Genomic DNA, 72089 nt, shown 5'->3' with positions numbered 1-72089 from the left:
GGGAAAAGCTACCTGCTTTTCCCTGTTTGTATTCCTACTCTGGGGCTACCATGAGTAAGTACGGAGGAAAGAGGCTTCAGTGGTGGGGCATTACTGTGTCACATCCTGGAGATTAGAAGTCTGCCGTCATCATGCCAGCAGGACCCATGGTCCTTCTGCTGCCTGCGCTGGGAACCTGTTTGCTTCTTCCTGGCTTCCAAGGAGTTAATGACAGTTGTGGCTGCGGCTTGGCTATAGCTACCAAACATCTGTCTCTGCCTTTACCGTCCCACGCCATTCTCTGCACATCTCTTCTTGGCATGGCCACCTTTCTTACGGTCACCAGAGCAGGTGGAACCCTGCTTCAACAGCTGAAGTGTTTTCAAATAAGGTCATGTTCTGAGTGGCTAAAGGTATTCTGGACACATATTATCTCATAATTATAGAAAGCTTAGAGGTTCTAAGAATCAGTTAACTAGTCAAATAATTTTTAAACTTTGGTTTTTAATATGGAGCCACAGTCCCCCCCCCCCCGTTCTCTCTATCCTTCTCTTGTTCTCAGCCATCATGTATCTATATTACATGAGTGCTCAATATAAATGGAATAAAACTAAGAACACCTGGAGGTATATGAGGTTGTCAATATTACTGCCAAGAAGAGGAGTGGTGACTAGATCTAAAGGGGTCGGGGGGATGAAATAAACGTATGTTGAAAATATGCCACAAAATGAGGAGAATAATGGAAGCTATCTCAGTAGCTCAGTTCTAATCAATAAAGGAGGATGTCCGTCTAAGAAATTGGATTGCCATGGGCTGCCTCCCTTGTAGGAATGGACAGGGAGCCCTTGAGGGAGGGCCCATGCGCTGGTTTCCTCGGAATCTTCTGAAGTCAGTCTAGTAAGTTGGATCACCATGGGTTGCCCCTCTTGTTGGAATGGACAGAGAGCCCCTGAGGGAGGGCCCATGTGCTGATTTCCCCTGAATCTTTTGGGAGATTGTGATGCTGAATCTAGGCCTTTTTTTAGCTCAATTTTTCCTTATAATAGGAAACAGAAACTCAGAGAAGCAGCAGAAATTGCTCAAAGGGTTTGATGTACGCATTGCTTAATTTCTTTCTCACATAGCATCCCGGAGCATTGCAGGGAACCAAGAATAGGTGCAGGGTGAATATCAGGTCATTCATTTAGGTGTACTATTCATGGTATGACAGAAAGCTGCAGTGACAACACATTGAGTCTTGTTGTCTCTGAAGGATGCTGACCACTGACCACTCATCAGCCTAAGCAACCCTGCTGTCCAGTCCCAATGTTCAAATGTTGTCTCTGGCCTTGCTCAGCAAGCTGCTTGAAGGACCAGTACGAATGCAATATTATAATACCAGTTCCAAAACCTCTGGGTCCTTCATGGCTTGCAAAAACACAAGCCATATCTTTTTATTGCCCCATGCAGAATAAACCTTGCACAGCTAAGCTCACACTGTCTGCTGCCCTGGACTGAAGTCCCATTCTTGAGAGGTGCTTACCTCTCCACTTATCGGTGTCTATTTGCTTTGCATCACTGTTACTCAGCCCAAGTACTCTTTCAAGACCTCACTGTATCACGAAGAACGGAATGAATTGCACGAGCAGGGTGTCATTTCCATCAACTGTCCCTTTAATTGTGCCTATGTGCCAGAGAGAGGAGAAGGTGAAACGCTCAAAAGTGAGGTCAAGGGGCTATTACCACCCTCCTGTGCCAGCAGGTGCCCAAGTGCTGCACTATGTAGTCTGGGTGTGTCAGGTAGTTGCTACTTTTCCTCTTCTGTCCTAATCCTCGCTCTCTCAGAGTTCACATGGTCACTCGGAGGGCACAGAAATGTCTGGCTTCTCCTTGAGCCAAATGAAACCCAACAGGAACTCTCTGATAATGCCTCAGGCCCATCTGTCTGAATAGAACTACTGGGAACCAAAGGCAGCTGAGTGGGAAGAAGCTGGGTATGACACCTGTTCCCACTTGCTGATCCAGAAAAGGCCATGGGACATCTAAGTCTTTGGATCTCTCCAAACTTGCCTGAAGGATCTGTTGTACCCAGGGATTCGTTCTAGGACCACTTGTAGGGGTCAAAGGAAATGAGGTTCTTCCGGGAGCTAAAAGGGGAAACTCGTGGTGTCAGTCTATGTCTGATTCGAAAAACTCAGAAGAGCTTTGAAGCTCAAAAACTCATTCCTACAGGGTAACAGACACTCCCCTGACTTGGTTGTCTAAAGAGCAGGCAGTGGATAAAATGTAAATCAGGAATGGAAACTCCTTGGCCGATGCATTAAATTATGACCCCACAAGGTGAACATCGCATGTTGATTACTAACCTCGAAACTGTAAAGTGTGTTACAAACTGTGGCCGATATCAAAGCCATTTTTAAGTGAGGGGAATACTTCAGAAAGCATACCACCTCACCTTTTAGCCAAATTAAGGGAGGCTATGAATCTAAAACTTGCAGCCCAGTACCAGAGCCAAGAAGTGCTTGGTGAATGTGTGTGGCACACGTGGAACCTTTGCGCTCACCACTGGTGACTGAGTTCTTTGTAATTCTTACAGACAGCTCCATCTCAGCACATCTTTGGACTCTTCCTTCTTCGCTCTATGAAAGGTGGCATCCCCTGGATTCTAAACTCTTTTGAAGTCATCCTTTTTTATCTTTGTCATGGGAAATGCCTCCAAGATAACTGAACACTGTAGAGAGGAGTCACACAAATTGCTTGATTTATCACTGGTCAAAAAGAAAAGGAGAGTTCGAACTGCATCATGACTGTGTTAAAGCACTTGAAAGGAAGTTGCAATAATGAGCTAAAATGCAACGCTAAATTTGGTGAAAGCCTTGGCACAGCACAAACAATCCAGGCTCTTCCTCTTTAAACACACTGCAAAGTGAAGATGTCTTTGATTTATTTTGTCATTTAGTTTCCTTCCCATCTCTTGGCCTGCAGCCACCAAAGCTTCCGACCTCATGGCTGGACAATCAGAATTTCCTGTCTTCACCCATTACTTTTCCTGTTGGCAGCATGCCCACGATAAGAGCCAGAGGAGGCCCCTGAGAATTCTCAAGGGACTTGGGCAGCTTCTCTCGTGGGAGAAATAGAGAGACAAGATTAGATGGGGCTTGGAGAGCAGACATGCGTGATGATGTTCTCTCCGACTGTGAACGCACATGCGCATTAACAGCAGGAAGGCACACTTCAAAGTTGGGTCTCTTCAAAGATTTCACAATGCTGTAGGGTGTTCACGGAGACTTGGATCCCTGCTGGGATTCCTCTGCTGTGAGGTCACAGAACCAGAAAGCTTGTTACCTTTTAAGATGTCGCCCCAGAGAGAGGTGATTGACACATTAGACTAGTTCTGACTATTAAGGTAACACCTAGGTGTTCCAACTGGAAAAAAAAGATGCTTGTCGTTTGCATGCAATTCTGGGAAGGCTCCACTTTTATTTCTCCCAATGGCCTTCCACTGGGCCACTTTATGCTCACTGTGCAGCCCACATTTCTTGTTTAATATAAAACAAGATTTACTATATTTAATTTACTATAAATCTATTCAGATGCTTGCTGTAAATTTCAATAATTAACAACATCTACGTTATGAGAGCAAAGAAACATATATTTTAGAGCTATCCCTCCTTACTCACAGTTTCGCTTTCTGCTATTTCAATGACCTGTGGTTACCCTCAGTCTGAAAACACCAAATGGAAACACCCAGGAGTTATTCATGCATTTTAAGGTTTCTACTGCTCTGAGCAGTTTGATAAAATCTCTCTCCACTTTGCTTGGTCCTGTCTAGGATGATTCACCCCTTCTTTCAGTGTATCCATGCTGCTTTTGCTACCCTCCTTTTTATCACTCATGAGCTATCACAGCTACGAGACTGATTGTTGTAATATTGCGCCATCCAGAACTTGTGTTCATGGAACTCTTATTTTACTTGGCAATAGCCCCAAGGTGCAAAAGCAATTCAGATATGCCAAGAAGAAATCATCAAGTGCTCTTTTAATGAAAAGGTAGAAAGTTCTAGACTAAGAAATGATAAAGAAGCTATATTCTAAGTTTGGTGGGATCCCATGGTAAGGTAGGAAGATCTTGTATATAAAATTCTGTTTTACCTGTGGTTTCTAGCATATACCGCATGCCCCTGAATACAGTCCATAGAGAAAAGCTAAATAACTTACGGTTTATTCTATGGTTGACATTTGTTCTGTTTACCCCTATTCCTGGTAAAGTTAAAATGCTCCCTAATTCCACAACATTCACTGATTAACTCAAACATTCAGGGAGCATTGTTCAACAACTTCTAGGTGGCAAACCCTGTGCTGGCCCTGGTGTGTTAACAGTTGGCATCAATTCAGTAAAGAACGGATTCAAATAATAAGAAATTGAAGAATGAAATTTACCTTTTCCCAACCTCTAAGCATTGATTTTCTTGCTATTGTTTATTGATTTCCTTGTTATTAGCATAATTATTGCTACCAACACCTTAGCTGCTGCTTTTATGGTTATTATTGTTTTCTGAATCAAGTTTGTTTTAGTTAATGTCCAATATGAAGTTAGTGTTATAAAAATTCTTATGCTACCTCTACTGTAAGAGTAGGCATCTGTGACCACAGGAGCAGCAGAGGCATCTGATTGATTGACTTTGCTTAGGCTATCCCTAGCATAGGGTTGCCTCTGGGCTTAGCATGGATGAAGATGTGTAAGTAGGGCAATGTGGTTTTTGCCGAACTTGATTTGGTCAGCGAAGAGGGTAGTGAAATCAAGTGGAAGCGTGCAGGATGAGGCAGAACGGCCCTGTTAAAAGCTGCCAGATCCCTCAGCCGTCCAGAAGGCAACCTTGAAAGCCTGGGTTCCTGCCAAAAAACATTGGAAAGTACTAGAAGACACTGGACATAGCTAGTCATGTGAGTTCTGTTTAACACCACTTGTCAATGTCTAATGGGGAGAGTTCCGTGTATGCCCTGTTTGGATTTCCTGAAAGATGTGTGTCTGACATAAAGAACATAGGATGGGGGCCTGAGAAATAGCCTAGTGGCTAAATCCTCACCTTGTGTGCGCCAGGATCCCTTATGGGCACTGGTTTGTGTTTCAGCTGCTCTGGTTCCCATTTGGCTCCCTTCCTATGGCCTGGGAATGCAGTTGAGGATGGATCAAAGCCTTGGGACCCTGCACCCAAGTGGGAGACTCAGAAGAGACTCCTGGCTTTGGATCAGCTTAGCTCTGGCTGCTGTGACCACTTGGGGAATGATTCTGTGGATGGAGAATCTTTCGCTCTGTCTCTACTTCTCTCTGTATACCTGCTTTTCCAATAAAAATAAATCAATCTTAAAAACAAAGAAAAGAACATAGGCTGGGCCCTGTGTTGTAGGCATAGCAGATTAATTCACCCGTTAAATGGCAGCATTCTATGCGAGGACTGAGTCAAACCCCATCTGCTCTACTTCCAATCCAACTCCCTGTTAATGGGCAGAGAAAGATACCACAGGTGCTAGGGTCCCTGGGAGGGAGAACCAGATGGAGTTCAAGGTTCCTGGTTTCTGTGGCCATTCACCAGGGGGTGAACCAGCAAACATAGATCACTTAGTACCTTCTCTTGCTCCTCAACTCTGCCATTCAAAAACATACAAGTTAGACACATGCACAAGCTCTGATGTCTGTGGGCTCAAGTTAATTATTGGGCTGATTTTGGTAAGTTACCTATCCCTCACTTTTCTCATCCATAAAATATTGGCATTGATGTCAATAGCAGACATCCACAAGGTGATAATTGTACGTATCACAATGAAAGTAGCTCAGCCTCTAAGAAACACAGCACAGCCTCTGAAAAAAAATTATATATGTGGGATAAAATTAGAATCATTCCCCAAACATTTTCAGCTCCTTGTCTTTAGAACAAAGCCCCATTGAACTTCCTGGGTTGGGAGAGGCCTCGTGAGGCATTTAGGCTGGTGACCTGAATGTAGAAACAAGGGAACTAACCTCTGAGATTCTATGGAGTTCTCCTCCATCCAAATAATCTACCTACTGGCATCTTCAGCTGTGTGAATCATGCATGAGAGTTGAGATGCCAGGATACTCATGATGGACTTTGCCTTGAGGACTTTATTGAGATGTAATTCACACACCATGGAGTCACCTACTTAACAAGTACAAGTCAATTTTTCTTTATAATATATTCACCATTGCCACATCCATTGTAGGTCATTTTTACCACTGTGTGAAAAGAAATTCCCTACTATTTGATAGTCACCACCCATCGACACCCCCCACACACCAAGTAACCAATAATGTATGCTCTCTCTATATGGATTTCCATGTCCTGGATATTTTATACAGGTGGAGTCATATGGCATGGGGTTATTTGTAACTGACTTATTTCACTTAGCACGATGTTTTTAAGATTCAGCTGTGGTGTAGCTGGCATCAATACTTCATTACTTTTGATGGCTAAATAATAATAAACAATAGTTTCTTTTATGAATGCATCACATGTGCTCATTCATTGATGGTCATTGGATATGGTCTTCAAGTTTATCTCCTGTGAATAATGATGATGAAAACATCCATGTGCAGTTCATGTACGGCCTTATGTTTTCATTGTTCTCAAATATGAAACCAAGATGGAAATTGTTGGACCATCTGGTAATTCGATATGGAATCTCCAGGAGATTCTCAGATTGTCTTCCTAGGGGTGGGACCACTGATGCTGCCAACATCATTTCACACACATAGCACACCTGCCTACAGCTTCTCACTTTCAGTAGTGTTTGCTCCTATCTGATTAGCCTTCCTGTTGGTCAAGGTGATATCTCACTGTGGTTTTTGATTTCCATCTCCTTGATAAACAAAGATGCATGACATCTTTTCATTTACTTCTTGGCCATTTACAAAACTTTTTTCTGCTAAAAAAAAAAATATGTCCTGGTCTTTTGTACATTTTTAACTCCGTTGCTTGTATTATTTATGCATTATGAATTCATATTTGCATTCTCTCAATCTGTGGACACTTTCTTGATGATGCCTTTAAATGTAGAAATTTCTAATTTTGATGATGTAAAAATGATTATTTTGTTATGTATTTTGATGCCACATTTTAAATTTTTTGCTGTGTTTTCTTCCAAGATTTTTGTAGCTTTAGCTTTAAATTTAGATCTTTGATTCGAAGTCTACTTAATAATCAGTTTTAACTATGCATTCATAGTGTTCAATTGTATTGCATAGGTTTTGAGTGGAGTTGACTTTTGTATATAGCATAGGCAATAGTTCAAATTCAATGTTTTGCATGTAGATATATTTTCCATGTACTATTTCTTGAAAGAGTTTTATTTGCACTATTGTATTTATTTTAATTCCTTTACTTTCGAACTACATCACATTGCATGATAATATTTGATTTTTTCAGTAACTTCCTGATGGGAATTTTCCATCATTTTTTTGGCTCTTACTAAGAAAGCTTCTTCAAATCTTTGTGTGGGAACATATGTTCTGAAGTCTCTTGAGGATTGGGTCATGGGATGGGTGTATGGACAAATGTTAAGATGCACCCCCCAACCTATCTTCAAAGAAGGAGCTTTGCTTCGTGACAATTTCTGGATTTCACTTCTTAATTTTAGCTCTTCTAAAAACTGTGACTAGGGGTCCACATTGAGGCATAGTGAGTTACATTGTCACTTGCAACGCAGCAAAGCACTGGATTCGGGATGCTCTGCTTCGGGTGCAGCTCCCCGCTGATGTATTTGGGAAGGCAGCAGGTGGTGACAAAAGTGCTTGGGCCTGTTCCCTCCATGTAGGGAATCTGGATGGAATTCCTGATTCCTGGCTTCAGTCTGGGTCAACTCTGATCACTAAGGCCACTTGGAAAGTGAACCAACAAATGAAAAATGTATGTGTGTGTGTGTGTGTATGTGTGTGTGTGAGACTGTCCCCTTCAAATACATGAATCTTTAAAAACGAATAGCTAGAGTTGTTAATTAGTGTATTGCTGTGGTTTTAATTTGCATTTTTCTAATGACTAATAATGTTGAGTAAAATGTCATGAGCTTATTTGGCATCTTTATGTTTTCCATTATGAAAATGCTGCTCCTGTTTATGCTTACATTTTTAATTAGATTGTTTTCTTATGGGGGGGGGTTGAAATTTATGTTTTATTGTGTATTCTGAATACAAGTCCTTTGCACATATTTACTTTGCAAATATTTTCATTCAGATTGTGAGCTATATTTTCATTCCTTTAGCAGTGCATTTTGAAGATATTTTTAACTTTGGAGATGTCACTTGGCCAATTTGTTCATGAATGGCGCTTTTTATGTTACATTAAACTAATGCTTATCTAATCCAGGAACACAAAAGCTTTCTCTTTTATTTAATTCTAAAAGGTTTATGTCTGCATTTGTTTTTCACTCATTTGAATTCGCACTTTGTATGGGTCTAGTTAATAATTTTTGCGTGTGAATATCAACTATTGCAGAATACTTTCTTGAGAAAATGGCTGTCATCCTTTATTGAATTGCATTGCATTTTTAATCAAAATCAGTTGTATTTATGTACATGGTTGTGTTGGTGAAATAACTATTCTTTCCCATGGATTAATTTGTCCAATTAGGCAATTATTACAATGCTTCAATAATGATAGTTTTGAGTGACTTTTTAGTTCAGGTAGTTATAATTCCTAAGCTGTGTCTTTCTTTTCCAAATTGTTTTGAGAGTTCTAGATCCTTTTTAGTTAGATTTTCATTGGGCTTTTAATGACTGAATGAAGAGTACTAACATCCCCTAACTCCTTGCATATACAGCACATAAATACCTTCGTACTCTTCTCTAGAAATTCTCTTGTCTTTGTCAGCTGTAGCCCAATTTCAATCACTTGATTTTTCTCTTTATTATATTTCTATTTTCCCGTACTTTTCATGCTGGGAATACTTGGCAAGATGTCAGATACTCTAAGTTCAGTCTTCGTGAGTGCTAAATATTATTATATTCCTAAAAGTATTCTCAAGCTTTCTCTGATTGCAAGCTGGTTACTTGAAGGGTTCAGTTTACTCTGTTAAAAGTTTATTGGGGTTAATTATTACCCACCGTGAAGACACTCTCCTTGTGAAAATGATGACTATTTTTAGTCCTTCTGGAGAAAAAGACACTTCTCAGCCTGTCTGCTTTTCCCTGCCCGTTTCAGTGTTCTTGCCCCATGTCTGGCAGGTTCCTCCCACATGTGTACCTCAGCACTCTACTGCATGTAAGACACGGTGCAGCCCTCAGGAATACTCTCTGTGTACAAATCTCATCCCTGAGCACTCTTGTTCCGTTAGGATGATCTCTCCCGTCTCTTGGCTTTGTTTCTTCAACTCACAGTCTCCACCTGATTTTCTTTTTGTTCCCTCCTCTTGTGTTTCTCCTGCAAACTCTGAGAAGTCAGCAGCCCCAACTGAATCATAGGGTTCATCATAGCTTTTGTGCATCTTTGAGGGATTATTGGTCTTCATTTCATAAGGTCCAGCATCTTGAAAAATCATCATTTCATATATTTCTTCCAGTTTTTTTTTTCTGTTGATTCAGGTGAGAAAATAAACACCCATTTCTATTTCGATTCAGAAAGGGCTGGACGTAGGCTCTGCTTTAACCCCTAATTCATGAATAGAAATATGCACTGATTTCCATGGCAGACCACAGAAACATTTGTGCATTCTTTGTAAATAGTGATGTTTGCCAAAAGCAGTCAACATAACATTCCCTTCACACACAAAATGCCAATGCAGTCCGTTGCTCACCAACACAATCAGTTACTCTTAATACTTGATGCTGTGTTGAAAAAGAAATAGATTATCAAGAAAGATTTTTTTAAAAAGCATACAGCATCTGAGTCATCCTCCGCAGTGTTTTGTCAGCCTCTGGAAGGTTTCTGCCTGCTCCCGTGCCCACCCGACCTCCTGGCCTTTCCCTGGAGGGGTCCCCCCAGGCCGGCACCCTGGCAATGCTATAAGCAAGTTTGTTGACAGGAAGCCACGATCCTGGTCTGTCCAGATGGTAGTGTAAGTTTGAGGACCATTGAATCCTGGGACTTTCTCCAATTTATCACAATTAAACACCTGTGCTAAATAAGTAGCACAGCTCCACTGTGGATTTAAAGGCCTGAAATGCTAACTGCCAAAATCCCTTTCTTATTTCATGGAATAAATGGCGTGAGGCCCTCCAGATGTTGTTTCCTGATAATGCGTGATGTTGAGAGCTGAGAGGTCCTCAGGAGGCTTTTTGGGCTTGGGCCGACTCCTGCTTGCATACTCCATGTTGTGTCTCAGCCTGGAAGGACCCTGTATGCAAAGTTAAATATTGAGACTCTGCAGCCTCACTTAGCACATCCTTATTTTCATATGGTGGTAAACCCACCATATGTTGTTCTGGAAAAGGCATAGAAATTGAGCACAGTATTGGCTATGAATGAAGAATATGGGCTTGAGCCCTGTAAAGACCCAGATTTTAAAAGATTTATTTATTTTATTGGAAAGGCAGATATATCAGAGAGGAGAGACAGAGAAGAAGATCTTTCATCCATTGGTTCACTCCCCAAGCGGCTGTGACAGCTGGAGCTGAGCCAATCCGAAGCCAGGAACCTCTTCCAGGTCTCCCACAAGAGTGCAGGGTCCCAAAGCCTTGGGCCCTCCTCAACTGCTTTCCCAGGCCACAGGTGGGGAGCCGGAAGGGAAGCTGGGCTGCCAGGATTAGAACCGGCGTCCAAATGGGATCCTGACTCATTCAAGGCGAGGACTTTAATCACCTCACTAGCACGCCAGAAGGCCCAGATTTAAATCTAAGCTTTATCCCTTTGCCAGCTGGGTGACCTGGCTCATGAAATATAAAGTACATGGTCTTCCATTGTGAAGCACTAACCTTTAAAATAAAAGACAATAATGGAAGACTTGAGGGGAGCTTTGTTGCAGTCATAACGCATGGTCCCTGGCAACAAGAAGTACCCCATGAATCTGCAAGGACGATACCAAATCTGACCTTATTTTTACCACTCTTCATAATCACTTCCAACGTCATGGTTATTTTCAGAGTCTGCAGGGCCATCCATTTGTAAGGAGCTGATATACTGCCCTATTTTTCTCTAACAGATGTCTCTAGCTGGTTGTCCACAAGAAAACTGCGAAGAGGTTTTCAAACACTAGACGCTGCCCTAAGACAAAGCAAGGGCTTTCTCCTAAAATCCTAATTTCAGCAAAAATTCTTGCTTCTCATATTGTGTGAAATCTCATTGAGCTGTGGACCCACAGTTCCATGTTTCAATCTGGGGGACTGGGAATCTTCTAATGTGTTGAGCAGGAGGGTGGTAGTCATTCAGCGTGAACTCCCATTGCTCTGTTGGCCTTGACCACACTCAGTTGAGCATCACCTATGTCAGGGTGCCTCGTAATTGATCTACCTGTACCCTGTTGTGTTTATGACCGTTGTAGCTTGTCATTCTCTTTGAGAGTCTTGCAATCACATACATGAGGTACTTACAGGAGAGTCTGATGTGTCCAAGGTAACCATAAAGGCATTTAAAGCCCCTAATGTGAGCTGGGTTCATTGCTGAACTTTATGCAGATTCTGTATCCCTCCCAACATGGCATGAGGATGTGAATAAAAGTAAGAAATAATAGCGAATTTGGGGCTGGCATGATGGATCAACTGGTTAATCCTCTGTCTGTAAGCACTGCCACTCCATATGGGCACAAGTTCATGACCCAACTGTTCCACATCCAATCCAGCTCCTTACTTGTAGCCCAGGAAAGCAGTATAGGATGGCTCCAAAACCTCAGGACCTTGTGGCCTGTATGGGAGACCTGAAGGAACGCCTGACTCCTGGCCTCAGATGGGCTCAGTTTTGGCAGTTGCAGCCATCTGGGGAGTGGAACACTGGATGGAAGATCTTTCTGTCTCTCCTTCTCTCTACAATATGCCTTTCCAATAAAAATAAGTCTTTGTTTCCAAGATATATTTACTTTTATTGTAAAGGCAGATCAGATTTACAGAGAGGAGAGACAGAGACAAAGATCTTCCATTCACTGGTTCACTCCCCAGATGGCCACAAATATATTTTAACAAAAACGAAGGTAGGAAGGAATGGAGGGAGAGAGAGAGGGAGGGAAGACGGACAGCAACTTCCAGATAACATCGCTAAAGTAGAAAATATTTCTTTCCTGACCTTTTTAACCTTCTTTGGGGTCAGAATGTTGGGTGTGAGGGCTGGAGCTGGAGCAACCATCTGTGCTGTATGGCAGAAGCTAATAACATCTTAGGAACTTCACAGTTCATGAACATTTTAAGTCTTCCCTAAAGCTTCCCTACAGTGAAATCTCATGGAGTCTCAAATATCAATTTTATGATCTCCTTTCACCAATTCTTTTCTCTCTGCCCTGAATTTTATCAAATGTTACTATCGTACATCTATTATATTATGTTTTACCGAGGAATAGTTGATATATTAGACAATTCAGTCATTTAGAGTGTGATTGCAAGGTTCTTAGTATATTCACAAACTTTTATTACCTTCCTTGAAAACAAAAGTACATTGTCACTTTCATTTCAGTGACTCGAGCAAATCGCTCAGTTCTGGCTAGAAATGTACGCAGCGGAGACAGGGCCCACATGGAAGTGGAATATTAGAAGAATAATGGAATCAAATCCACATATTGTCTTCACCAGAAGAATATCAGGAGATACAGTCATCCCCACGCATGTGGTAAAGTGGAAATTGCTGACAGAAGGCAATGGCATCTATGGAAAAAAAATAAAACTTTTTGTGGGTTAAGGTGCAGAGGAAGAAAATGAACAAGTCTGCAGAAATAATAAAAAGTAGGGAAGATACATGAAGCAAGACAATCATTTTTTGACTTGGGACTTGTGAGCTAGGCTAGAGCTAATTTTAGAAACCAGTTATGGGCCCAACACCGTTCCCTAGCGGTTAAAGTCCTCACCTTGAAAGCTTCTGGATCCCATATGGGAGCCAGTTCTAATCCCGGCAACCCCGCTTCCCATCCAGCTCCTTGCTTGTGGTCTGGGATAGCAGTTGAGGATGGCCCAAAACCTTGGGACCCTGCATCCCGTGTGGGAGACCTGGAGGAAGTTCCCGGCTTCTGGCTTCAGATCGGTGCAGCACCTGCCGTTGAGGTCACTTGGGGAGTAAACAATAGGATGGAAGATTTCAAAAAAAAAAAAAATAGAAACCAATTGTAAAGGCAATTAATTAAAATGGGAAGGCGATGATGATGAGAGTGATAACAGCAAACACGTCTTAGCCTTTATTTCTCTGTGGTAGGCACTGTGTGAGAGAGTGGAGATGTCCGATTTTTGCAACAATCATTGCAATAGTTCCAGCTATCATCTCCATGTAGAAGAACAAAATGAAACTCTAATAGCTGGAGTCACCGGCTAAGTATAAACAGTAGGACATCCTTTATGGCTTCTAACTAAACCATCCTTAGTACTGAGTGGGAAAGAATCTAAAATAATTTGTACCAAACTGGTAGCAGGGGAAACTTTCCAATGGCTGAAATTTCAGAGAAATTGCCATGTATTTAAGTTGTCTTTTATTTCCTGTAACAGTGCTTCTTGGTGCACAGCATACAAGTCTTACGTGGGTTTGGCTAGGTTTATTCTGAAGTATTTTATTCTTTTTGTTCCTATTGTACGGGAATTGCTTTAACAATTTTTCATTTTCAATTGTTCACTGCTAGTGTGCAGAAGTGCAACTAATTTTTATTGATTGATCCCGTAGTCTGCAACTGTGCTAAATTTATTTATTATCTCTAATAGAGTTATTTTGTGGAGTCCCACAGGATTTTCTCTTGCTGGAATCACATCATCTGTGGGTAGAAACAGTTTTAACGGTTTTTCTTTTCCATTTGGATTCCTGTCTGTTTTTTTCTTAACTGTCTGATTACTCTGAATAGAACTTCTGGTAGCAAATGGAATAATGGTGACAAATTGGGCTTTCTTGCCTTCTTCCTAGTCTTGGGGAAAAAAAACAGTCAACATTTTACCATTGAAACGGAATTTGTAGATTGAAAATATTTTTATTTATTTTCAAAGTCGGATATATAGAGAGAGGAGAAGACACAGAGAGGAAGATCTTCTGTCTGATGATTCAGTCCCCAAGTGAGCGCAACGGCCAGAGTTGTGCCAATCCGAAGCCAGGAGCCAGGAGGTCTTGTGGGTCTCCCACGTGGGTACAGGGTCCCAAGGCTTTGGGCCATCCTCAACTGCTTTCCCCAGACCACAAGCAGGGAGCTGGATGGAAAGTGGGGCTGCCGAGGTTAGAACCAGCACCCATATGTGATCCCAGCGCGTTCAAGGTGAGGACTTCAGCCTCTGAGCCATCGTGCTGGGCCCTAGATTAAAAATATTTTAAAATGTATTTGAGAGGTCAAGAGGCAATGAAAAGCAGACGATGGGAAGCTTGTAATTCCTGAATGTTCAGAATCGTTCAGGGACATCAGCTGAAGCTACGAACCAGGAATTCAATCCAAGCATCTCACATCAGTGATCTGAACCCAACCTGCTTGAACAGCCCTGCTACACTGCCGTATGCACTGAGAGGCAGCTGGAATTAGAAGTGGAATCAGGAATTGAATCCAGGAATTCTGGATCTTAATCAGCATATTAATCACCAGGCCAAAGCACTTTATTTTTAAATATATTAAAACATGACTCTCCCCCCACCCCCAGAAACTATTAAAACTTTAGATCAAAACCCGTTTAAGAAGTCATTAACATATAAAACCATCATTGACCTGTTAGTGGCCTATAGTGGAAGCAAGCAGAACCTTATTCAAGAAAAGCTGGAAAAATCAGATAGGAAGATACGTAAGATTAGACAGAGAACTACACAGCATCTTGACAATAGTTAGGCTAAGGTCTCTGGCCTAACACTGCAAAGCTTGAGATAGAAGGAAGATAGAGGCTTACCTACTGGCTTCATGAAGACACCACATTTCAGACTTGAAAACCCCAGGCCAAGATAGAAGAACCATACAGTTCCTACCTATCACTAGCATCTTATGGGAACCATCTTGACAAAAGAAACAGCCTCCTGAAGTCCCCTCTATTGAAGGCTTAGAGTTTTCAGAGAGAGAAGCAAAACTGGGGAAGACCACAACAGCATGCCTCACCAATCTGACCTGTTTTAGCCATGGTCAATATCTCATTACACTGGAAATTGTAGAGTCTATATTTATAGCTTCTATTTAATATATTCCGAGCAGATGCCAGACATGGGGCAAATTTTTCCATTAGTTTCTGCAATAACCAAGTGAGATATGCATTCCTGGGCTCATTAGTTATATAGAAACGGGAATTGAGAATCAGCAAGGTTGCATTCTTCGCTCTACCTACATGGTGGGTAGGGAAAAGAAATGAGACGTTGGTCTACAATTTGTATTAAATGTTATTTGTATAGACGTCACAAGGCAGGGTTTTAATGTACATAACTGTGTTTATATCATCTTGTCAAGACAGGTAGGGCATGCTGCAATATTCAAATAGTATCTAAACCTCCGTGGTTGAAATGACCCTCCATATCTTATTCAGCATACATCTTAGAATGATGCATTTTTCAAAGTTGACTCCCAAACTTCGGTAATCCTTGGTACCACTTCCCCCACCCCAACAAGTGAATACTTCTGTGTGAGCAGTGTAAACATTTACTTGAGCACGCAAGAATGAAATTATAGAAACCAACATCTATGTATTTCACACTTTGAAGAATAAAAAACCGATTAAATCCCTTTAAGCTTCTCAAAGAAACCTACCATATATCAAATGGTACAATAACTTCCTGCCTCTTCAGATTGTCTAAGGAGCATTCAACTCTAAACTGAAAATAGGACTGACCACATGAACTTTGCCAGGGCTTCCTCACGTGCAGACCAGGGATGGCACCCCATTAGAAAGTAAGAAAAGGCACTGAATTTGAGCTTGCCGTATGCGGGAACTGAGCGTTGGTTTTGAACATGGATAAAAAGGAGAGCATTGGAGAGGATGGAGTTCAAGGGCTGTCAGCTGTCATACTGTGTGCATGATGAGCCCACCCAGTTCTTGACCCGTCACTGTGATGAATTGGTAGGTTTCTCCATCTACCGGAACCAGCAATATGCAATGCCTTGAACAACCCCACCTGCATGTATTACGTATCACAGATCTTCATATTTCAAAGGACACAGCTTTGCAAAATAAATTAATTCAAACTAAACCGCTTAATTTTTTTGCCTCCCTGTGTTCTTTTGCAATAGAAGAAATTCAGCATACTTTCACTGCATGAAGAAGGAGACAATAGGAGGAGCTGTTTTCTAAGTGGGAGAGGTGTCACTATGATGAGGAAGCGAGTAAGAAAGAAGCCCAGTTTCTCTTGATCCTTACATAAAGCCATTTGTTTTGGAACTGTAATTACAAATGTTAAAATAGCACAGAATCTCAGTGAGATGATTCTTTAAAATAATAGTTTTGGGATCATCGATTTTTCCCACTTTAAAACACATTTCAGGGGCCCGGCGCAGTGGCGCAGTGGCACAGTGGTTAAGGTCCTCGCCTTGCATGCCCGGAATCCCATATGGGCGCCGGTTCTATCCCGGCAGCCCCGATTCCCTTCCAGCTCCCTGCCTGTGGCCCGGGAAAGCAGTCGAGGATGGCCCAAAGCTTTGGGAACCTGCATCCGCGTGGGAGACCCGGAAGAGGCTCCTGGCTCCTGGGATCGGCATAGCATCGGCCGTTGCGCTCACTTGGGGAGTGAATCATCGGACGGAAGATCTTCCTCTCTGTCTCTCCTCTCTGTATATCCGCCTTCCCAATAAAAAAAAATAATAAAAATAAATCTTTAAAAAAAACCACACATTTCAGGTGGGATAAGGGATCTGTTTTCTTGCTCTGCAGTTCTCCCTTCAAGCTTGAATATCCTCTAAGCAAAGCCTTTGCTTTGTTTTTTCATGGCTAGTTCAGCCCCACTTCCCATGCAGCTCCCTGCTTGTGGCCTGGGAAAGCACCGGAGGATGGCCCAAAATGCCTTGGGACCCTGCACCTGCGTGGGAGATCTGGAAGAAGCTCCTGGCTCCTGATTTTGGATTGGCTCAGCTCCAGCTATTGCAGCCACTTGGGGAGTGAATCAATGGATGAAAGATCGTTTTCTCTGTCTCTCTCTCTCTCTCTCACTTTCCAACAAACACAAATCAATCTTTAATCCATTTAATTTAATCAAAATTTAAAACAATAATTTGTTCCATCCTTTTAGTCATTGGGTATTCACGGGTTATTATTGAACCCTTACTCATGTGCATGAGGCTGCTTACTGGGAATGCAAATACAGACACCATCCATATGACCACGGTCCATTAGGCTTTGAATCTGCCCAACGCTGAGAGCTGAAAGGATGCAACGAAAAACTGAAACGATGAGAACACAAGTGCTAGGAAGAAAACAAAACAGGAGGACACAAGAAAGTGGCTAGGTCGCAATGGCAAGTGCCGTCAGTCAGCTGCTCTTGTAGGTGCTCTGAATGTGAACCCACTTTCACAGGCACAAAGCTTGTGCCCATGTCGTGCTCATGGGCACACCACACATGGTTCTGGAAGCCAACATCATATCATGTTGTTGAGAAAAACAGACCCTAACTTTACTCACCTGCCTGCAATCTCCCACATACACTCCTGCTTGAATTCAGCAGGAAGTCAGAAGACAGAGACCCTTGTCTTGGTCAACACCAGGGGGCACTGTTGTTCACAACAATGGACCTCTCGGGATATGGAGTAGCACGGGGATGACCCTGGAAAAACAAACTGAAGACAGGAGGGGATATGTCCATCCACCTCATCCAGGATTCTTCAGGAATGTAGGAGACAGTGACTGTGAGATGCTTGATCTCAATCTTACTCTTTAAAATCAGTTGAAACAAGAATGGCAAAATGGAAATACATGCTAACTCAATATTGGATTGCTGTTGTTTTCTAAAGTCTCCAGATTTTGCAATGATGTCTCAAATGAAATATCATTGTACTTGGATTGGTGCTGTTTTCTAAAGTCTCCAGATTTTGCAATGATGTCTCATATGAAATATCATTGCACTTTGAAAGCAGAAAGTGTGCAATAAATTGAATTCATTGAGATTTATTTATAGCCTAAATATGAATTCTGTTTTCTGAACTTTTCTATTAAAATTCCCAAGGACTCGCTCACTAAACTATTATCTCTCAATTATCTTAAACTATTTATTATTTCAACTCCTCCTCACTTAACTGCCTTTTCCTCTACTTATTGAAAAGTTTAAATGTATTGATGCATATGACAGGCAGAGTAACAAGAAAGGAGGCAGAGATTTTCCTTCTGTTGGTTCACTCCCCAACTGGACGCAATGACTGGGGCTGAAATAAAGCCAGGAGCTTAGAACTCCTCTGGGTCTCTCACACGGATGTCAGGGGCCCGAGTACTTGGGCTATTGCCTGCTGTTTTCCCAGACATATTAAGAGAAGCTGCACAGAAAGTAGAATGCATATACTCACCAAGAGGAACTGTATAAAGAAGACTAGTATACGGAGAAGAGAGTATCATCTCTTGGTTCCTTCAGCAAATTGCCACAATGACAAGGACTGGATTGGACTGAACCTGGGAACCAGAAACTAACCCAAGTCCACCTATGTGTGCATAAAAACCCAGTCACTGAGACAGCACCACTGCCTCCCAGCATCTTTATGAACAAAAATAGGAATCAGAACCTAGACTGACACGCCAAACTCAGGTAGTCAAATACAGGACACAGTCATCCTAAGTGATATCGTATCTACTAGGCCAAATATCTGCCTAAATTTTTTGTTAGTATTTATTTATTTATTTTTTTACAAAGTCAGATACACAGAGAGGAGAAGAGACAGAGAGGAAGATCTTCTGTCCGATGATTTACTCCCCAAGTGAGCACAATGGCCGGTGCTGTGCAGATTTGAAGCCAGGAACCAGGAATTTCTTCCAGGTCTCCCACGCAGGTGCAGGGTCCCAAGGCTTTGGTCTGTCTTCGACTGCTTTCCCAGGCCACAAGCAGGGAGCTGGATGGGAAGTGGAGCTGCTGGGATTAGAACCTGAGCCCATATGGGATCCCGGTGCATTCAAGGCGAGGACTTAAACTGCTAGGCCACACCGCCGGGCCCTCTGCCTAAACTTTTTAATGAGTTCTCAAATCTGGAACAAGGAAATAAAGCAGGCACCAACTGGTAGTGAAAGGGTAAAACCAGAGTGATCTTCATTAAATAAAATTGGTTTAAATGTCAGCATTCATTTAGGCCACAACATTCTTGGTAATGTGGTCAGTCTGAGTGAGGAGACAAAACTGGACAGAGAGGGAGGGCAAGGCCAAAATGTCCAAGGATCTGAATGCCATGCTAGATGGCTTGCACTTCTGCAGGCAATAACACATTATTAGAAAATTACAGAGAAGGAAAGTGAAGTGATGCTTAGCCATGGTGATGCAGCTTAGGTAAGCCACCATTTCAGACACTCACATTGGAGTCCCGAGATCTGAATCCTGACAGATTCCACTTTCAATACAGCTTCTTGCCAATGCCCCAGAAGGCAACAGACAAAGGACTGGGTGCTTGGATCCTTGTCACCTGAGTGGGGGACTTAGCTGAAGATACTGGCTTCTGGATTGAGGCTGACACAGCTCTGGATGTTACAGCGACTTGGGGAATAAAGCAGCCAGTGAAAGGTATGTGTGTGTGTGTGTGTGTGTGTGTGTGTGTGTGTGTGTGTGTGTCTTTTTTCCTTTATCAAATACATTTAACACTTTAAAAGGAAACTAAAATGTAAGTGTATGTGTATTCTAACAAAACAACAAGTATGTAGCCCACGCTCTTTAGAACCCAAAAGACCTGTGTTTGGGCTTAACTTTGACTGTTATTACCAAGTCATCTGGGGACAAGTTAATAAAACTTTTAAACCTCGAATTTTCTATCAGGCTTAATGCAAACCTGCAGTTACCATGGATACCCTGAGCTTCTCCAGACATTCAGAATGAAGCATCTGACACATAGACAGTAAATCCTGCCTATCAAAATGCTGAAACATGGATGGAGATGGGAGGTTGAAATCACAGAAACCACAAAAGCAAAATCTATAGTCTCCTGGCACGATTGGATATATCCATTCCCTAACGCAGATGCTGTTTAACCAGCAGTGAGGCTACAGCCCAATAAGCCTATTGTAAGTTAAGAACATTGTAGGCCAAAACTGTGCGTAATCCACATGACATTACAGCTCAGTGACAGCGTGCTAAGTGTTAGTTTCCCCTTGTGATGGTGAAGTTGACTAGGAGAGACACTCCCTGCCCCGCCCAGCATCAGGAGAAAACATGGTGATAAAAAAGAGCCAAATCCCAAATCCAAAGTATCACTTCCATAGAATGCGTATCATTTTCACTACATCATGAGACTGAAAATTTTAAGTGAAACCCTTGTTAGGTCAGGCGCCTTCTGTATGCTGATCACGTTGATACCTACCAATTGCAAGCTTCGGCTGACACTTGATGTGGGGGATGGCTCGCTACTTCTCAGTGTAGTTTCTCTGATGTCTAGTGGTTGAGCTCTGACTTGGGCTTCCCTATGTAATTACATGATACGATACCATAGTGTCCACTACAAATTTCCCTTTACGGTGTGTGTTTCCTGTGTTCCGCCAAGACTCTCTTCAACATCAAGTTAACTAGCAACGTTGCATTCTACTCTTAGCATCTATGTTACTTTCTTATTAAAGATAGGTCCAAGTCATGAAACAGAGATCATAAGGCGTGAAAGTAGTTATTAAATTTGAGGCATATGTATTACAACTTAGCATTGCCCATATAAAACCTATACCGGGACGCAGTACAAATCTGTAATATCAAAGAACATTATGTTAGCAAAACTGATATTTAAACAGTAGTTTTATACAAGCTGGAAAAAAGTCAGATAGTAGGCAACAAGAGTAAAGATGAATAACTTAACAAAGAGTGTGTGATCAGTTCAGGAGGTCTATAAGACTTCACTGCACACTTTATTTAATATTGGAATAAAGCCATGCATCTGTCCACGTTGTCTTCCAAGCAGAGTGACTTCTCTGTTTTTCCTAAATTAGCTCAAAATCGTGTTTTCTAGTCTAATGACTTCTGTTGTCAACTGGAGGGAGAAAAACGAGAGCTGGATTACAAACACGTCTTTCAAGGTTGCATTCGTCTCGGCAACACAGAGGTACAAGTCACAGGGACACCAAGGAGCCAACAGAAGCAGCTGCCATGGTACTGACAAATAGTGTGATCACTGGGAAGGCAGAATGAACAATTGGCAAAGTCCTGTTATCAAATAACACTGATGGATGCTGCACAATATCAATGGCTTACATTGTGAAAGAGCAATTACACTCTAGTGCATCTGCTCGTAGATATTTCACCTACACTTGGGCAAGGCCACTGATGGAGAGAGTATGAATGAGTTGCTCTTGGCGCTAAGTGCAGCAGTTAAGTGGAAGAGAGGTGCTTGACAAGTTTTATTCTGTTGATCCTGGCTACCAGAGGAGAGATGTGTTTGTTGGCTGACAATTCTTTTTTTTGTCACCTAGGAGTAGCCTGGAAAATGTACACTCAGATTCATGCTTTTAGAGGCCAGCCGACCACACGGAACCATGATTGAGCTTTGCTTTCTAGAGAAATGGATTTCCACCTCGATGTCAGTAAGATGTGTGATTCACTGAAAATTTGGGAGCCAAAACCAGTTCTGTTGAATGTAATTCACTTTTGGAATTGTGCAGAGGGTAGACTATTATTGGGAGGAAAACGGCACACAATATTTACTGTATTTTGCGACATCAAAAATTATGGTCTGGAATCTAATAAGGAGTAAGAGTAGCTGATAACCTTGAAGTAAATTCTGATCAATGGCTATGTTATCAGGTTAACTATAATCGCCAAGCGATTACAAACAATATCCTCATTCAGTTAGGTAAAAATAACAGGTGGGGCCTGGTGCGGTAGTCTAGTGGCTAAAGTCCTTGTCTTGCATGTGCCAGGATCCCATGTTGGCATTGGTTCATATTTCAGCGTCCCTGCTTCCCATCCAGTTCCCGTCTTGTGGCCTGGGTAAGCAGTCAAGGACAGCCCAAAGCTTTGGACCCTGAGCACACATGGGAGACACAGAAGAAGCTCCTGGATCCAGATCAGCTCCAGCCACTGAAGCCACTTGGGGAATAAATCAATGGATAAAAGATCTTTCTCTCTGTCTCTTTTCCTCTCTGTATATCTGACTTTCCAATAAAAATAAATAATCGAAAAAATAAAATAACAATAGGGGAGGGTGCTACACCTGCTTGGCCCCCACAGGTGTTAGGGAACCTGGAACTGAATCCTGACTCAACATCCAATTCAGGTTCCTGCTAACGCTTACCCATGGAAAACAATAGACGATGGTGCAAGTTCTTGGGTTCCTACAATCCATGTGGAAGAGCTGAATGGAGTTCTTATCTCCTGGTGTTGCAGGAATTTGGGGATTGATTCAGTACATGAAGAAACTTTCAATTCCCATCATCATCAGCATCTCTCTCTCTCTCTCTCTCTCTCTCTCTATATACACACACACACACACATACATTCTGTTTATATATATATACTCTCTTGATATATATGATATATTAGCATATATATCATATCTGTCTCTATCTCTGTTTCTAGTTCTTTGTGTTTCTGATTCTCTGTCTTCCAAATGAAACTAAGTAATCTCTAAAGTATTTTTAAAATACAGATAAAAATGTAATTTTTGGTGGTAACTGGTTCTGATTTTTTTAACACAACTGTAAACTATCCATGCAGAATTGAGGATCTGGATTTCTTGTTAGTCTCACCCCTGGTTTGCAAGCGACATGAAGTACAAACACTAATAGAAAATTGCATTCTTTTTTCTGCGCAAAGTTGAAAAGGTTAAGATGAATGCCCAACAAGGCTGTTTATTTTATAAGCAAGAATACCTCAAAATCAATTCAGAATAGGGAGAAATTCAAAACATTGTTGTGCCAACATGATATGATATAAAACATGTTAAAATGTTTCGATTTTATAATCGTCTAGCTTAAATTGAATAGGGAGGGAGTATATTTTTGCTCAATTGGAAAGTAGAGAAATACAAAAATTAGGCAAAACTATATTTAGGAAAGGAGGCTGTGTTCTTTATTACTAATAATTAGTTCATTGTCTCCTTGTCTATTACATTAAATGGGTATCAAATGTAGTGTTAAATATTTATAATTGTATAAGAAAAAATGAGGCTAAAGTTACTAAAGTTTTGCGAAGTCAACTTATGAGGTGATAAGATTAAAGTGCCAAGGTGATTAGTGGGGAAAATGCCATACACACACACACACACACACACACACACACACACAGACCACAAGTCATTCAACTCGTATCTAATAAAGTACATGTGAAATAAGGAGGTAAAATGCACAAAATGCATGTAATATTCATAAATCTCTTTATATTCTAGATAGCACAAAATAAATATTCACCAAACAAAACAGGAAACATAAGGAGTAGAGTTTATAGCAAAAGTGGAGAAAACCATAAATAGCAATTGCAGAAATAGATTCTATGCATCTTAAAAAAAAAAAGGACTAAAACTCTCTGGAGAATAAAACATTTCTTACAGTAAAAATTCAACTGTAAATGGGCAAAAAGAGTTACCAACTTTTAAATAGACAAACCCAACCAAAAGGAAAACTGTAGAGAAGGAAATATACATCGCCCAAAGTAATAGACATTTATAGGAAAAAATGAGAGGGCTGTCTCTTTTGCTTGTCCATATAGGAGAACCTAGGTTACAAAAACGGTCATTCTCTTTGCTTGTGTACCCATTATCCGGAATGATTCATCCACAAACCCCTTTCCCATTCTCCACTCTTCCGACCCACTATTCACACACAAAAAACCAACACCATATACCCAAATTACTCCCCTCCACCCCCCTTACTCTACCCTAAATCAACTTACCCATCCAAAAACAAATGATACCATCCCCCTTTAATCCATCCTCCCTATTCCCATCAACACTGTAGTACCACTCCCTCCCCAAACTCCCCACCAAAATCCTCCAAATATACCTCCCACTCACTCATCACCTCTCACCTACAATACATATACCCAACCCACCCCAATATTTACCCCAATCTCACACCCTATAACAACACACTCTACCCTATTTTTCCTATCTAATCCTTCCCATTCCATAAACAAAACCCAAACCTCAAAACCCTACCTACCCTTACCAAAACACCCAACAACCAACCTTAACACCCCCATCCCCCCACTCCTACTACTCCAACAACAACCTCTCCACCTTCACCCCAATCCAATTACCCCATTCCATCCCTAACCTCCACACTCCATCCCCCCCACCCCTCAACCATCAATTCAAACTACCCCCCCATCCTCTCCCATATCCCTTCTCATTCCCCACCTCCACAAGACGTCCTCACAATATTAATCATGACCACAGCTACTGATGTGAACCATGGCAACAGGAGTAGACAATTTTGAAAGCTACAATGCTAACAACGTAAGCCGGAGTGTGGGGTTCCAATTCCTTCCCTGAGTTTGCCACAGGGAGCAACACTTCTCAATGTGTGAATCAGTCACAATTAATTTACTAGATGATCTCAATGATTTCCAATGACAGTATCAAGCCTTAATATAGACAAATGTTAAAATTAAAAACCAAAAAGTATGTTCTCTGCGTCTGTGTGCATAAACTCCTTGTGGTTTATCCATCAGGCATGGTTTGTGCCAGCTTATGGGGAAGATGAGTTAAAGCCAGATATGAATGAGACCAGGGCCCTGTTAGACTAACGCCTGCCAATCAGAGGGGTGAAGGCACAGATGAACTACAGAAATCCTACTGATGAACACTGCTCATTGTTAGCTGGGGGTGACAATCTTCCTCCCCCTTCCGTCTCCTTCCCTGTCCCCCATTTTACTTTCACCGTCTACCTCCATTTTTCTGCTGTCCTCTTTTCTGCTTTCTCCGAAATAGAATTACACTCGAAGACACCCGAGACGGCATTCAACCGGGATGAAAGGAGAAATGAAATGATGCCAGAATATCCATTCATCTTCCCGTCACTCCTCTAATAAACCTCCTATCTGTCTCTGTTTCGGTTGAGACACGCAACAGCCTTCATGGGCAGGCAAGGTCCACTGGTGGGACTGTGTGAGACTCCAGCAGTTCACAGCTGCACAGCTGCTGATCTTATTTTTATTTGACACCAGGTAGCACACTCATATCCTAGAGCCAGGTTCCAAATGCCGTGTGGATTGGGAAGCCGGGGCACGTGTTGATTGCCACTTGATTACCATAAATTCACATCTTTCCTCACGCAAACATCCAAAGCCTTAGTAGCCCCCAGCAGCTGTTTCCTTAACTCTATAACCAAGAGAGATGTTTGTGAAGGCCACACCAATGGCTTTTGCTTGTATCTAAACAGATGGGACAAGATGCAGCACCATTTGCAAGGGTCAATTTCGAAAATTCTGACATATTTTCTAAAAAAAAAAAAAAAAAAAAAATCACCTGCCGAGGGGGCAAGCTGTGTGTGTGTGAGTTTTATCACACTAATGGTTTCACATGACACCTTTTTGGATTGCATTTGAATTGTAAATTCTACACTGTTTTCTTTCAACCTGGATGCAGGAGAGATTTTATTTTTCAATCGGGCGCATGTCTTGATCGTTCATTTACTCCTTCATTCATTGCTTTGCTCCCTGCACAATCATCTAGTTACTCAAACACTCATTCAGTCACTCAGTGTTTCCTCGTGGAAAAGAAGACAGCCCCAGGAGCATATTGTTTGTGAGACCTAGGGCAAGATGCTTAAACTTTGCTATCTGTGAGTGCATAGTTTACTGGTACCTTTCCTTCAAGATTGCTGTAAGCAGTGAAGGGGACCCTGTGTGCAGAGCACTTACAAGGGCTCCTGCTGTACCTCGCATCTGTCTATCTGTAAGCAACCGCCATCACTCATCCATACATCCATCCATCCACACATCCAGCACATTCATTGTGCCAAGCATTGACATGTGTGTTGCATCTGAAACAACAGACAAGATGAAGTTCTTTCATGAAATGTATGTTTATTGTTCCCTAAAACATAACCATAGAGGTGGGTCAGTTTCATCCTACAATGGGTTAAGACACCACTTAAAACACTGAAATCCCATATTGAGGTTCGAGTTTAAGTCCTGGTTGCTCTGCTTCTAATTCAGCTTCTAGCTACTGCAGCTGGAAAGGTAGCAGATGCTGGCTCCAGTGCCTGGGAGGCAGTAGGTGATGCTGGCTCCAGTGCCTGAAGGCTAGTAGGTGGTGCTGGCTCCAATGCCTGGGACGCAGTAGGTGATGCTGGCTCCAGTAGCTGACTCCCTGCCATCCAAGTTGAAGAACTAATTTCCTATCTCCTGGCTTCAGACAAGCCCAGTCCTGACCATTGAATACATATGATGTGTGAAACAAAAATGTAAGGTCTGTGTGTGTGTGTGTGGGGGGGGATTCCTTTCTGTCTCTGCCTCTCAAATAATTATAAACATTGTAAAAATACCATATTTACAATTGCATATGTCTTTCCCTTCAATATGATTAAGGGCTGGTGGTGATTATTGAGCAGTCAAGAGAACCGATTTAGATAAATTACTTTGAATTAGCCCTATTCTTTTACCATATTTGTTAATCCCTGAAGCCTCAATCTCTTCATCTATAAACTAGATTACAATAAGCCTACCCTCCCTCATCAGGCTGCTTTAAGAAACTCAACGAAACAAGTGCATATAGCATTTAGACGCTGTCCAGTAGCGTGTTCCATAATGAAAATAGACTGTTGTCAGTAAGACTGTCTAGTCAGGCTATTTCGCTGTGGGACATGACAGCAGGAAACACTGTTGACAGTATTCAGCAGGAGCATGGAAATCCTCAGTGGCGTCAGACCATGTTGGGGTGACTTCTCGGCTTGACCTAGGTGTCTGCTGGGCAAGCCTTCAGGTCCCATGACTTGTCTCCCCATCAAACGTTGCCACGTGAAGTGTCATGACTTCCCTCTGGTGTTTCTTGGTAAGAATCCTAAATTCAGCAACAGTCACCTTTCTATAGATCAATTTCTCTTCCTCAGGTAACCAAAGACACATTAGGAATTTAACTTCCTTGCTAAATATGATAGGTGTCCCAGAACATAGCGGTCAGCTTGGAACTAAATTTGTTGTCAAGTAATGACAAGAAGGGCCACTAACTTTCTATCTGGTTACCTCTTCTTTTTTTTTACTACACCTTACTTGCCTTCTTAGATGTGCTGCTGAGATGTTACTAAAGCGTAGGCCCTTGGAAGAACTGTGTAAGATTTCAGTTGAACTCTTCCGATGGTCTGCAGGAGAAATAATCCCACATGCACATTAGGACTATGTCTAATATTTAACTATAACCAGAGCGGTCACCCTGGCCCATGCACAGCCTTTCGATGGATCCCTGAGGCCTTTGAGAAATCCAATCTGTCTGGAGAGAGTTAGCAACGAGTTTTCCAAAACACGTGTTTCTATAAAGCACACAGGCATAAAACATAACACAGAAGTATCTTCTCCAAGTCAGTTCAGGGACTCCAATCATTTCACTTAGTTTTGAGTCATTGCAGGAGGTGTGCATATGGGCAAGGCCTCAGCTTGCACGTTAAAGCTACAGTTGTGACTAGGTTCTGAGCTGCTGCTTCCATTTTTCTTCCGAATCACGTGACATACACGGATAATTCATTGAGATGCTGGAAGTACCATCACAGTGTCTTCCTCCTCAGGATCTCTTGGTGAAGCAGTGGAGGGATGGTGCTAAAATGCTCGTTAATGGAGGCACCGCACTAGGGACAGAGGACAGGAAGCATCAAAATGCTCTCTTTTCGAGGTCCTCCTTCAGCCTCCTTCTGTAGGCAGTTAAAATCAGATGTAGTTCTAGAAAGTTTGAGAAGCTCATGCAGTTGAAAAGACTTCCCAGTCATATTGGGAAGGACCTGTAAATGTGCCTAAGGATTATCCTCTAAACTTTTGTTGAGTTGTAGTTGAGATAAAGGAAGGCAAACATGGCCTGCCTTGTATTTCCTTTATCCTCGGGAACCTAGGCATTCTTTCAAAAAGCTCAGAAAAACACAAAAGGTTGAAATGTGGTACAGATATAGAATGGAGGAATGTTCCCATCATAGTATTACCATGGGTCATATATTGAGATATGCCTTGGATGGATTGAACTGTTGAAAAATCCACCTAACATGGGTCCAGGGGCATGGCCTAGTGGCTAAAGTCCTCGCCTTGAAAACCGGGGATCCCTTATGGGTGCCGGTTCTAATCCCGGCAGCTCCACTTCCCTTCCAGCTTCCACTTGTGGCCTAGGAAAGCAGTCGAGGACGGCCCAAAGCCTTGGAACCTCACCTCTGTGGGATACCCAGAAGAAGTTCCTGGATCCTGGCTTCGGATTGGCATAGCATCAGCTGTTGCGGGCACTTGGTAAGTGAATCATCGGACGGAAGATCTTCCTCTCTGTCTCTCCTCCTCTCTGTATATCTGACTTTGCAATAAATAAAAAATAAATCTTAAAAAAAAAAAGAAAAATCCACCTAACAGACTGTGTTATGTCTGTAGTTTCAATGTATGTCATCGATACAGTGCTAGATTCATCATGTATTCCATCTAGTTTAATCTACAGTAAGATCCTTTGAGCTGGATTCAATTATATTTTTCATCTCATTTTAGAGATGACTCAAAGCTGATGTTGGGTATAATAGAGTAACTTGCTCAAAATTACCGAATCAGGAAGAGCAAAGCCTGGATGAAAACACAATTTTCACTCACTCACTGCAACAGAGTGCAAAAAAGGAAGGTAACAGAGAGACAGAGTGAGTTGACTTTTGTTTTGCAAGGCGAGGACCTTAACCACTGTGCCACTTGTGCCGGGCCCGAAAATTCACCTTTTTAAAAAAAATGACACCAGATTGCACCCAAGTCAGCTTACACTCCCGTAAAGGTTTTCTCTCCAAGAGACAAAACTGATAGACTTAATTACACATTTGTTAAAGCCGTTGTCATTTGCTCAAAGCGAGGTAAATGAAATTAAAATATAGGTAACAAGTCAAGAAAACATTTGAAACTCTCAGAGATACTATTAGGTATGGCATGTAAAAGCTTTTACATTGTACAAGGACATTTTAACTTGTAGATCTTTGATACATTGAGAAGAATTATGTACAAATATAGTGTTAATGATTTGGCTTTATTTGAAATTGACTATGTCTTCATTTGAGGACTGTTTGTAATCTATGTTTTCTTGCTGGACTTTTTCTGGTCCTTTTACTTCTTATTTTTTAAATGCTTTATTTAGCTTTTGAGTATAAAGTAAATTTAAAAAGTTATCACAATGAATAAATAAAATATTAAGTTAAAAATTTAAAGAAGGGCCCGGCACGATAGCGTAGTGGTTAAGGTCCTCGCCTTGCACACCTGGGATCCCATATGAGCACCAGTTCTAATCCAGGCAGTCCTGCTTCCCATCCAGCTCCCTGCTTGTGGCCCGGGAAAGCAGTTGAGGATGGCCCAAAGCTTTGGGATCCTGCACCCGCGTGGGAGACCCAAAAGAAGCTCCTGGATCCTGGCATTGAATCGGCTCAGCTCAAGCCGTTGCGCTCACTTGGGGAGTGCATCGTCAGACAGGAGATCTTCCTCTCTGTCCTCCTCTCTGTATATCTGACTTTCGAATAAAAATAAATACATCTTTAAAAAAATTTTGAGAAAATGAATACATAATAAAAGATATAAAATGTCTAGTAAACATAGGTATTTAAAATGGATCCTTTTCCCTTAGCTATGAAATAAGTGCATACTAAATCAATGAGAGAATATGGATTGGCTAGCCATCAACTTATAAAACATTAACAATGGAAATGTAGAGTTTTAGAAAACGTATAATGAGATAATCATTTTGTGTTTTGTTTTTTAAAGATACATTACCAACTTATAGATAAATGCTGAAAGTATACAAATTGTTTAGCGTAGTAATTTCATATGTAGGAGTATAATTTGAAGAAATTTCAAGGCTGGGTTCTATAACTGAGTAAACAGCATTTTCAGTACAATGTTATTTATAGGAATGCATTAGATAAGCTAGCATAAAAAAGCAGATTAGCTCAGGAATAAAAACAACGTGTGAACCGAGCTTTCTGATCTCTCTAATCTACACATGGAGACAAGAGGAGGAAGGATGAACCCAAAGGAGTGTTAGCTGTATTCTGTGAAATGTCTTTTTTTTTTTTTTTCAGACGAAAACACATTTAACTTTTGAATGGAGACAGTGAGATATGGCAATGTTTTTAAAAGAGGCAGAACAAACTCATTACTTAACGATAAAAATATCTAAAATTGGGATAAGGGTAAAAGCCATGAGAACCCACAGTAACAATATTATAAATTTATAAGATGAAAAGATGAGAAATGAATCATATTTTATGCATGAGATTTGCAGCAGTCCCAGCAATTAGAGATCATTAGAGAACCCGATGTGTGCAGATGTAGAGGGAAGGCTGTTGGGGCTGAGGAGCGAATGTGAGCTGAGAGATGCCGCTGCATTTGGGAAAGACCTGGGACGTGAGCAAAAGTATTCTTTAATTTTCTCATGAGAGTTACAGAATGATGAGGTGATGCCCGCAGCTTTATTTTTATTGTTTGTGATTGCTCTGGTTATTTAGGGTCTCTTGTGATTCCATTTGAATTTCAGGCTTATTTTCTCCATATCTGAAAAGAATGTCTTTGATATTTTAATTGCGATCGAACTGAATCCGCAAATTGTTTTGACGGTATTGACATTTCACTGATACTAATTCTTCAAATCCATGGACATTCAAAATTTTTCCATTTGTGTATGAATGTTTTCTTCTGGCTTTTTTTTTTCCGGAATATTTTGTAATTTTCACTGCAGAGCCCTTGGTTAAATTTATAACAAATTATTTCATTTTATTTAGCTATTGTGAATAAGAATCAATCTTACAACTTTGTTCTCAGCCATGGCATCACTTGTGTAGGCAAAGGCTACTGATTTTTGTGTCTCGATTTTGTATCCTACAACTTGGACAAACTCTTCGTGGAGTGTTTTGGCTACCTTGTGTATAAAAACTCATCATTTGCAAACAGGGATGATTTGGCTGCTTTTTTTTTTTTTTGCATTTGCATCTGTTTGATTTCTTTCTCTAGTCTAATGGCTCTGGTTAAAGCTGTCAGAGCTTTATTGAATAATATTAGTAAGACTGGATCCCCTTACTTCCTAAAAAGAGTGGAAAGTCAGAAAGATATCCCTCTTTACTATATAGCACCATCAGAGGTACCCCTCCCATAATTCTCTCTCGTGGGCAACCCCTACAGGCATTCCTCTGTGTGTGGGGCTTTCCTCCCTGACGCAGTAAAAATCCTGTTCCAACTTCTGCATATGACTGGCCATTAGTTGATATTTTTCTGCATTCTTTTTAAAAAATTTTTATTCATTTGTTTAAATTAGGATTCAGTCCCATAGGTTCTGGGATTTCCCCACCCCACTGAATTCTTCTATATTATTAAAATAGTATAGTACTTCATAAACTGTCGAAAGCCCATCTTTCTGCTATTTAAGTGTATCCTGACCTTGTAGGTATGGACAATGGCGGAGAGTTCAGCATTCTACTGTCAAAATGTATTTGAGAATTTTATTAGGAGTCCATCTTTATATGGAAATAGAGATGCCTGCTGCATTGTAACTTCACATCTCAATAGGATAGTCTCTATTGCACAGTTCCTCTAGATGCCTATGTGTGCATAGAGGTGTACCTATATAAATATTGATCTTGTATTTTGCATGAAGATTGCCTTATATTATAGAGAACACATGATATTTGGCCTTTTGGAGCTGGTTTGTTTCACTGAGCGTGGTGGTCTCTAGTTGGGATAATTTTGTTGCAAATACTCTACTTAGTATTTCTATCTCTGTGAGAGACACAAACCTGTGTTGGAAATGAATATCCTCGTGGCCTACACATCTTCAATCCATTGGTTCACTCCCTACATGGCGGCAATAGCTGAAAACTAAGAACTTGGAATGCCAGCCAGCTCTTCCAGTAGGCAGAGGAGTAACACAGCTGTGCCATCCTCCACATTGGCAGGCCTTGAAGCAGAACATTGTGGACTCCAACTGACCTCCAGTATGAGTGGGGATGTCACAGGCAGAAGCTTAATGTGTTGACCAAAAATGCTCTCACTGAAATAATGAAACGATCTAATTTGTCTTATTTCGGGGTCTGGAGTGGAAGATGCTTAAGACCTTGATAAAGTTCCTAGCTGTTGGCTTTGCCCTGGCCCAGAATACAGCTGTTGTATCCTTTGGAGGAATGAACCAGCAGATGGGAGATCTCTCTCTCTTTCTCTCTCCCTCTCCCTTTCTTTTTCCTTTTCTTTATATTTTCTGCCTTCCAAACAAACATATTTTTTAATTTAAAAATAAAAAGTAATCTTCAGGATAGCAAATCTACAAATAGGAAACACAATTACTGGTTGCCTAGAGCTGAGAGAGATTGAGGAGAAATGAGGGATAATTGTTCATTGGGTCTACGGTTTCTTTATGTGATGATAAAAGTATTCTAAAATTCCGTTATGGCTATGCACCCTGAATATCCTAAAAAAAAAAACCATTGCATGCTATACCACAACTGAATGTATGGATGTATATAAATTATATCTCCATAAATATGTTGTTTAAAACAGCAAACAAGTACAGCCTTGGGGTTTAAGGACATCTAAGAGCTAAGCACAGGTTAAAGAGAAGTGAAAGGAAAAACCCCAGGCTAAAGAGAAGTCAAGTGGACAAGCTGATCTCTGGTACTTTGAACAATCCTTAAGGGTCAGTCTGTTGAATAATTCAACACTCACGGTGACTTCAACAACCTGAGCACATCCATGGGATTAAGACCTCCACCAGTTTAGAAACCCATGTGTTTTTTTTCCAGCTCTCAAAGATTACTTACCGGGAGAGTGCTTTTGGATCTTTCCTATTTCTTCCCTTTTTATAATCAAGACCATGACAGCCAAAGGGATGGTATTTAATTGTAGTCTCTGCCTGTTGCTGGTGCTTGCTTCTCTTAAATAATTCTAGTTGACATGGAACTTAGGAAATTCAGAGTCTTTCACTGAAAAATGGAAACTAAATAGCAAAAAAAATATTTTTCACTAAAATTAGGTTATATGTACAACAAATCCAACATCCGGTTTTAATATTATGTTTTGAATGGTTATTTTTAGAATAATTATTTGTTTTTATTGGTAAGTCAGATATACAGAGAGGAAGAGAGACAGAAAGGAAGATCTTCCATGCAATGATTCACTCCCAGAGTAGCTGCAATGACCAGAGCTAGGAGCCAGGAGCTTCTTCCAAGTCTCCCAGGAGGTGCAGGGTCCCAAGGCTTTGGGTCATCCTTGTGTGACCAGAAATGCCCAGTGGGTTCCTTCCTCATTTTAGTATAAAAAATAAAAAGCCAGGAATCTGTTGCAGACAGAAAAGTTTATTTGCAAAGGGACCAGGTGAGCAAGGAAGGGGAAGCACCTCCGGGAGAAAGCCGGGAGGTGGGGCGCCTCTCTAAAGGGGAGGGAGAGAGCGAGAGACACCAAAGATTTGAGGAAGGGTCTTGGGATTTTTAAGCATTCCCTGACCCCTCCTTGTTGGGCAGGGAACCTACAGGTAAGATGTTCCCGATTGGTGGTCTCTTAATTAGTTAGGAAATGCTGGTGCCGCCCACCTGAAGGTGTGGCCAAGACCTCGGCAGGCCTGAATGGTCTCACTTGACTGCTTTCCCAGGCCACAAGAAGGGAGCTGGCTGAGAAGTAGGACTGCCAAGACAGGAACCAGCACCCATATGCGACCCAGAGCATGCAACGTGAGAACTTTAGCCACTAGGCTATCACACTGGGCTCTTAAATTGATATTTTATGATATTTATATACTTGTATGAAGATTCTTCTTGGTATGCGTATTATTCTAGTTCTTCAGTTGATGAAACAGATCATCACAGGGACTCTGTATTACCGTCCCTGTAGGAAGCAGTTTTCTGCAAATCATAAAAACACGTACGTGTTCTTAGAATATTAGGTATCTTAAACTTGATGTTGAGCCACGGTCATTCTACAGAGTGAAGAAATCGGCTTCATACAATACCACATGGTTATCAGTGAAGCACTTTTCCGGGAAATCATTGAGAGCAATTTCGGGTGAACAATCTAGGAGGTCTAATCACATTTGTTAAACTTATTTTGTTCACATGGGTCAATATACAAAATAAATGTTTTATAGAACAAACTTTTTTTTTCTAAAATTTAACTGTTCACAGAAGAGTAGACGTATGGGGGTATTCCCTCCAACATACAGTTACATATGTTATTATTTTTATAACCCTGCAACATCAGAAGTAGATGTTGTAAAATGTATCTTCATTGTACAATTAAATGGTTATAAATCAATGTTTAGTAATGTTTGAAATATTGCTAAACAGCATCTACAAATTTAACAAGTAAATCTGCATTTGTATTAGGGCTGAAATATTTACTGTGCACATTGTGAGTGGTTAACAAACGGAGCTAGTTAACCAAATGTGTGTCTTGATTCCCTTGATATTGGGAGATTAATCATCACCCAACGTAAGGATCAAAAGATTGTACACAGCATATGGATGGCTAACTGATCTTCAGAAATGAGAAGATCTGGAAACCCTGAGTATGCATTTCCTTATGACAACATTTGGGTGAGTTATCCATGCAACGCTTCATCAGAATGGATTCTGTAGTTTAACCAAATCTCTGACACCTTTTGTTGTATTCCACCGGGCTTGTTTCCACCAGGTTGTGTATCCTCTGTCTGCTCTGGGTACACACATGCCTTTGCAGTGTACCTTTCAGATCGAGAACCACAAGTCCAAAATCAGAGGTGGTCAATAACTGACCACCGTATCAATTGCCCACGTCTTCCTGTTGAGGACACTGCTTGACCAAGTTTCCCAGCTTCTCCAGTCAGTTTTGAACATGTGCCTGAATTGTGTCTGATGGAAAAGAACTTTGGTCACATTTTCTTTGCCTTCTCATATCTAAGCGTCAAATATCAGCAACCTGTGAGATCGTGGAAGCTACTTGTGCCAATCTCATCAACCCGGGTTCCTGAATGACTGCCGGAAGCACTCAGGAGCTGACTGTCCTAGGCTCTGCCTTGCTTGAGAAAACTGGATGTCAAACTAACATTGTGTTGAATCACTGATGTTTGAAGAATTACTTTAATTAATCCAAGACATAATTATTTCTTCATCCATCTCTGTACTCTTCCTCTCTAGGAAATCCAATGATCAATCTTGGAGAAAGAAAAGGAAGGAGGGAGATGAAGAGGGAACATCCATCAGGTTGTACTGGTTTTTCGTTCACTGCATTGGCCTCTCTTTTATTACTTTTGAACTCTCACTGCTTGCTTTACTCCATATTATGTTCTTGAGGCTATATACTCATACAAGTTAGCATGCTTTTAGTTGAAATCTAAAAAACTCAGTTTAACTCATTTGATCAGTGAAAGGACACTTCCGGCTCCCACGATGCAAACGATCCAGAGATGGAGCAAGCCTTAGGTCCAGCTGACCCTGACTAAGGACCCACTGAAGCTCTACTTGCCCAAAACTCTATCTGGTGCCTTCTTTGGCTAGCTCTGGTTACAGTAGTGAAACGGCTGTGGCAATTCCCAGTTCCAGCCTGCACAGGATATCCCAGAGCTAAAATAGTATCTTTCCCTTCTCTCCTGCACAGCGGTTACTGAGCCTTACTCTCCTCAATGGCATACCACCTCCAAACCAACCACTGTGACTCAGGCAGGCCTGGCACTTGCCACTCATCGCTGATTGGCAAGAGCAGGCTTGTGTTGATAGTGCTATGGAAACGTGGGAGCTGCTCCAGGCTGCCCAGTGACCTGGGCTGATGCTCATTGGGATGAGGAGGAATATTCTCCTCTGAGTCAATGTTGAAGGAAGAGGTTGGGACTTGTGTCCATCTCGGAATGCCTGAGATTGGCTGCTGAGGTCGTGGTGACCTACTTTTTGAAAAGATGGCTTTCTATTTTCCCTGTGCTTTTTCCACTGAGGTTTTAGTTCTGAACACTTTACTATTTATGAATCCAGGAATAGTTATTGAGTGTACATGACGCGTATTTCATTAAATTTAATGTACAGATCAATTTGATGCTGACAGCATCTCAGACATGTACCCTGAACATGGACTAGCTGTGTCAGAACCAGCATTCAGTTCCTGCACTATGAAGAATTCATTTTTACTGTACAGAAGCATTCCCTCTACTTTTTTTGGCTCCTTTAAAACTATATTAGTTGGAGATTGTGTTGTAATTGGGTTTCTGGTTCAGAAAATCAAACGGCTACAAGGATAATTGCCCCTATAAAGTACCACTGTGGCTGCTTTTCATTCTAAATTGCTTAATCTTTGTGAGCATAGGTGGCCAAATATACTCTCAATTAGACATCTTATCCATGAACACAAAGCACAATTGGAAGACAAGAGGCAATGCAGCCTTTATGCTCAAATCCTGGGGTTCAATGTAAACACACAGTTCCAGTGAAGAAAGAATACAGGCTTTCCTTCCTCTCTGGGCCCGGGAGAAACCAGTGTGCTGCAAATGAAAGGGAGTGATGGTGTGGCTGCACGTAAGCATAAGGCATTGATTAGACTATGACTGCATTGCAAGTTCATCGCTGTTGAACAGGGAAAGCATATAATTACTCCTCATAGAATGCAATCCATGGAATGCAAGACGTACATTTTCAGGTCCATATATTTAAATTATGAACACAGAGCTCATTTTCACCTAAAGAGAAGACATCATGATTCAGTTATTTAATCATTTTTAAACAGAGATAAGAATTCCTCAGGATGAGGGAGAGAGATGCTTTCATTAAGAGTCACATTACCATATTCAATGTAGAAACTATTGAACCAGAGAGATATTTTGGGAAAATTGATTTGTCCACAATGAGTCATGCTATCATACTGGAAAAAAAAAAGGAAAAAGAAGATACATACTCCAAGAATTTGAAATGATAGTTGGAAGGAAGGCAGAAATAAGAACTCTAGGTACATAGGGTTACGTTAAACAAAGCAATAAAACCCCAAATAGGTAAAAAAATAAAATCATAGCTGACTTGACTCCAGAGGTAGAGTACTTACAATACACAGAAAAAGGGACATGGAATTTCACATCTCCAGAGGTTTGTTAGGCGGTCACATCTTTCAAGTCATGGTGATTCTGATTTTAGTAGCTTTTACCATGAATGGACACTATTTTGAACCAAATATACTCTATCAAGGCTGTGAACATAAGCAACATATAAAGGAAAGTAAGCTTTTATTATTTCAAGAACACTTTATTTTCTTGAGCCTTTTGAGTTCTTAATATTTTAGCAGCCCATAGCATTTTTATAATATTTTTAACACTTAAGAAAGTCATTGCAATTGTAATGTGATGTTTTTCATTGGAAATGGAAGTTTATAATCTTCCTTATGGCGCCACTGCCTTAGGGACTCAGGCTTCTTTGGTCACAAGCAACAGAAAATGAGTAGCTAACACTAGCAGACAAGGGACTGGAAAGAGCCGCTTAGCGAATCCAAGGCAGGCTAGCATGGGGACCCTAGGATGTGGATTGAATAAACCAAGCGCCAACATTCAAGGCTTGAGCAGTGCAAAGATTTCCTGTAGGTTTTTGTATTTGTGCATCTTCTTACAGATCCAAAGACCAGAATGAAATTTCCTTCTGGACTACTTTCCTTTGGTAAAAAGAAGGTAGAGGATCTCCAAAGAGAATCCGCACAAGAAGACTATCATTGGAGTACTTGGGAGAAGAATTATGATTCTTCAAAGGGAGGCATAATTGTTAGAATATCCCAAAGTCTAAATGCCTATGCAATCCATTACTTAATTTCACTTCACCCAGTTTAGAGTGTGTAGTGGTACCTGTTGGTATATTCGTGTTTCTCAAACAATTATCGCTTGGAAAGGAGAATTATTTCTAATTTGAGACTGTGTTCTGGGAATCATGGAGAGACTTGGAGCATTTGCCTTAAGATGAACAAGCATTCTACAAGATGTACCCACAATGCTTCTAACGGGAACACGTAACGGTTAGGGAATAACAACATGGACTGGTATTGTATCAAACAATAGGAACAAAACACTACCTTTTGCTGTTCTATTAATAAACACCTTGCTGTGGAATATATAATTTCAAATGTATTCTATGACAGGCTGATTATATGCCATGTCTTTGAATCTGAAGTGTTCCATGGAGGCTACACAGGTGTGCTCTCCTGTAACTCCCACACAGGTAAACACAGTTGACTGTTACCGTTTGTCCAACCATCACTTCTCATCCAGTACCCATTGGGACAAAATACCTTAAAACAATAGCCTTGCATTGGGCCGTCATTTAAGAATAGAAGCCACCTCCTAATGCATGCACAATAGGTCAGAATCACTTCTGGTAATTTAAAATGTTTTTAAAAGCAGTAGGCTATCCCTTAAATCAATCCATCCGCCAATCAATCATCAGAATTTACATAGCTATTCCCAGGAACTTTGCCTGGAGTGTTTTACAAACAGAATAAGCTCTCTAAAGGCCAAACCCTCAAATCAGCCTTTGTATTAACATGAATCTCTATAATGGAGGGAGTTAATCTAGTATTACTATAAATGATAAAAGCTTGGTAGATATGACATTCCTTCATTGTAGCTAATTACTGGAGATTTTGGAAAGTGAGAACAATAAACTGGATTAGAATTACACCCCCCCCATAAAAAATTTCTTATGCTCTTCCTCTTTCATTTATTCCTTTGTCATCTTCTTCATCATTCTCTCCTTTCCCTTCCACCTCTAGCTTTTGTTCCACCTCATCTTTCCTTCCATTAATACCTCAAAGAACTGGGTTCACCTGCATGACTCTCCCGTCTTGTGGAAAGGCTTTTGCCATGGGAAGCTGAAAATGAATAGGAAGGGAAGTTGTCCGTGGCGTGCTAACTCAACAATAATTTTGCCAATTTGCTTACATGGGTCACTGTTTTCTCCACCTCTTTCCAGTATCTGGAACTCTGTTCCTAGAAAATGACTTGCCATGTAGAAACAGCCAGCTCACAGCCCAGTGATGTAATCGTGGCAGTATAACAGCCATAGTGCAGTTGGAATTGTCTATTTTCAATTAGGCGATGAGAGAATACCCTTTTGTCTAAACGGATGATTGTCACCAAGGCCAAATCTAACTTTCCCCTTGCTTTTATGCATAGTTTCATTAGAACACAGTTATTCCAAACTGTTTACGTATTGTCAATAGCCACTCTTGGACATATCAACAGATCTGAGTTATTGCTGCAGATACTACACAATCCATAAAGTCGATCATACTGGTTATCTAGCCTTTGGTAGAAAAAAAACTCATGTTGCTCTAGCGTAGGACTTGCTATGTGTGTGTTGTGGCGAAATAAAGGAGAAAGGGCTGTTGCTTCCTTTCCAAGGGCAACACCTCTTTCAACGGGGAAGGTGGCTGTAGAGACACTGTTTACTAGTAAGACTCATGTACCATAGAGATGAAGCCGTGGCAAATTTGTTCAGAGACAGATCAGGCATGTGTTGTTGCAGAAAGTTCTATGGTGGAATTGAACTTTTCAAAGCTGACAGGTTTTAAATCAGAACATTTTAGATTTGGAATGAAGCTCTGTAGACGCATGGACCAGGAGTTTTTAAACACTGACCACAGGCCGGAGTCAGGCTGCAATGAGGTTTCCCCTAATTACCAACGGAAAGAGCAAAGAAAAACACAGCATAATTGATGATGTTGAGAGAGGGTTTCCCTCACTTTAGACTGTGTCTCCTTGTGTATAGTAAACTTCATGGACTTGAATCGATTTAACCCAAGGATTATTTCCTTCATACATTTGTGCTAGAAGTTCCTCAGGTCTTTTTTGGGGGGACTAACAGTGAGAGTTGAGGCTAGGTATTATGTCTAGAATTATTTGTACCCATATATATTAGAATAAGATGGGAACACCTGGCATTTGCTCCCTAAAAACTTCTCAGTTTTCACTAAGCATGAAGTTTAGGTGACTGTTAACTACGAACAGGGACAAGTGCCAGTTGATGTTTCAATAGCTTCAAAATTGGTCCTGCCAACTCGTTTCTGGAATCAGTAAGAAGAGAACGCTATACAGGTGGCGGGCAGTGGAAACTAAGTTTCAGGAGAATAATTTTGTTGATTTATTCCCAATTCAAAGTCATCAGACATCATTCAGCTTTTGTAGCAGGATCTGTCAATGCAAACGTGAATGAAGACATTCAGATTCTCCAACCCGCCCTAAGTCACGTGCGACCTCAGTTGGCTGGGAGGGATGGGATTTAAAGATTTATTTTTATTATTTTTTATTGGAAAGGCGGATATACAGAGAGGAGAGACAGAGAGGAAGATCTTCCATCCGATGATTCACTCCCCAAGTGACCACAACAGCCAATGCTATGCCAATCCGAAGCCAGGAGCCTCTTCCAGGTCTCCCACGCGGGTGCAGGTTCCCAAAGCTTTGGGTCGTCCTCGACTGCTTTCCCGGGCCACAGGCAGGGAGCTGGAAGGGAAGCGGGGCTGCTGGGATAGAACCAGCGCCCATATGGGATCCCGGGCGTGCAAGGTGAGGACCTTAACCACTTGCGCCACCACGCCAGGCCCAAGGAATGGGATTTAATCAGCAGCCCAGAGGGGCAGCAGTAGGCTTTCAAGTTCTGTGTAGATCCCGGCATCACCCAGGAAGCAGTCCTCATGGTTATCGGGGTGTTACTCTGAAGGTAAAACACAAGTGCAAAAAGACCAGATCCATAACCACATGTGCCAGTGGCTCTGTCTCTGCAGCCTCCCGAAGCAACATAGGCAGAAGGTTCAGGATCCATAGAGGGGGCATGGTCCATAATGACTAGTCACCTCAACCGGGAGAGCCATGGCTAGGAGGGATCCATAATCTTCTCCCAGTCTATATGTAGTCCTTTAACACGCAATCATTAATACCATTAAGAATGTTGCCTAGCAACAGTTGACATTTACCTTTATCAGGTTACCAGGGCAACAGAGCTGGAGAAATAACCAAAAGGTGACTATGTAATACAGGAAGTTGTCTCAATGGCTCAACTGACTAATTCTAGCCTGTTAGTGCCGGCAGCCCACATGGATGCCAGTTTGTATCCTGACCACTTCCCTTCCCATCCAGCTTCCTATTTATGGCCAGAGAAAACAGTGGAGGATGGCCCAAAGCCTTGTGATCCTTCCCTCATGTGGGAGACCTAGGGGAAGTTCCTAGATTCTGGAATTGGATTGGTTCAGCTCCACCCTGTTGTAGCCATTTGGGGAGTGAACCAGCAGATGGAAAATCTTTCTGTTTCTCCTTATCTCCGTAAATCTGCCCTTCTGATTAAAATAAAAAGTTATTCAAAAATTCTTATGCAGCAGAGGAACTGGTTCTGCTAGTCCTTTGCTCAGAGTTGACTTCCAAGTCCTTAGAATGGCTGAGGGCATGTAACCCCTGGATGTGTAAACTTACCAGGAAATTAGATAGCATGGTGTTCTGTTCAGATAGGAGGTTAATGATCCCGTCCTAAAAGATCCCAGGCGCTCTGTGTTTTTCTACCACTGGGGATAAAAGTCTGTATGGAGCCCAGCGTGGTAGCCTAACAGCTAAAGTCCTTACCTTACAAGCGCCAGGATCCCATATGGGTGCTGGTTCTAATCTCAGCAGTCCCACTTCCCATCCAGCTCCTTGCCTGTCACCTGGGAAAGCAGTAGAGGACAGCCCAAATCATTGGGACCCTGCACCCATTGGGAGATCCTGAAGAGGCTCTGGGCTCCTGACTTCGGCTCAGCTTAGTTCCAGTCGTTGCGGGCACTTGGGGAGTGAATCGTCAGATGGAAGATCTTTCTCTCTGTCTCTCCTCCTCTCTGCATATCTGACTTTGCAATAAAAAAATATATACATCTTAAGAAAAAAAGACTGTATGAATAGTCATCGCCTTCTCACATTCACGATATTTTCCCCAACACTTCCTAAGAAGCACCCACCATGCCTCTTCTCTGCTGTGCAACCTCCTTATCCCCCCACACACCTTTCCCGATATGTCCACTGTCAAATATTAGTTGCCGTCTGGGGCACCTCCCTCTGTCACATGTCAGCCACATTCTCTCATGTTTCTGGCTTCACGTGTGCAATGTTGGATATACTCAAGGCAAATGGTCCTTTGGTGAAGGAGTTTAGGGATGCAGCAAGATGCTAGAAGCTGTGAGTACTCCTTGACTCCAGGCCCCATCACCGGTTTGTATGATGAGCATCTCCCGCTTTCCAGACAAAGATTAATGCTAATGTGGCTTGAGCTCTTTTGCCTGAAACCTGGGCCTGGGCCTTCCATTCTCATTTCCCTGGAACTCTGAGGAAGAACACACACAACATCTTGCTAGTCACATCTGGGCAGCTGTAGGGGTCACTGAAATGCATGCCACTTTAAATGTGCAGCACTTTGAAAGGAACACACCTCAGCATTGGAGTGGCATTCCTTTGGGGCAGTCAACTCTGTTTCCCATCCGTGGAGGTGGAAGTGGGATGAACTTGGCACAGAGAAAAGGAACCGTATCTCTGCTTCCCTACAGACTGCTATCCTAAGATCCCATCCCAAAAGGTAGTAAATCCAGAATTAGGAAAAAGAGATATCCTGCAAGACCTTAAGTGGAAACTGCAGTAGCAAAGATGTGAAAATTAAGGGTCTGTTTTTAAAGCTCCCAACAAAAGAAAAAAAAAAAAAAAAACAAGTTTCCCTTAAAAAAAAGAAAAGCTTTTGGGCAGAGTCCACCTTTTCAGCGAATTCATAAAGGGGAGTGATTCAGAGAAAAAAATTACAGAAAAATCCCTTCTTGCAGATTCCTCCAGCTAGTTGATACCCTAGCAGTCATGTCTTTGATGATGTTCTATTGCTAATAGATTTTTTAACTGGAAAGAGGAATTGGCTTCCCAAAATGAGCAGCAAACTTGAGTTTCTGCTGCCAGAATCCTGACATGACTCACCAAAGACTACACTGGGACCGACGAGTGCTGAGCTAGGCGTGAACAGCATGCCCAGGGATCCACTGTCTGGCCCCAATGCCTGGAGGTATTGATTCTCACAGAATGAGATTAGTCCATGGAGTGGGCTTGAATTTCAAAACGCAGAGCTGATGTCTCAGCTACCCGTGTCCTGTCAATTCTGTCTCAAAGTGAAGAAAACAAGTAGAGGCTTCTTTAAAGTTGATTTAACATTTCTGGCTCTGCTTGTCTGTAGTTACTCCAGGAATGGAGAAGAGTGAGAATAAAGATAGGGCAATATACCATGACTGGGCTTTCATATCCGTGATTCCAACCAACTATGCATTGCATAGATTCACATGTGTAGACTAAGCATGTATGGATTTGTGATTATTCCCTAAGCAGTCCAGCATAACAACTACTTACATAACATTTACATTGGGTTTGGTATAATAAGTAACCTAGAGACAACTCCACATCTCTGGGAGGGGGTGCACAGGTTACATGTGAATGCTAGGCCATTTCATATAAAGGGTGTGAGCATCCTTGGATTTCTGTATCCATGAAGGATCCTGGAACCAATCCTCTGTAGATCAAAGGGAAGACTGTAACAACTTGGATTCTGGGTCTCTGTGGGGTTTTTTTTTTTTCAATTAATTTGAAAGGTTCAGAGACATGGAAATACAAAAGCTCTCCCATTAACTTTGTCACTTCCCAGATGCTTGAACTAGCCAAGACTGGGCCAACCAAAGCCAGGAACTGAAAAGGCAATTTGAGTTCCCACATGGAGAGCAGGAACAGAGTTACCCAACTCCTTGAGCCGTCATCTGCTTCCTCCCGAGGTAAACTTTAGCAGGAAGTTGGAATTAAAGCAGAGCCAGGAGATGAAAATCCAGAAACTCTGACAAGCAATGCAGGATTCCCATCTGGGGGTCTAACCACTATGCGAAGCATTCACCCAGGTTTCTTGTTAGTATTCAAAGATGGAGTAGATCACAAACTCTAGGAGCTTTAAGCAGCACTTGAGATCAGAACCAGATGTTGGAAGACCTGGAAATACCTCACCACATCCAAGATGAAAACTGCCTTTGACACTTTCTCTTTAGAGTAGCTTGATTAAAAATGTATCTGTTAGGGCCCGGCGCGGTGGCGCAAGTGGTTAAAGGTCCTCGCCTTGCACGCCCGGGATCCCATATGGGCGCCGGTTCTAATCCTGACAGCCCCACTTCCCTTCCAGCTCCCTCCCTGTGGCCTGGGAAAGCAGCAGAGGACGGCCCAAAGCTTTGGGACCCTGCACCCGCGTGGGAGACCCGGAAGAGGCTCCTGGCTTCGGATCGGCATAGTATCGGCCCGTTGCGCTCACTTGGGGAGTGAATCATTGGACGGAAGATCTTCCTCTCTGTCTCTCCTCTCTGTATATCTGCCTTTCCAATGAAAAAATAATAAAAATAAATCTTTAAAAAAAAATGTATCTGTTAGATGCATATATGACCGAAATAATGTCTTTTCTCTTTAAAAATATAACATCGTCAACCACTCAAATATACTTGTCACCTCCAAATATTAGTTCTTACAGTCATAAGTTGATGAAAACCAAGTATAGGCCAACTGATCAAGTACCCTCTGAGGCAGTCTTTTCCTAATGATTTCCTTCATATGCACTTCAGAAAAGTTCACAAAATAGCATAGGCTAAAGCAAACATTTTCCAAAAAAAATTGATGCAACTTGCAAAAATATGCAAATGAAATCCACAATGAGCTATCACTTTTTTAGCCTGTCATATAAGCAGCAAGAATGATTACATTCAGTGTGAGATGGGGTGTGAAGGAGCAAATATTGTCTTGTATATATTGATGTGGCATTGTAAATTGCTTTTAACCCAGCAATTTCACTTTTGGGAACTGATCACAATGAAATGTTTAGAAACACAATCAAGCATGTATGGTCATGGAGGTTCCCCAAAGTGTCATTTATTTGACACAAAGTCCAAAAAATATAGTAGAGATTTCAAAAAGTTCATGGAGAACAGAGATTAAAAGGTAAGTCTACTTTGAGCCAGACATCTTTTTGAAATCCATGTGACAGGTTTTTTTCAAGCAAAATAAGTGATTGGTAAGCTTGAAACCTGAAAACAACAGGATGTGACCAAATCAATCGTTAGCTCATTTAACAGCACTCAAAAAAATATTTATTGCCTTCTTATTGTGTTTCAGATACTATTCAGGACTAATTCGAACACAAATCTGAATTAGTGAAATAGAGACAGTTTGGAGCATTAAGATAATACAAGCAAAACATACAGTGTAAAACTAGTTAAGAGCCTTGCGTGGACTTCAGGATATGCTCTATATCAATAACTAGCTTATTTCTCATCATGTCATAGCTATACATGTGAGTGGAACCTCCTCAATGTAGTCTGGAAAAAAGCCAACCCTCTGTGGCTTTTCTGGAGTCTGGGTGAAGATACAGGTAGGAGGTGACATTGGGAGGGTGGCCAGCAGGGAGCCATGCAGGTTCTGAGAAGGGGGTGAGGATAGCTTGTGGATTTTACTCTGAAGGAGGTAAGGAGCCCCACAGAGTTTTACAGAGATGAACAGGTGGTTTGATTTGGTGCTTGGAAACTCTGACTGGGGACACCAGGGACAGAGCAGGAAGGGAGGCAGCTCCCACTTAGGAATGCTTACAGAAGAGCACTGCCTAGGCATGTGAGTCCCGAAGATCTCCGCAGATACCTCGCACATGCTTTTGACTTCCTATGTGGATCTCTGCCTGCAAGCAGACGCTTGGGTGGGTGAATCAACACCATAGCTGCCCTGCCCTCCAGGAAATCCCTGCCAAATCGTGCTCCCTGAAGACTCCAGTGGGTTCCTGGTATGTTGAGGTCCAGGTGCCCAGTGTAGTGACTGCTCATTAACACGTTATCTTTAGACCAGCAGCTTTCTCTGCCTCACGGGTCCCCTCTTCCAGTATTTCCTGGGACCAGCGTTCCCATTCTCCCAGTAATTTTTTAAATCACTTGCAAAAGAAAAAAGGAATGGGAAAAAAATGGAAGGAGAGGGGAAGAAAAGGAAAAGGAAAGGAGGGATTGGGTGTCAATATGTTTGCAGTTTTAGGTATGATAGTCCACAAAGGGAGAGAGAAAGAGGGAGGAAGAGAGAAGTGTTAACTACCTAAGGAAGTGACAGACGCGTGGTGTTTGAAAGGAAAATATCCATGCAGGAGGAACAGAAAGTTCTAAAGGTTTGAGACAAGAGGAGCATGCTAATTCACGGCCAGAAGCAGCAGCCAATGTCAGCGATGCAAAGCAAAAGGGGCGAAATTAATAAAACAGGAGGTCAGAAAGGAAATTTGGGTGTTAGGTGTTCCACACAAAGGTTCGGATGCCAACATGCCACATCAGAGTGGCTGGTTAGATTCCTGACTTCTCTGCTTGGGAGCTACGTTCCTGCTAAGGCACATCTTTTGGATGGCTCAAGCACCTGTGTCCCTGATATCTCTAGAGGAGGCCTGGATGGAGTTCTGGCAATAGAACTCACTGAATCCACTGGCAATAGAAAACAGAGCAAAGAGGAAGTTGTCTGGCATAGGTGTAAGCCCTATGCGCAGGCTGTTAAGCTGAGGACAGAGCGAAGGCAACATCACAGAATCGAGCAGAACCATCAGGAGCTTCGGCGTGATCCAGGTGACACGTGATGAGACTTCATATCAGCATGGTCACAGTGGCACTGGGGAGAAGCCATGAAAATCCAAGCTACCGGAGATTGTAGTGATAGGATGCTACTGATTTAAAAGCAAGCAAAAAGATATCCCCAACCGTAAGACAGTCAGCATTTTATAAATCTTGAAGAAATGGGTTAAAGGATCTATTCTCAAATAACCACTCTGGTGACTTGTATGTGTGTTCAACAGTTCTAGTTTTCTGCATTGCATTTTCTAATTCAATGAAGAAGAATCAGAATTTCAAAAAACCGAAGGACCAGACCACTGGAATCTCATTCTACAACCATCTTTGATATATCCCTAAGGAGCTTGCTTTTCTGCAACCCTCAGCTCCATTTCCTTTTAGAATCCACCTTTTGTTCTTTCCATTGAAAAGATAGAAGAGAATATATGACAACCAGTTTTTCAAAAGCCACCCAGAGTGCTTAAGAGCCATGACTCCTCCTGTCAAGATCATATAGGAAGAACAAGTTGAAATTCTAAGCACTGTGGCATGTGGCTGGACGTTTGCTTGCCAGCATTGGAATAAAGATCTGATCTTTCATGTTACATGAAAAATAATGTGCTATTCCTACCTCAGTTCTTCCTATCTAGGCAAAAGGGATCATTTAGCTGGTTTATCGTGGCCAATAGACGAGAGCATAGCACTTAAACTATCAACTAAATATGTTCTAGTTATTGGAATTCAATTGCACAGTCCTGTTGTTATTCAAAAATAACCGAGTGGTGTTGTTTTATCACTAGAAGTGCTTTGCCCTGATACTTACGTGGTTCCAACAATTTTCAGATGTACATTCCTTTCTGTCTTACTAAGAAATTACTCAATTTTCATTTATTTTTTTCTGCTTAGTAACAAAGAAAGTATTAAGAGAAAAGTTTCATTAGAAAACTCTTACTGAATTGTAAAGACATAGAAATTTTGGGACTTCTTTTTCTGTGCAACTCAAAAAACACATAGCTGGTTCCATCAACCCCCAGTCTAATTGAAAGACACAATTCAATAGTTTTGAGGATCCTAAGACTAGGACAAGAATATTCTTTGGAAGAGAAACTTAAATCAATTGATTGAAAACATATGCTAGTTTTCTCAAAGGGAAGAACACACAGTTAAACATCACTCTTTATATAAAGGCATTTTCCCAGGTTTTACCATCATAGAAAAATAATATCACCAGAAATAGTAATAATAACAGTAAAACAAGACGTGTTGACGCCATCTGTGCAAAGCACACTCCATGACTTGAGTTACCTCATGTTGTCGTCACAGCCGTCAGGAAAGACACACTACGACTCTCCTCATTTGACAAGCAAAGCAGCTCAACCTTGAGAAGTTTCAGAAAGTGTCTCTGGTGGTTTGCATTTAGACTTTGAATTCAGCTCAGTGGGATCCTATTACAATGATTTCATGTTTGTCTTGACAATTGTAATTTCCATTGCCCACTGAACTCGGACAGATGACAAGTACGAAAAAGTGGCACAATGGAACATAGGCAAATGACCTTCTGGGAAGCTGTTTTCCTGGTCATCTTCACTTACAGGCAGCCAAAGGACCACATGCTAGTCCAGAAATCTCTGGATATTTCCGGGCCTTTGTTTCCCTTGGGGGGAGAAAGTTCTGGTGATTCCCTGGATTATTTCCACCTGTGGCATCTACAAGTGACCCCTTGATTACATCAGTACATTACAAAGCCTGGGCTGGCAGGTTCAACAGTAAAAGAATTTGGGCTTCCATATATGGAAGCTGGTTTCAGCCTCAAAACTGGGATGAGGCTGAGCTGAACAGCTACCCAGATTATTAAAATCACATTTGCTAGGGAAAGTATTGAGAACATGATATCCAGGAAGGATTTTTGCCTTCTTTCGTGGCCTACTTTATGCTAAATACATCAAAGTTAGCTTTCGTTGGCATACTTGTAGTGTATGTGTTTTTATTAGGCTTAAAGAACACGTCTAAGTGTGCCCAGGTCTTTATCTGTGTGCTTCGCACAGCTTCTCCTTTGCTTGTATTTGTGCATCAACTAGAATTCTTTCCCATGTAAGTGATGGAAAATCAGACCCAAATTGACTTAAGCTGGAACATGGGTGTCATGAAAACCCTTACTACCACAAACCCAAAAAGGAAGACTCAAATCAGCATTGTCATTGGGCACACAGATTTAGACAGGTCCACCACCTTTAGATATTTAATGTGCAAATGTGGTGGCGTTGACAAAAGGAATCACTGAAAAAATTGAGAAGGAGACTGCTGACATGGGAAAGGGCTCCTGTAAGCACACCTGGGTCCTGGATAAACTGAAAGTCGAGCATGCCTGTGGTATCACTGTCACATCTCCTTATGGGAAAGTTGACTTCAACAAGTATTATGTGACTATCATTGATGCCCTGGGACACATCTCAGCCTGGCACATCTCGGGCTGACCATGCTGTCCTAGTTGTTACTGCTAGCATCAGAGCTGGAAACTGCTATCTCCAAGAGTAGGCAGACCTGTGAACAAACCCTTCTTGTTGTGTATATAAAACAATGAATTGCTGCTGTTAGCAAAATGGATTCTACTGAGTCACCCTACCACAAGAAGAATTACAAGAAAATCGTTAAGGAAGTTAGCACCTTCGTTACTACAGGGCTGGTGTGGTGGGAGTGCTGACATCCCATGTAGGAGTCTGATTGTGTCCTGGTTGCTCCACTTCCAATACAGATCCCTGCTTATGGACTGGGAAAATGGCAAAGAACAGCCAAAGTCCATGGACCCTGCACCCAAATGGGAGACCTGGTAGAAGCTCCTGGCTCCCGGGTTTTGGATTGGCTCAGGTCCAGCCATTGCAACCATTTAAGTAGTGGAACAACAAATGGAAGATTTTCTCTCTCTTTTTCTTTCTTTCTATAAATCTGCCTTTCAAGTAAAATAAATGAATCTTTAAAAAAGATTAAATTGGCTAACAATCCTGATGCAGTAGCATTTGTGCCAGCTTCTGTTTGGAACAACAACAACATATTAGAGCCAAGTGTTAATATCTTGTGAATTAGGGGAGGGAAAGTCACCCACAAAAATGCCAGTGCCAGTGGAACCGCACTGTTTGAAGCCCTGGATTGCTCCCTCCTACGAATTAGACAATTGACAAGCTCTTGTGTCTGTCTCCTTAACATGTCTACCAAATTGATGTACTGTCCTTGTGAGTTGAAAGGAAACTGGTGTTCTCCAACTTGGCAAGGTGGTAACTTTTGCTCCAGTCAATGGCACACCTGAATAGGCATTTGGTGAAATGCACCATGAAGCTTTGAGCAAAGCTTTACTTGGGGACAACGTAGGCTACGGTGTCAAGAATATGTCTATCAAAGATGGTTGCCATGACGACGTTGCTGGTGACAGCAAAAACATCAATGGAAGCAGTTGGCTTTACTGCTCAGGTGACCATCCTGAACTGTCCAGGCTGGGTATTCATGCCCCAAATGTGCGCTGGATTGTCACACCATTTGCAGTTGCTGAGTGGTGGGAAGAAGACTGGTCCAAGCTAGAAGATAGGTCTAAGTTCTTGGAATCACGTGATACTGGTGTTGTCGATCTAGCTTCTAGCAGGCGCATGAGTTCTGAGAGATTTTCTGACTCTTAACCTCTGGGTTATATTGTTGTTCATTATATGAGATGGAAAGTTGTGATGGGTGTGATCAAAGCCATGGATAAGAAGGTTGATGGGCTGGCAAGGTCACCAAGTCTGCCCAGAAGACCAGGAGACTGAATGAATATTAACCCTAATATCTACCACCCCAGGATTAATCAGTGCTGCCAGAACAGTCTCAGAACTATTTGTCTCCACCGATCATTGCAATTTATTAGAAAAAGACAAAGGTAGCAATACATCATAAAGCCTTTAAAGGGAGAGAATGTCTCATGGAGCATTATGTGTGTGTGCAGGATGGTTTTATTTGTTTCTAAAAATCAGACTTATTAATGAAAACAACTTATAAAACCTGTCTCAACATTTTGAGACCTATTAAAACAAAGTTTAATGAGAACAATATCCTTCATGAAATTTTCTCTGGCTCTTACTGCTGATAGCATTGTGGGGTCTCTCCTGAACCAACCACAGTGCAGAGCAGTCTGTGGTGCTCCGATTGGTTGTGTAAGATGCATCTCACTCCAGGTCCTAGGGAGAGTCCACGTAAATCTACCAGAGTGCCCCAGGGATGGCCAACACAGTGAGAAAGGTTCCAATGAAAAGGACACGCAAGGGCAGCAAAAATAACACGTGTGTCCAGTGCGGCTTCAGAACAAAGGAAAACATCCTTGCTTGGATCTGATGTTTTCTTCCAGAGGATATTTTTTTATAATAACTGATGCATATCAGCATATTTCAACAAGAAAAAGAGGAAATGTCAATCTTGCTTCCACCTTTTATTGATAACAGCATCAACTCCCTAAAGCGGTCAAATATTTGAGGCCACATTGCCTGCCATGTTTGAAAGGCAGTACAATTCGGACACCTTTGATCATGTAACTTACAGAACAGACTGAAAGAAAAGAATAAGATATTCTTATTTCTCAGTATTGCTTGCTAAAAAAAATGTAACATCTGAAGAACTTAACATAAGTGAGGTTTTAGCATAAATTTGTACCATCAAGATTTTGTTTTTCCTACCCCATAGGACAGCTTTAATGGATATCCTGTTTGTTCATCACCCAGTCCCAATAACCATTGCCATCTGCCTTTTGTCACTTCATCGTTTTGCTCAAATCTACTATATTCTGTGATTGATACTGGAGGACAGAGTTAGAAAACAACAATAACCACTTCAATCATTACCTGAGTCTTATCATGTCAGGTTATTCCCAAGTTATGAAGTGACAGTGATGTGATTTGCATGCAGCTGAAAGCAACAAGATGGCAAGGAAGGCCCTTTATTTCTAAGATTAGCACATCATAAAAGGCAAATCTGGGTCTAATACCACAGAGGCAGCTCAGAACAGAGGCAAGCAGGCTGGGTCTAGAAGTAGAATGGGGGTTGATGCTGTCAGACAGGGAAACCTGGAGCCTTTGGGGGCTGGTGTGCTTGTGGGTCCTCACATCTGGCAGGGATTGCCCTTAGGAATCAGTGACAGGCCATGCAAATCCAGACAGTTTCCCTGGCAACCAAAATTAGCCCGTGGAGTCTGCAGGCCTGAGAGTGTTTGCCGTGTGTGTGGCGGAGTGTGGGGGGAGAACTGAAGTAAATACACCACTAGGAAAAAACTCTGGAGAAACACTAATTAAGGCACAGAAAGTCAAGACAGTTTAAAGTCAAGAATGTATTATCTTTCTGTTCCTCTTCTCTCCCTTTTTCCCTTCTTTACTTCTCTCTCTCTTTCCTTCCCCTGTCCAACAACTCCACAATTCTTGATATCTGGGTGCTTCAAAAGTTGCAGGGTATTTCGACATGTGTCAGTTCTGCATGTTCTTTCTGGTGGAGTAAATTTCTTTTTCTGACACTTTCAAAATGATCCTGATTCCTATGAATAATTTAGCAGGACTTGGTAGGTTAACAGGGGAAGCAGAAATCAAATTCTGTGGCTATTGACTGCCTGCCCCACAGTGTACCACCTACAATGGCCCACTGTCTGCGTGGATGTGCACTCTTCAGAGGTGTCTTTGGACTTGGAATCTCCCCAGGAAATTTCTATGCCCTTGCAGAATGCAGGTTCCTGCACTGTCTCATCTTGATAGCCAGCAGGGTGGATGGATGGCTCTTGACTCAATGGGATCTTGTATGCTCAGCTTTTTTCACGGACTTGTAAGTTCCCAAACCCTGTGAGGGATGAGCATGCTCAAGGCACCCCAGGGAGAGCAGTTACAGCTGCCAAATCATAGATGCTTGGAGAGCATCGACCTTGGGAATGGACGGCTAAGGACATGTAGGCTTCCAGTGGCTAACTATGTGGTTGTGAATAAGCTCAATCCACTTTTTTAAGCCCAAATCCTTATTTTATAAAGTGTAGCATTACAGCTGTATCCATTCTCTGTTTCCTGTACTAAAATAGAAAGTCTTCTTTGTTGAAGAGTTGCCCCATGCCACCAGTTCTGCCTGGTCCATGGTCCATGATCATTTACAAATGACCGTATTTTGTACTTTCCTTGGTTAGCTGTGGCCATGGTATGTGGTTGCGGCAGGTAGAACCTGAATAACAGTAATGAGTGCAACTTGACCTTGACTTTAGAAAATGCTGACCATGTATACTCCCCACTCTTTCTTCACCCTCGCCATGACAGGGAAATAGTGACAGATGGAAAGTCCGATTTTAAATAGAAGCTATAAGCAGTGGGGCCAATCTCTCGGCTCCTTAGCACTCACATACAATGACATGACAAAGACAGAAACTCAGCATTCAGCCACAGATTTTCTTTCTATTAGTATTTCCCTGGGATGCCTCTTTTGCATCCTTTAATTTTCAACATTTCCATATCCTTCCCTTAAGCTGTTATCTTGTAAGCTTTGCATTCGTGGGTTTCTGTTTAATGCAGTTAGACAATCTTTGTGTTTTAACTATGCTATTTAGTCTGTTTACATTTACCTCCTGGTATATTTGGGCTTATAGTTTACATCTTGTTATGGTTCTCTATTTTGCTCAGCTATTTGTGTTATTAACATCGATTACATATTAATGTCACTATTGGTTTCATCTCCATTTCTCCCCTGCTTGATATTCTTAAGGACAGATAATATTTGCTTTAGGACACTCTGCTAAGCACTTCACGGGCATTAGTTTACTCAATGCGCATACCACCTCTTTAAAGTAGAAATTATTTTATCCTTAATTTACTCCAAAGTAATTAGAAACTCAATGCCAAGTTAACTTGCTCAAGGTTATCGTAACAGATAGCAACAGGTTGTGCGGGGAGGGGATTGCCAAATCATTTCTAAATAAATGTCCTCCACATCTCAAAGGCAAGAATGAGCCCCAGGAAGTGATTGCTGGCATGATGTCCTTCTTGCCTGCTGTTTTAAGAATCAATTGTTGTCCACATAGGCAGTCATTGACCATTCCTGGTAATAAAAAGTTTGACCAGATTGAGATTTTTTTTTCAAGGCATTTTTCAAACAACCCACTATTTGAGCTGTTAAGCCTCCACCAAAAAAAAAAAAAAGATTTGGTTGGGCCATTAGGTTTTGCAAAGTGAAAAGTGTTGGCATCCATTATTCCCATTTAAAATACAAATATATTCCTTTTTATGATTTTTTTTTACATAACTGCTGTCATTGAACATAATGACTGTGCTTAACAAGTATTTAAAATGTGTCACTGAAATTTTCCTCACAAAGACTTGAAAATATTTTAGAGAACAAAGCTGCAGGTAGCAGAAGGAAAGGACTGCCAATCATGTGGGCTATTCAGCCTGTATGAGGCCAATTTGAAAATAATGGGGGAAGAATGTGGAAAATAATAATAACAATTTAACTTTATTGGACCTTAGTAGACTGGCAACCTTCCTAAGAGCTTTGTCGCCTTGTATTTATTTGCAAATATTTTATTGAGCCCTCTGTGGCAGGCCCTTTACTAGGCACCAGGGTCTGCCAGTGAACAACAGTGGTAACATCTCCTGACCTTAAGGATCCTGTAATCTACACAGTGATGCAGGAACAAGAGGGAAGCAGACGGAGAGGTTGAGAATTAAGTCATGCAGGGCCATGGTCAAGGTCAGGTAATGTGCTAATGACAGAGCTAGGAAATCAGAAGTGGGCTTATGTGTCTGCTTTGCTCTGTGGGATTTGCACCTTTAAGTCATGCACCCAAGCCTGGGGTAGTCACCGTGGAGCTGTGTGTTGCCCTGGGGACCCCCTTCAGCTGCAAAGCAAATCTCCTTCAAGCTCATTGAATGAACAGACCTTGGAACGCAGCTGTGATGGCAGCCTTCAGGACACAGTTTTTTTCCTGGTGCAGGCTTCCTGCTCACTTGTTTTCTTGTCATTTGCTGCCAAACTGTATGAGAAATGAAGAAGGAGCGATGGAGAGGGATGAGCGAGGTGCCTTTGTGTGTCCTGAGCATCTCAGGGGAATGAGGCAGCAATGTGCAAAGAGCAGAGCCTGAATTGCATAATGCCACTTGAAAGTTTCTTTTATTTCAAAAGCCTTGAGAAACTGGATGAAGCTTCCAATTGCTTTTCATTTTTTTCCCCCCAGTCTTATTTGTTTTAATTAAAACGACAAGAGACAATGACTGCAAAATACTGTCACTGGTTTCAAAGGCATCCAATGCCAGGTTTCGTAAATGATTCTCAGAGTAGCTCCAACAACTTTGCTTGAACGGCTGGGAGAATTTCATGTCTAAATCCCAACCCTCCACTTCAAACCAGACTATTGCCAGGGAATGTGAAATGCTCTCACTGACAAGATTTGTATAGATTTTTTTTTTTTCTGGGTGTGACAGAGTAGAGAGAGCAAAATGTTTCCTTGGAACCTGCCAACCAAAGGAAAATAAAGCATTTCCTTATTCTCCTTTTCCTCCAGAAAGAATGGTTATGATTATTTAACTTCTGACAGCAGCGAAGATCTGATAGATAAATTTCCGCTGAAATTAGACAGCTTTGAGAAGTGATAATTACTGTGATTTTTCAAAGATCCCCTAAGAGACAGCACAATCAGAGAGGTGTCTCCTTACTTGCTTTGTCAGAAGAGACCCCGTCAGGAGAATCAAGAGCTTCTCCGAGGAGAAGCTGAAGCTGCCGGCAGCAATTGTTTCCAATCCTCTGCACCCAAGTGGTGGTCAGTTCCTAGGAAGTGGAACAAGCCAGGGGAAATCTAGAGTGAACGTGCATTCGAGAAGGAGTTATTGGAGCAGGCTCCGAGTAACACAGGTGGTCAAGGATGGAACAGCGAATGGAGTCAGCGTTAAGTCAGGAAGGTGCTCCTTTCTTTGAGAAGACTTGGAGAAGTTAGGAAGGATTTGGCCCCAGCAACTCTCCGCTCTAGCATTTGATGACTAAGCCGTTTTACATTCTCCTAACATGGTGAATGCAAACTCAGAAAGGTGGGTTCTCCACTGCTATAATGAAGCTTGCAATTGGGATAAGCTTGAATGTCCCTTTTGTTTCCTTCACTTACTGGCCTGAAGCATATGTCTGTTCTAGCTTTGGGATGGAACCAGGCAGGAAGCCATGCACAGTCAAGTTAAGAACGAGGTTACAGTTTAAAATACTTTAGCTTACCAGGTTACATTAAGCATGGCCAAGCCACTTGAGCCCACGCCTTCTTATATACAACTCATCAAGCTGTTGTAAACAACAATAAAACTCTGTAAGTGCTAACACAGAGACGCTGTTAGAAAACATAATTCCTCTCACCATGAAAAACCAGAAACTGTTGAGCGCAGACTAATAAGTCATGGAATAGTTGTCCTCTAGCAGGTGATGGATTCAAGATTCTGAAAGGTTGGAGCTTGTTCTACGTTCAAAATGTGTTTCTGTATTTGTGTATATAGACATTTAAGTGTGTTTCAAAATCTTTGTGAAAAATAGGATAACATAAATGTACTTCGGGGCAAAATTTTTTGGAATCAGTGATTTCTAAACAGGTCATAGAATATGTGGTCATGAAAACACTATCCATGAATTTCAAACTATGTTTTGCAGCAAAATAAAGTTTATCTTTTGGTTATACTTATCCATAGATGTTCTGAAGTAACCTTCTACCATTTGGGGCAAAGTTGGTAATCTCTTAAGGCTTCACTTTTTCCTTCTGTCTGGAAGATGAATGACGTATAATCATCAAGCCTACTTCATAATATTATGATGAGCATACAACCAGGACTGACCTTAGAACACTGCTTGTAAAATGAAAATACACCATTATTCTGGTAGGAGGCAAAATGTGGCTTAATGCTGAATATAGAGGGGTTGGTATTGTGGAACATAGAGTTAAGCCACCGCATGCTACTCCAACATGGCATAAGAGTGCTAGTTCCAGTAAAAGCTACTCCAGCTCCAATCCAGTTCCCTGCTAATGTGCCCAGGAAAAACACTGGCAGATGGCCCACAGGGGAGGCCCAGATGGAGCTCTTGGCTTCTGACCCAGCCCTGACTGTTGCGACAACCCTTTAAGGAATGAACCAGTGAACGGAAAATATCTCTTTCTCTTTCTCTCTGTAACTCTGCCTGTCAAAAAAGAAAAAGTAAAATATCTTTTTAAAAAATTACATATAGAATTCAATCGGTAGACAGTACAGGGAGAAGCAGATATATGCTCATGTCCTTGGATGAAAGCATGCAAACGGTATGAGCAAGGCAAACTTCAGTAATGTGGTCTGCCCAGAGGAACAGACAGCTTTGTTACACAGGACTCTGCTGTTCTCATTCATGTACCCCATGTTGTGTAAACAGCTGCTGAGTCCTGGGGACCCTGGCTTAGGGTCTCTGAGCCTATGCTGTGGGTTCGACTGAAAACAAGGCACTCCTTCTTGCTTTCATTCCTGGAGCAGATGATCAACAGGAAAGAGTTGAAAAAACAATGATGATGCAACAGGAGACAGCTAAGGTGGGAGACTTTTGTCTCTGATGGAAAGAAGAGCGTTTGAAGGCGTGCTGGACTACATGAATGGAAGACATCTAGCTCTGGGGTCCTCTGTAGCACTTATCAGATAAAAGCTCACTCACACAGCTTAGGTTCATGTGCACATCCTCACTATGAGACCTTGAACTTCAGGGACAGAGTTCCATGGACTCTGTGACAGAGCCCAGGCCATCCGCAGTGACCCGATTACTCGTGCAGACCAGAGATTCCCTCACATGTTCCGTACCATCAGGCTTTGCAGCGTGGCAATGCCCATGAATATCCCTTCAAACACTGTTTTGAAATGAATAAAATAAAAATGCATATAATTGCAAGGGAAACCAATTACAACATAATAAAGTTATCAAAATATTAAAAACTCATTTGTGATTTAATATGTGTTTCCTTTTCATGAATAAAATAACAGGAATTAGCTGTGGATCTCACAATTACTGTAATTTCAAAATAGTGTTGAGCTTAAATGATTATTTGAGATATCTGTAACAATTGCAGCATGATTTAGTAATATGATTTCCATTAGTGACAAAGTCACAGCCGCAGTTTATCTTATTATGGTTTATTGCCAACAATAACCACCAAAAAAATGCTTCATCTCCATTAGAGATTAGTGGGGAAAATACGACACCATTTTTGACCATCAGTGTTCATGAACATCAACTTCTCTCTGTGAATTTGGAAGGGTACAGTTCCCAAAAGGGTAAATTCCCATTTAGATACAAACAATGCAAACACTACATCAAAACCACCACAACAAATGTTTTACACGGAGATGAATCATGATCTCCCCATCTAAATATCACTTCCAGTGAGAAGAAAAGACCAAGAAAGAGCTTCTTAGCACATGGCACTAGTCCTGTACCACTCCACTCAGACAAAACCCTGCGGACTACGCAGATGACACAGCAAATACTTAAGTTCTTCCAAGTCTGGGCACTGAAAGGCCAAGGCCTCCCTGCCAGCAAGGCTGATTTCCTTGAACCCTCCACGCCTCATGGCTTGCAGAATGTGACTTTCTTATTTTCTGTATTCTATGGCTTTGCTCTCCTGCTGTGTGTTTCTCATCTTATAAGGACACCAATCCCATAGGGATGGGCCTCACCCTGCTGACCTCACTCACCTTAATCACTTTCCTTAAAGCCTTACAACCCAAATATTAGGGGTTAGAACCTCAGCATTGAACCTAGGGAGACAGAATGCCATCTCTAACAGGAGTTCTGGGCAGACAGTGAGCAGATGGTCCATACAGATGCCGTCCAAAGATGTCACCCTGATGTTGGCTCCCAAGCGATGACCTCAAGCTTCATCAACTAACTTGGACATTTTTTTTAAAAAATCAGAATTTCAATTTAAAAAAGGCAGAAAAAGAAGAAATCTGATTTCCAACTTTTCCAGACTTGGAAACACCAGGTCCAAATTCCCACATCTCATCTGACTACACGGACCCAAGTAGAATAATGCCATTTATCTTATGTATGCCATTTATGTCACTAGGCTGGCCTTGCTCCGGCTTGTCACACCTGGATTCTGTCAGCATTTGAGAATACAGCAGCCCCTTGCAGAGATAATGTTCCTGGGGTTGTTAAGAAGCTTTAAGGATGGCCAGAACAGCCTCTAAGCACCAGGAAGTAAAAGTAAAATGACAGATCTGCTCAGAATTGGATTGAATAAAAATACTAAAGACTTTTCATCATGCTTGATTTATTGGGGTGCTTGAAGGAGAAGAAAGGGAGGCAAAATTACACACCCAGGGTCTTACCCCATTACACTGCTGTTCTAACAGCATGTCTATCAGTATTCTCTGCTGCTGTCTTGAGTTGAACAAGACTGTGGACATGAATATTCCTCCCCAAAGCATCATAATATGGAGAGGATGAAGTTGCACACAGCACAGAAAGAATCTCTAATAAAGAAAACACAGCACACAGTGCAATTTCGAGGAGGAATTTTGTGAGCTAGCTTCCTACTGTCCTTGTTTTGAATTTCTCACGCCTTGATTTGACTTTGGCATTAGAAGCAGTTGCTGTTAGGGCCTTGACAGTATCATTTCAGGAAACATACAGTTTACAAACTCGCTTTTCATTATATCTCAAGTTATCCTGGGATCAGGTGACACATGACTTCCTCAACTTTGGGGGTTAAATTTGACACCAGTCACGTTAGCACAATACGTTTGTCATTCGACCTAAGCCTTTTCATACTTCTTAAATTTTTTTTAATTTACTTATTTAATTATTTTATGATACCCTTCCATAGGCTCTGAGATTTCCTTATCCCCATTCCCAAATACTCATCCATCCACTGATTTCTCCCTTGTCATTATGATCGTATAGTCCTTCATAATCAGTCATAAATTCATCATTCTGCTATGTAAGGGTATCCAGGCATTGTAAGTATGGACAATGGCAGAGAATCCATCATTCTATTGTCAAGACACAGTTAATAATTTCATTGGGAATCTATCTTTGATTTAGAAGTAGCTACATACTGCATTGTATCTTCACAGCTGGATATGATAGTCTCTCTTACACAGTTACTATACATCCCCTTAAATGAAAAGCCACAAAACAGAATCAACTGTTTTTTATAGGATGAGTCTGCAAAAACACATTTTACCTAAAACAAGACCAATCAGAACCATATCTATCTATGGATCTATCGTCCATCTATCAATTGTCTATAATCTATATCTATCCTCTGTCTATATTCCACCTGCATAATATGTGTTTTATTTGTTGGAAATATGTAGAGAGAGGAAGACAGAAAGAAAGATCTTCCACCTTCTGAGTCACTCTACAAAGGGCCTCAGCATAAGAAGGTCAGAACTAGAAGCCTGGGACTCTGTCTGGATCACTCAAGTGGTTTGCAGAGTCCAAGGCACTAGAGCTATATTCAGCTGGTTTGAAAGGTGTGTTAACAGGAAGCTGAATTGAAAACAGAGCATGTGAAATGATGGCAGGCAGTGGTATACCCCGCTGCACCACAATGCTGCCCCTATTTCTGACTCTTAATTTTAAATAAATTTCTAAGATATAGAATTCTTGCAGAAAAAAAAAGCTCAAGACAAAAAGAAGCTCTCCCAACATTATCGTAGCTTCAGCCAAGCATGAAGAGGGTATAAGCTAATTGACAGTGTATACAAAAATGAAACCGAGAAAGCAAAGGTAGTGAGAAAGGAAAAAGAGATATTCCAAACTGGAAGCTTCCAGTTCAACACAGGAAGGTTGCCTCTGCAGCCACCTGTCTGAAGCCACTGAAAGTGTGATATTATCTTATCCTTGTCTCCCGCGTGTAAACCTAAGGCACCACCAAAATACATGGACCTTGAAAATTGGCTAATATTTCAGCATTTATATAAATCAATAGGTTTCAAATTGTTGTCCGACACTCATTTAAAGGAAGGGCTAACACACAATATGAGAGAAGAATTGAGAAACATAATTGCTTTTCTCGAAGTATTGACTGTTTTAGGGTACATCAAGCAGTTGAACTCTGGCCCCCGATTTTTATCCTCTGCACAGCCTCACAAAAACAGCAACCTGTTTGAGGTCAGCTGTTGTAAATTATTGTACCTGAACCGTGTCCCTGGGCAACATTCAGACATTTTTAGCACCATCGCCACACACACACACACACACACACACACACACACACACACACACACACACACGGGTTAATCTACCAAATTTTTCCTACCAGCAGCGTGTGGCAGATGTTTCCAGTTTGTGGCCCCTGGACACTCAGTTTCACCTTGTCACTGGCCCATGAGGAAATAAATTTGAGTTAGTTATCACTGTACTAAACCATTCGATTTTCACATTAGTATCTTAATTTCCATGGGACTCGTGTTGTGGCATAACAGGTTTAAGCACATGTGTAATGCCAAGATTCCATATGGGTACCAGATCGAGTGCTAACTGTTCCATTTCTGATCCAGATCAGTGTTTATACTTCTGAGAAAGCAGCAGGAGATGGCCCAAATGCTTGGGCACCCATGTGGGAAACCTCGAAGAAGCTTCTGGGCCTTGACTTCAGCCTGGCCCCATCCTGGCTGCTGTGGCCATCTGGGAAGTAAATCAGAGGACAGAAAAATTGTCTCTTTCTTCCTCTGTCTCCCTCTGTCCCTCTCTTTCTTTCTCTGCAACTCTGCCTTGCAAATATTAAAAAATATAAATAAATAAAAACTAAAGAATTACATGCTCACAATGGCTGGGGTTGGGCCAAGAGCTTCATCCAAGTCTCTTAAACGAGTGGCACAGTCTTGAGTACTTGGGCTATCTTGGGCTGCGTTCACAGGTGCATTAGCAGCGAACTGGATTGGAAGTCAAGCATCCAGGACTGGAATCAGAACCCATATGGGATGCTGGCATCACAGGCAAGGGCTTTATCTGTGACATCTCAATGTAGACCAAAATAAATGTATTTTTAAAAAAGAATATGAATTTACTTATTCTTTTGATAATTAGAAGATGAATCCATCCTAAGCCCAGGTTTCTGTGTAACAATAGACTGATTGCCACATCCCTGGGGAGTCCCTAGGCAAGCATGCGCACACTTTGCTCACATGGTTGACACTTCTCCACTCCCTGCTTGCTCCAACTTCCTGGTAACACAGACATCTGCATTCCACACATTCAGAACTTCATTTGGGAGAAATGGTAGGAGATTCAAATATTCTTTCTTCCAGTATCTTTTTTCTTTTGATGTCAGAACCTCGACACACTGCCTAGATTGACTGATATTTAATTAGGGACTGTTGAAGCCATAACATTCTTTAAAGTGAAGGCATTGTTCATGTAAGTGTGTGTCCTACACTATCTCTCAGGGTACAAGGCCAGGAAAAGGGTTACCTTTACAATTCCATTAGGGTTAGCCCAAGAGGCATTTAACAGTAGCAGTTAAATTGCTGGGCAAGATGCCTGCTTGGGTTTCACACCTGGCTTCGCTTTTAATTCCAACTTCCTGCTAATACCAACACTAGGAGACAGCAGGTGATGGCTCAGTTCCTTGGGTACCTGCTCCCCTCTGGCTGTTCCTGATTGAATTGCCAGATCCTGAGTTCAGCCTTGGCCAGCTCCAATTACTGCAGGCATTTAGGGAGTGAGCCAGCAGAGGGGAATTCTTCGTCCCTTCTTTGCTCCTCAAATGACAATAATTTCAAAAATATGACTTGGTAATTGCACAAGTCAGTTAGACAAAAAGGTGAATGTTAGAGGCTGGCATTGCCCGTGATGCCAGCATCTCCAATGAACTCCAGTTTGAGTCCTAGCTTCCCCACTTCAGATCCGACTTTTGGTAAAGTATCCTGAGAAAGAATAGAGTATGGCTTAGGTACTTGGGCCCTGCCTTGCATATGGGCCCTTGGCTTTGTTCTGGCCTTTGAGGAGTAAACCAGTGAATGCAAGGTCTCTTTTTCTATATCTCTCTCTCTTTTGTGTAATCCTTTTAAACAAAAATAAAAGTTTTTTTTTTTTAAAAAAAAAAGGTGCACATCAGTTAACGTTCCTTCTAGAATCTCTAAGAGGGTTGTGATTCCTCTTAGAGTTATTCGCAAGGCTGAGAGAGCAGAAGGAATGGGGCTCAGGTCTGCCTTCCACTGTCCCATCAGACTCGCTCAACATTCCACCAGATTCCACTCTGACTAAGCAGGAATCGGATAACTGGTCCCATTCCATGCCCGAGAGCACTGGTACAACCATTTTCTTCCTTTACCTGTTGCTTTCTACCACATTGACTTCGTGATCTTAAAAAGGAGCACTTCAGGGCCCAGCGCGGTGGCGCAGTGGTTAAGGTCCTCGCCTTGCACGCCCCAGGATCCCACATGGGCGCCGGTTCTATTCCAGCAGCCCGCTTCCTCCAGCTCCAGCTGTGGCCGGAAAGCAGTCGAGGATGGCCCAGGCTTGGACCTGCACCGTGTGGGACCCAGAGAGGCTCCTGGCTTCGGACCAGCATAGCATTGGCCGTTGCACTCACTTGGGGAGTGAATCATCGGACGGAAGATCTTCCTCTCTGTCTCTCCTCTCTGTATATCCGCCTTTCCAATAAAAAAATAATAAAAATAAATCTTTAAAATAAAAAAGAGGAGTACTTCCTGCTACTTCATAATGAGAATCAGCCTCAAAATTCAGCCTCAGACTGAATTTTATTAAAAAAGGGTTTTATTGAAAGCAAGGAAGGGTATACAGGAGCTACAGAAGGGAGAGAAATTGAGTGGCCCAAAAAGCAAAGGCCTTGCCATCACATTCCATGAGCCTGGTGATGATGGGAAGCCTAAGGTAGCTTAAGATGCCCTTCCGGTTTCAGGAGCTGACATTTCGCCCACTGGCCCCTGGAGAGGGAACTGTGAGCTATCATCATGACACATCTCTGAGGTACTGCAAGGAGGCATGACCACAGAGCCACGCGCCCACCAGGATGTCAAAGGTCTCATTGTGGAGGAAATTATTACCATCATTCTTGGAGAATTACACTGCCGCCCCAAAGAGGTGAAACCCAAGAACTCTACCCAAAGCTGGGCTCGACAGAAATCTCTGTGAACTTTCATTATTTATTGCCTTGTGATTATGAGAAAGCCAATTTTCTCTATTTTTCTAATATAGCTTTTTCATTTTTCCAAAAGGAAAGGTCAAATGTAGGGGGCGATACCCATACTCTGAAGTTTCAATTGGCCTACAACATCTGATTTGTAGGTGGCATTTTTTATATATATTTTTTCTTTTCAAAGGAAAAAAAAAAGACAATTTATGGAAGCAAAATTTGACACAGAGTATCAAATCCTACTGATCTACTTTGACAAGTCTGCTTTGTCTCATCCACATACATAAATCTGCTTGCTTTCAGCAGTATATTATTTTCAACATCGTGCTGTTAGGAAATGGAAAAGAATAACCAGTACTTACAGCATGTTAGTGTAGGCAGACATTTTAATGTGCTGGCTAACTTCAAACTCACAGCCCACAAGGTCAAGATCACTGCCATCCTTTCTGTAGAAGAATGAGGCCACCGAGGCTCAGGGAGGTTAGGCAATGTGCCTAATGGCACAGTTACAACGTTGTTCAATAGAGGAGCGTGGAGCCAATGGAGGCAGGCCATCTCCAGTACCGTAACAACAGAAGGCTGGGAACTGGGTACTCTGTCTCTTTCCTCTTTCGGAGCATATTCGCCTCATTATTAGGGTGCTAAAGAGAAGTTCAACTTCCTTGAGCTAGCATTTCTCCAAGGTATGTAACTGAGGCACCTGTTCCGCCTCTCAGAAGACTGTGTAATGCTCAAATTCTTCCAGCGTTGTGGGGAGCTGTAGAGAGCCTGCATCCTACACCCTACACGGACGGCGCCAGACTGCCGCTTCCTCCTGTGCTAGAAAAAACAAGCTACAGGAAGTCTGCTGTGATTGGCCCAGGGGTGCGTGGATGGCGCGTGGACAGCGCGTGATCTGTGTGATGATTGGCCTGCCCACTGCGTGCACAGGGGCGGGGAGAGAGAGCGCGCCGAGGAGAGAGCAGGAGAGAGCGCGCCCCGCCGAGAGAGAGCGCACCTCAGAGAGAGAGAGAGCGCGCACCTCGCGATGGTGTGGCTGCTGCGCGGCTGCACGGCGGCTGCTGCACGCCCACCCGCGCCGGTTTTGCTGTGTCTTCTCCGCAGTAAAGGCTCCGCAAAGACAACAAGTGTCCGGATTTGACTTGCTGGCCAAGGGACCCTGACACAGCGTCGTGAGGAAAGCCAGGCCTTAGCCATGTGAACACAGGTTTTCACAATCCACACCTTGCTTGCCCACTCTGCCTGCCTCATATCTCACTTAAGTCTATGCAGAGGCCACCCATCATGTAAACTCTAAAAGCTTTTTTCACTTCTTTTGGGCAATGTAATTCAATGTCGCTGATGATGCAGGATGTTCTCTTTCTTTGCTTGACAATTTCGAACAAAGGACATCAGAATTTTGTTCTTCACTATTCTCTTGTGACAGCCTGCTGTTATGTCGCTCCTCTCTATGTAACTACGAGCTCCTTCAAGTTCCACTTAAATTGCCGAAAAGCCGGTGGCTACCACAGAACTTGGCAAACCACAGTCAATGGACCTGGCAGACTAAGCAACGGGTCCTTTTGTGTCCTTGAGAATTGAATAAATGGAAATGTTTATGATTGATCTATCGTTCAAGGAAACAGAGGTGAAAATAAATGGCGAAAAATCAAAAAGGGGAAAAACAAAAATTAAGTCATCGTAAAAGCTGCTACATCGGTTAACAGGAAGGACTTTTCGAAGATTTACTATGTGCTGACCACTACTTGTCACCCAGACTCAAATCAACTTGTAAAAAAACTCTCCCCAGTAGAGTAGTGACTAATGTCACGGTCTCCCTCTGCAAGGAAGAGAGCAGTGGAAATTCCATTCCATGACTCAGCTTTGTGGCACAGTGAGTTAAGCCACAGTTTGCAATGGTAGCAACTCAAAGCAGAGAGTCGTTCCAAGTTCCACGTGTTGCACTGCTAACAGAGCCCACCGCTAATCACCCTGGGTAGGCGGCAGAGGTTGGTCCAAGTGTTCGTGCCATCTGTGTGGGAGACTGTGAGGAAACTCCTGGCTCCTGATTGTAAGCTGCCACAGCTCTGGCTATTGTAGTCATTTGGAAAATATTATCCGGTGTACGGAAGATCTCTTTTTCTCTTTCTCTCACTCTTGCACACACACACACACAGCCTTTCAAATAAGTACATGTTTTTAAGAGCCCAGAAATCCCAGACTTAACAATGTTTGATAGGATGAGTCAGTTCCGCTACCTATTGCATAGTAGGACTGTGACTGACAATATTATGTTGAGTATTTCAGAACAACTGAAAGAGGAGCGTGTGCGTGTTCTCACCACAAACAAGATGATAGATGTGTGAAGTAATGGATGTGCTAACTACCCTCATTTAGCATCATACATGACAAAACATCACGCAAAAAAACCCATAAATGCGTACACTTACAATGTGTCACTTAAATCTAACCAAATGAATAAAGTACTCATTCCCCCCCCCCCCCAAATGGGTAGCAACTGAACTCCTAGTTTAAAGAATGTTCCAGTGACTTCCAACACAGAGACGAAGCAGACACTGCACTGCCATCCACTTTATTCGCCACTTTCCAGCTGTTCAATCTGGCTAGTTAGGCAGTGATACAGACGCATCTGTAAGAGATGGCGTAATATATATGAGACCCTCTTACACTTTTCTAAAGAAAAAAAAAAAAGCTTCCATTCTTTCCATCAGTCTATTGCATGACTTATATAACTATGCTGAAAACAAGATGGACCCAAGTTTTCCAGCACAACAGATAGATGACCCAGCTCTTCAGAAGGCCCATGCACGCCAACAGTTTAGCCACAGAAGTTCACAAAATGCTCTTTCCATCTTCCTGTCCCAGAAGAATTAGCTCTACATCCCTCCCCGCTTGCTAATGTAAGGAACATCTCGCCCTCCCTGGTACCGGTAGGGTCTGGCATGCACACCTAGATAAGAGAAGACCTTTGTCAGCAAATCATTCACTATTGATTGAAAAATGCAAATACATAAATAGCTAATTACCTCTTATACATACAATGGCAGTTCTTCCAATGGCCTTCGTCCAACAGGGACCAGTGTGTTGCCAGGCTCCGCGATGTATTCACAAGCTCATAATAAGGACACCAGCTGTCAACGACAGGAAATATGAAAGCAGAGCACAGAACATTTTCAACAATTCAGTTAATGATTTCCAGCTTGTGCTTGCCAAAGCCTGCTCGGCACCCTTGGATAATGTTAAGTCTCCTGCTTTCAAATCTTCCCTGGCCCTGAATTAACTACTGGATCCGGTTCTGACGTGTGTCCAGCGCTGCACGCTGATCTGGGAGAGGAGGTGAGAGTTCAGTTCTTATTGCCAGGCAGGCTTCAAGGTCCTGTTACAAGGTGAGTTAACTTCCTTAATTTTGTTTCCTCACCTGTAAAACAAGAGTACTCCCTGCTCATAGAGTTTGGGGACATTTTTTTATTATTATTATTAAAGAAGACTGTCTATGTTAAATGCTCACATACAATCAATCCAGACTGAACAATGCTGGGGGAGGTTGTGGTGGTGGTAGCAGTAAAATAATACAGTGGCACATATTCTAGTTCTCATTTTTTTCCTAATCCAATATAACATGACATTAAGACACTCTTGAAATCTAGGCATAGTTTTACCTAACAAGGCATTTTCTATGAACTTCTCAAAATCCTTCATATATCCATGTCTCTATGTATGTCTTCATGCATTTTTAGAAAGGATACATTAGTTTAAAGTAACATTTCCTACATTGTTTGATGTTGGAGAAATTGCATGACTTATCTCAGCTTTCCACTCATAAACTGGGAATAATAGTAGCACTTAGCTACCAGGGTTATTTTAAGTATTAAATAGTTTGGGATGTGTTCAAAGCCAGAGACAGTAAGTGTCCCAATAAGTACTTTAAAAATGTGTTTTGAAAGATAAACTCCTTGTTTTCAGCATAGGAAAAAGAAAGAGTATTTTTGCTCCTTCCAATGCATAAAATTCCTTGGTTCCTGAATGTCCCTTTCCATTTCCTAAACTCTAGTGATTTTGAAAGCCAACAGCTTTGCTCCTAAGGCTGACATACAGCTTCCTTTGTGGTAGATCCTTCCAGGTTAAAGCCTAGGAACTCTGAGCTGTTGTTGTCAATGTTGAAAGTACAGAAACCTACTCTGTCACAGTCACTTTGGATGAAACCGACAATTTATGATAAGTTCCCTAAAACCTGCTTAATTCAACATTTATGAGAGACACTGAAGATAAATGGAAGGTATAGAAATGGAAACCTTTTTAATCAGTCATTTTGTCAAGAAGAAAGGACAAGAATGATAGGCATGAATACAGACGAGATGCACATATAAATAACCCTACTAGAAATGAATGGCTCAATATTTTTATAAATTCAACCCAAACAGTCTTATATCTGTAACAGAAAGCTTACTTTATGTGTGCCTATGAATGATCAGGTTTACACACCTGAACACACGATACAATTTGGGAAAGCAAGACCTCTGCAAACATCATTCAATAGGAGCAAGAGATGGAGGCTGACAACTGATCTCAAGAAACAAATGCAAATTGCCTCTCTCCTTTTTTAATTGCCATAGTGATGGCAACATTTAATTAACCCCCCGAGGGAAGTTTCACAGCCATGTCATGTGCTGGAAATGTATTCATGCTGAAGAATAAAACCAATGCTAGCAGAGGAAAAGAACAATTGTGTAGAGGGGAGGGTGTCCCAAGTCGACCACTTTGGAATGGAGTACAAGGACCAGGTGCGGGAAGCTGGACATTGGCTGAGACTCCCGCAGGGATCAGAATCTGCTTTGCCCTGCTCTATGGTCACGGGCCCCACTGCAGAATGTTGGTGGCACTCGGGTTGGGCTTTCTCTATATAGCTAGTCTTTCGGTTTTTCAATTTCGCAATGGTGCAAACGTGATGAACATTCAGTAGAAACCAAATTTCAAATTTTGAATCGGGAGTTTGTCCAGGGACCTCCTGTGTGATCTGATCACCTGGGAATATTGGGCAGTGATGGCTCCAGTTCCCAATCAGCCCTGTGGTCACCGTGGAAATCACAAAAGCGCTGTGTGTTGTATGTTGAACTTGGGTGTTCAATGTATTAGATGGACGCAGTGCATTTCCTCTCTTTTGCTGTCTTATTAAATTTTATTTTAGAGTCAAAGACACAGAAACAAAGGGATATCATACCCACTGTTAACATCCCAAATGTTCACAATAAACAATGCTATTCAAGGAGGTTGAATATCTTTTCATTAAATTGTTGTTTACAGCCCCTGTCCATTTTCCTGCTGGACTCAGTCTTCTATTTCATTGGCTGAGCTCTTTATCTGGTGGATCATTCATCTATACTGTAAATTTAAAATGTTATTTCAAAAAAGCCAATTGAAATATTATGTTTACGAAAGTAAATGAGATCTTGGACCAGCCTTCCTTACTGCAGATGTTTGTGGAGACTCAGAAGGTAGGTGAAGATGCTGGCAGAGTCTAAGCAGATGGCTTCAACAATGTGGTGGAATTATCATGAAGTTCAGAGCACGCGTGCTGCTTAGTATGTTGACAAACACATGCAAGAAGAACCCTTGAAGCCCAAGCATACCATTTCTCAGAGGTTCAGTTTGTCGTATTGGCAGACCATGGTGATGGGTCTTATCCTCTGATATCAAATATGAATGAAGGGTTATTGACCCTGTGACCAAGCTGTTTGACCCATTTAGAAAATATTTGGGATTTCAAAGCCAGGTTGAACTTTCTAGTAAGTTGAAGAAGTTTCCCTCAATGCTTGTATGCCTCTGCAGAAAATATACACACCAACTTGGAGATTCACTATGCTTTCATGATGTCTACAGACCAATGAATGAACAATGACCTCTAATACTTGGGAATGGACCCAACAGAGAAGGAATTGATGTCAATTTCTTTTATGTTTGTCACTCATCAGTCAATGTGAAACTCAAAAAAAAAATTGCTTCATTTTGGTAGCTTTCCTCTTAACAAGTTATTTACAGAGTATATGTCAGCCTCCACAGAGACGATAATTACTGCACAGGAACGAGTTAACACTCAGTGACATTTAGCAGGTTACCCGTTGCAGAGTCACTTGCATTTTGAATGGACTGAGTCTTGCAATGAAGAGGAAACAATCTCCAGTGTCCCATATTCCTAACAGGGTATGGTGAGGGTTTGATCAGATCTACTGAACATATAGCCGTGTAATATCAGAACTTGCGTTATGAACTTTACTACTATTTTTTTAAGAGTGTACAATGAAACGATTTGTAGTGTGTTCATGGAGTGGTTGTAGTCATCCTCACAGTTTCAGAACACTTCCATCGCTTCAAAAGGAAACCACAGCCCCATTAACACTCACCTCTCAACCTTCCACCCAAACCCAGGGCCCTAGGCAACCATGCATTGACTTTCTGCCTGTGTGTATAGGCCTATTCTGGTGACTCTCTTTAAATGAGATTGTACAATCTGTGGTCTTGGTGACTGGCTTCGTTCACTTACTCTGTGTGAGCTGTCCGTTTACATCATGCCTTGCGTCACTGCACTGTTCTACTTGCATTGCACTGCAGCGATGTAACACCATAACATGAATCATTTGTCAGTTGATGGAAGGTGGAGATGCTTACAGCTTTTGTTTGCTCTTGATAATACTGCTGTGAACGTATGTGTATAAGTTGCACATGAAACTATGCTTTCTCTCTGCTTGGATGTATACCCAGGGGCGGAATTGCTAGATCATGGGATAGCTCTGCGATTTGCTTTTGGAGAACCTGATGGAGTATTGTTCAGAGTGGCTATCCCATTTATATTGCCTCCAACATTGTTTAAGGGGTACATTTTCTCCATTTTATGTGTGTGTCTAATTAAGGCTGCGTCGGCAACCGAGCAGATACAAGGTGGTATCTCATGCTGTTGATTTGCGTTTTCTTGATGGCCAATGTAACTTTATGGTTGTTAACTACTAGTGTTTGTGGAGGATTTACCAAGTACTCAACCCTGGGAAATCAGCAGCGTATCTGGACATGTCACAGTCTTCTGGTTTATGAGTTAGGAATGTCTGGAAAAAAGTAAAGATTTTGATGGTGTGGTTAAGAATGGTTAGCTTCCTATGTACACCTGTTATGCTTAAAATGTTACAGGTGTAATTGCAATTCTTTCCCACAGCAACCATTTTCAGTTAGTATTAGTATTCCCATTGAATCAATTAGGAATCTGAGGCACGTAAGTTTTAGGAACTGGCTGCAGATTACAGTTAAAAGTAAAGCAGACACAGACTCAAGTCCATTTGTCCCCAAGTTAGGTGCACTTCCAGTCTGACTGTCTCAGTTCACATTTTCACGTGAAGTTATGAATTTAGCTGCACGAATAAGAAGATCTAAACCAAAATCACGAGCATTGCCACAGCCAGAGTTCTGGGATTAATCAAAAATGAGCAAGATTGCTCATCTATCTCCCTTGACACTCAGAGAGATATGATAAAGGCCAGCTTGCCACGTCTGAAATGTAACACATTCCAGCACTGCTCAATGAATTACCCATGCTAACGCTTTGGTTTTTAAATGGATTTTTCAGGTTTATTTGCTATAATTTGAATTTAAATGATGTCTGAGACAGTAACCAAAGACCCATGAAATTTCATTTCATATCTGTTTTATTATTCAATTGACAATATTACATATGTATTTAGAGGCTCCCCATCTGGCAGCCTTCCCTTTACCTGTCCACCATTTGCAATGAGTTTACCGACCCAGACTGGATGATAGATTAATTCTAACTACCTATAGGAATACTCTTTTTGAAATTTGCATTGATTTGTTTTTGTCAGCTAACACACTGTAAATGTCAGTGTTCCTCTTGGTCCTTGCAAAAATCCATGTGGATAAAAGGCAACAATTTCCTAAACATACCAATTATTCCCCATTGACCAATAAGACAAGAAGATTTATGATGTCAAAAAAAAGCAGGCAAAAGTGCTGATGATAGAACATTTCTTCTCCATTTTCACATTGACTTGATTTAGCTCTCAGAATAATTTTCTTGCGGTGCTTATGGCATTG

General features: G+C 41.8%; 1 pseudogene; it reads left to right on the top strand.

The window, feature by feature from the left end:
* Positions 1-49004: 49004 nt before the first annotated feature.
* Positions 49005-50440, top strand: LOC121166017 (annotated as a pseudogene).
* Positions 50441-72089: the final 21649 nt, after the last annotated feature.

This window comes from Ochotona curzoniae, unplaced genomic scaffold, assembly GCF_017591425.1.
Source record: "Ochotona curzoniae isolate NIBS_2020 unplaced genomic scaffold, NIBS_Ocur_1.0 contig_908, whole genome shotgun sequence".
NCBI classification, from domain to species: Eukaryota; Metazoa; Chordata; class Mammalia; order Lagomorpha; family Ochotonidae; genus Ochotona; species Ochotona curzoniae.
The sequence above is the reverse complement of the archived record's forward strand: the minus strand, read 5'-3'. Positions and strand labels throughout refer to the sequence as shown.